This window comes from Bidens hawaiensis, unplaced genomic scaffold (genome assembly GCF_021521415.1).
Source record: "Bidens hawaiensis isolate Kalapana, Puna unplaced genomic scaffold, B.hawaiensis_p1.1 tig00038983_1, whole genome shotgun sequence".
Taxonomy (NCBI): domain Eukaryota; kingdom Viridiplantae; phylum Streptophyta; class Magnoliopsida; order Asterales; family Asteraceae; genus Bidens; species Bidens hawaiensis.
Genome location: NW_027505581.1, coordinates 14,831 through 86,919, shown reverse-complemented (window position 1 = coordinate 86,919; position 72,089 = coordinate 14,831). Strand labels below are relative to the sequence as shown.

The following is a 72,089-nucleotide window of genomic DNA, read 5'->3' as shown; positions in this document are numbered from 1 at the left end:
ATATACAACTTCATCTTCAGATTTTAAATCATTCTATAAATTTATGTGAAATGTGAAATAAAAATAAAGAAACTGAAACTCACATTGTTCCGGCAATTCGCGTGCTGATATGAGTGTTCTCTTCATCATCCAATTTTGCGAAACCAAAATCTGATATTTTAGCATTAAGATCCTTGTCAAGAAGAACATTAGTGGCTTTTATATCTCTATGAACAATTTTTAATCTTGATTCTTCATGTAGATAAGCTAAGCCCCGTGCTATTCCCATACATATCTTCTTTCTTGTGGCCCAGTCTAAATTTAGTTTTTTGTCATCGTCACCTATTAACATATTATTAGCTAGTTATTTCCTCTAATAGGTATAAAATATCTGAGATAAATGAGCCAAGCCGTTTATAAGCTACTTAAGATCGACTCGTTAAATACTCAAATTGAGTGGAGCTTAAATGAACATTTTATTTATATAAATATAATATTTTTTCACAAAAGTATAATAGATATATTACATTAAATATTAATAATATACAATAATGTTAAAAATAACTGTATATGTATATAAATAAAATAATTAATAATTAATAAACGAACCAAGCTTTACACACCCTTAATAAAACATTAGGATGGTGATTTACCGAAAAGTGCACGCGCAAGACTGTTATTTTTCAAGTATTCATATACCAGTAATAATTCCTTTCCTTCAATGCAACATCCAAAAAGTTTTACCAAATTTGGATGTTGTAAAGCGGATATCATGCCAATTTCAGTGACAAATTCACGATTCCCTTGTTTTGATCTGGCGGATAATTGCTTAACGGCAATCTCAGAACCATCTGTGAGTACACCCTAAAATTATACGAAACACTTTAATATAATTACCTTTAATATACAAGTAAATATAATATTATAATCATGAGTGTTTGTTTTGTTTTTTTTCCACCTTGTAAACGGGTCCAAAGCCTCCTTCACCAATCTTATTTGCAGGATCAAAGTTACGAGTTGCAGATTTTATTTGGCGTAGACTAAAATAACCCGTTTGTAGTTCAAGTGCACGAAGCTCTGTAAAAAAGAATAATGATTTTAACTAAAATGGGTAACATGTGATTTTGAAGACAATACAAGAAAAATAGTTATAATTTTAACCCAATTAATTATGAATGAGCAAATTTGGGTTGTACTTCAAAGAAAAATAGTTAAAACGGCAACATGGTTATTTTGAAAAAAAAAATAATATTAAACATATATAAACAAAACATTTTAAAGCTCTCTGGTTGCTTCACACATTTTCTCAAGCCCACTAGATTACATTATTTGTAAATGGAGACTTCTTATGCATTTGACCCGAATTCACGGGTATTGGTCTCATCAAACCCATATAGCCTTTAAACGGGTTATAACATCTCATTAAATTAAAAAATAATTTCACCAAATATTTGATATGAAAATTTTATAAAATAAGGATACACTAAAAAATTAATATCTGATTGTTTTTTTTAAATATTATTTATAGCTAAGTAACAATTTTATAGTAAAAAAATAAAAATAAATGGGTCATGGGTCTCATCAAACCAGATAGATATTAAATTGGTTTATAACATCTCATTTATTTGTGAAACTCTTTTATTATCAAACCCTAAGTATATTATTAACTTCCTTACAATACTTAAAATTAAAATACAAAAAAATATATAAATATTAGAAATGAATAATGTAAAACAATCTCGTAATATGGGGCCTAAACCCTAGTAAGAGATAAAGTTGACAATTTTGAGTTGTTTACTTATAAATGAACTATTTTGGATTAAACTTTAGAAAAAAAAAAGTAGTTAAAAGGGTTGATTTGTCAAATGAGTTGAAAGTCGTCAAAAGTTTATTAATTTGTATTTATTTCATGCATCCTCCTAATTCAGTTTTATTCAAAGAGATTATTATTGTAATAAGAGGTGTAAAAAGTCAGTTTGGTTTGGTTATGAAAGATTGCATAAACATAACCATAACCGACTGTTCGGTTAATTGTAGGTTGTTAACCTTCGGTTGTAGGTCGGTTTCGGTTAATTGTCCAATGTATATTCAAAATGTATTTATATGTTATTTTTCTTTTTCCGGAACATCAAATGAATGTATTGAACAAAATTGTTCGGGTCAAATGTTAATAACATTTTTAAAAATTAAGTTACGTACAATTAATAGGGGGTGTTTGGCTTCTTTTATCGCGTTAATTTCTAAGAAGCAGGATCCAACTTCGTTAAATGAATTTTGCCCGATTAGTCTAGCAGATTGTATTAATAAGGTAATATCGAAGGCACTGGTTGGAAGGCTGAAAAGGGTGATTGGAGGCTTAATTTCGGAGGAACAATCGGCTTTCCTTTCTAATCGAAGCATTCTCGATGGCCCGCTAATTATAATGAAGTCTTGGTTTGGCTGAACCGATCTAAGAAAAAAGGGATGATCTTTAAAGTGGATATCGAACAAGCTTATGACTCGTTAAATTAGGGCTTCTTGGATTCGGTTTTAGAACAAATGGGATTCCCGTTAAGGTGGCGAAGGTGGGTGTCGGATTTACTTTCGTCGAGTCTGGAATCAGTACTAGTAAAGGGATTGTTTCACGGTTTGAAGTGCTTCCATGTGGGTCCTACTATTTCTCATTTTATTTATGTTTACAATGTGGTTTTTCTTAGTGAATGGAGCACGAGCAAGGCCTTAAATTTGTGTAGAATGTTGAGGTGTTTTATCTCTTCTCGGGGTTGTGGGCTAATTTAGCTAAATGTCATATCTTCAGTACCAGCGTAAACATGGTGAAAGGGAGAAGCTAGCTGCGATATTACGATGTAGGGTCGGTAAATTTCCTTTTGTTCATTTGGGTCTTCAAGCGGGAAGGAATATGGATTTAATTAACGCGTGGGACCGGTTGTGGATTTATTCAAGAAACGCTTGTCTAGGTGGAAAGCCAAAACTCTCTCATTTGGTGGGCGCATGGTCATGCTTAAGCCGGTTCTTAACGCGTTACCGACTTACTACTTTTCATTGTTCAACGCTCTGGATGGAGTAATGAATAAACTTAAGCGGATGAGGAGAGTGTTTTTTTAAGGGGGGTCGGAAGAAAAGGCTAAGATTAATTGGGTTGCTTGGGATAAAGTAACGGCTCCGATCGAATTTGGTGGTCTTGGTTTTGGGCGGTTGCGTGACGCTAATTTATCCTTGCTTGTGAAGTGGTGGTGGAGGTTTAAGCATGAAAGGGGAGCTTTGTGGCGGAAGGTTATACGGGCTTTTCACCACTTTTCCCGGTCATGATCGGCGATGCCGGCTAAGATTTCTTTTTCATGCCCGTGGAGTCAAATTGTCAAAGTCTCTTCGGTTCTCCGGTTGTCAAGTATTGATTAGAAGGTTGGATTAGAGCTGATGTGAAAAGTGGGTCCAATACTTGGTTTTGGTGGGATGCTAGGATCGGGTCAGTGCCGTTGGCTTCTTGTTTCCCAAGCCTTTTTTTCCTTAGGGAATTCTAAGGGTGGTACGGTGGTTGATAGATTGTTTATGTTAGACGGTTGGATATGCGGAAGCTGGGATTGATATAGGGCTCCTTTCGGGTCGATTGAAGTAGCGGAGCTTAGGTCCCTCTTGCAGTTGTGTCAAAGATTGGTGTTGGTGCCGAGGGATGATAAAGTTGTATGGGGCTTGGACTCTTCTGGAATGTTCTCGGTTCGTAGTTTAAGATTTCAGTTGATGAAAAACTCTTGTTCTCAACCAGAGTACGTTTTTAATTGGAATAATCTAATTCCGAAGAAAGTCGGCTTTGTTGCTTGGAGGTCACTTCTTGGACGGTTACGGACATTTGATGCATTGGCAAAAAGAAACATTTCGGTTAGCTCGACACTTTGCCCGATATGTGGTGAGGCAAAGGACATAGTTGAACACGTGTTCGTTTCATGTGGCTTGGCTCAAACGATGTGGGCGTTAGTCTCCCAATGGTGCAAGGTGCCTGGTCTATTTTTTTTTTGCTTCCGGGACCTTTCGGAGTTGCATAAGTATTCCACATATTTGAAGGAAAAGGCTAGAGTGTTTCACGCTATATGTTTGGTGGCGGTTTGGTGTTTCTGGAAGAAGAGAAACAAGTTGGTTCATTGTGGAAGTCTGATTCATGTCACAAGTTTGATGGAGGATATTAAAGTGTTAAGTTTTCTTTGGATAAAGACTAGATCATGGAGACTTGGGTGTACTTAGGAAGATTGGTGCCGGTTTCGGATGTAGTGAGTGGATGTGATTGATAGGTTTTAGGGGTTCTGTCCGCTTTTGGAGTGGGTTTTTGTTGTTTCTCTTGATATCATTTTGTTGGTGATCTTTGTTTTTTTTGTTGGTGCATTGGTGGGTTTAGCTTCTTGCTAGTGTTTTTTCTAATAAATCTTAATTCGTTGGACGTTTAGAAAAAAAAACCCTACAATTAATAGGGTTGTTTCTATGAAAGCCAACAAAATATAACCTTATAAGTCCAAGAAAGAGAGAAAAAGGTAAAGTTTAAAATTAAAATCTTATTGGGTCATATAGTCAACTGTAATAATCATTGGTAGATTAAGGTGGTGAAAAGCAAATAGACTATGATGTAATTAGAAAAACCCTATGTGTATATTGGTCTTACCTTCATTTACTTTATCTCCACCCAAATAACCTTTCTTTCGAAGGATGACTAATATTAGGCCAACAAACGTGCACGAACAGATCACAATTCCAGCTATAGCTCCACCAGAGAGTCTTGATCCTGTACCGACGTCATAGTCTAGATAAAAGAAAATAAGTAGGTTAAACTTGCTCTTAAAAGTGAGAACAAAAACAAGGAAACCATTGCCACATCACCATAATGAAAGATGATAGTAAGACCATGAGATATACATTCAAACTTCTTAACTCCACATAGGCACCACATCACATATTTTACCCAATTTCACTCCCCCTCACCCTAAGAAAAATGTTTAACACTCCATTTACCTCCCTTTATTTAATGCTAAATTGATTCTTAAATTATGTAGTTGTGTGTGAAGAGGATTTTATGACCCATTAATGTTTTAACCCACCTTGCATTTAAAGCCCCTTAACCCATGAAGGGAGTGGTACACCACTCGTGAACCTTGCCAACTCAGCTTTAACGCCCTTGGGCGTTAACGTATACCCATAGGCCTAAGTACTTACTTGGTGTTATTGCGATAGCGGATAAAAGAGGCCCGTGTACACCTCTAACAGGAATCCCAGTAGTCCCCTTCCCCGCCCAGTACAAGTGGATATCCAGGGTGGTTCCATTAATTGTAACGTTATCAAAATCTAGATAAAAAGCCCTGCCAACACCTCTAGCTTCTTCCGCAATGTTAAAGTTTCGCCGTTGTCGAACTCCCTAAGTGAAAAAGGCACATAAGTTTCGAAACTAGTTCTCAAACTGAAGGCAACAATATATATTCCATTAGGTTTAAACTTTAAAATTGGTTGATTAAAACAGTAAATCAGGATGTAAGTCGCCCAAGTGTGCTAAACTTTATACAAAAATTAATTTATGATTGATTTATACAACCCCCCCTTTTTTTAGTAATATTACTTGTTTTGATCATGTAGACCTAAGGCTATGGTTTGTGGTGTTTTTGGATTTCCTTCTGACTGGATTTTTTTCCGGAATCACGATGTAAACAAAGCTGGCATGTCACTTACTTGGATGAATATATCAAAATAGCGTCTTCCAAGACTACTAAAAGTGGTGTCATTGGTATAACTTATTTCAGCAAAGTGAAGCCTCACTTTATAACTCCCAGGCCGTAAACACAGTCCATAATACCTAAGTGAAGTGGGAGCAACACGAGCTGTTCTATATATTTCACCAACTGTCGCATTTGGCCTGGAAACGATAAATGAACCTTTATCTCTGCTAACGAAAACACCACTTGTGCTGTAAGCCCATCTCTCTGGCACATAATAAAAGTAAGATCCTTCGTCCGTTGTATCTCGTTCATATTCGTTTCCTTCAAACTCTGTCGTGTCTCCACCACAATTAATAAATAAGGAATGACCTGCAATGTATTGCATTTATCAATATGTTAGTGATTGTTATAACAAAAGAGATGGAGGTGAAAATTGAGACTTGTTTACAGATCGAATAGTGTTATTTTATATACTAGATTTATCAAACAAAGAAATTTTGCTCAAAACTTATCAAAAGTGTATTAATGCATACAACTTTCAAAATTACTTCATTAAAAAGGTTTGCTAATTGTTTGTAATAATACAATCTGTATAATTAATAATATGTAACACATTAACTATTTACAAAAGTAGTTTCCTTCAAATTAACCCGACCCGGCCTGTTTTGGGAAACACTAGAAGTGCCCATTTTGCCACCTCCAAAGCGAAAAAAAAATAAAGAAAATGCTTATTTACGGTCGGGGTTTCGGCTGCAAGTAAGCTGGTCATTCAAACACCAAGCATCTCTATAAGATTAAGCCAAGTTAGGTCACATCATTATATTATATACAATACAAAGTGCTTGTGCTCGTGTGTCAGTTGGTGATCGAACATACCTGTTGCTCCTGGTTGAAGGTGAAAGGGCTGAAACTAAATTCCTGTGGCAAATATAAAGATTCACATCAGATCCTTTAAACCTATTAGTTCTCTATAAAATTGAATATGCAATAATGAAAACACTTAAAACATCGCTCCGTTGGAATCTCTATAATAAAGACAATTTTGATAAACACAATGCTGACCCTCTATATATATAAAGGTTATTATTCATCAATATATATAATTTTGTGAGTGTCTAAAACATAGAGAAACAATACAATAAGTGTTTGTGAGTAAAATAGTGAGACACAGAGAATTGGATTTGTGAAGTGTTTCAAAAATAAACAAAGTTTCTGAAAAAAAAGGTGTTTTCAGTTAAACTATATAGATAAGAGTCAGAGAAGACTCGGATGAGAATGCTCTAATAAGTACAAAATAGGATAACACTTACAATCTAGCTGTCGTACAACTTTGTTGTTGAGACTGTGTAAAGTTGTTGTAAGATAAGTCACTACAATAAAAACAAAAAAATTAAGTGATCATATAAATTGTCACAAAGACTACATAAGTAAATCATTATTTTAAAATTTATAACAATTAAGGAGAGTCACTAACATTGTTTCTTGGTTTGAAAATATCCAAGCGGGAATCTCTCCGGAGAGCGAGTTGTTATTTAGAAATCTACATTCATGGAGTCACAGACAACATTTTATCTAAATTTATGTCACAAATATTAAGATACATAGGTAATTTAGGTGTACAATATTCTATTACATACAAGGCTTCAAGGCTTTGGCTTAGTGTCTGAAATGAATTAGGTATTGGACCACTCAAACTGTTGAAGCTTAAGTCTCTGCAAAAAAAGATGCATTTTGGATAACTTGGAAGGTAAATAATACATTTGTACTACCCTTTAATAGTTTAATGTCCTGACAGATCAAAAAAGACTTACATAATCTTGAAACTGCTCGGCTCTCCTATGTCTTCGGGTATTGAGCCAGTAAGTAAACAATTTCTCAGGACCCTGCAGTTAGAATAAGATCATGTTCTTTAATTTGTCATGCATATTGGGTTAATCCTGATCAAGTTAAAGTCCAGTTAGTCATGAAGTTAAGGTTTAAATTGTAACAAATATTATATTTGTTGTTATTGTTATTCTTATTAGTAGCAGCAGCAGCTACCTAGTAGCACTAGTACGTAGCAACAATAGTAGTAGCAATAATAGTAGTACATAATTAGCAAACTTGTACCAATGCATTCGTACGGAAGGAAACATTCCGACAAGTATAAATAGGATAGTGACGATCATTTGTAAAAAAAACTAAGAACAATTCAATTCAATAAATGAAATCCTTCATCAATTACATATCGCTCCTACGACCCAACGTTTTGTTTTTAGTAGAATTGGTTTTGCTATTCAAAAGGAGGTTGCGGCGCAGCTTGTTGCCCGCTTGTCTGTCACATTATTGTAACCGTTTTGATTTTAATGAGAAATAGCAGATTAATATAAAAAAAATATATATATCGCTTTGGGGGACCTAAATTGAAAAGTAGGTCATAGTTGGTTAAAAGCATTGTTGTAGTCTAACAAGCTTAGGCTATTCTATATCACCGAGCTATGGTATGGGTTGTAATCATGTTTTGAATTATTCTTTTGACTAATAAAATGTTTGGGAGTTATCCAATTTATGTTTTGTTAATTCGCTTTGTTCTTTGATATCGGTTCACCACTTTTCATTCTTGATATCAAGTTCTTCAACTTTAATTGTCATATATCAATTCTGTTCAAAAATGCATCCATGCAATCAACTTACAATCTAATCATCTGTGTCATATTTTTCAGATCAGGAAATGTTGAACTTGATGTTCCAGCCAAATCGGTTATCCTCCTGGAAAGCGTTAATAAAAACTAAAAAACATGGCAAACGAAAAGAGAAAATTAACAAACACGGGGCTTAATAATGTGCTTACAAATCCTGCAACTTTGTCAATTGGGATATTGAAGGAGGAATCGGTCCTTCCATTGAAGTTCCTTGCAAATCACTGCATAATAAAGTCTTCATAAAGAATATTTTTGAAGTTGAACTATTTAACAAAATTAAGCAAAATAATACTCACAGTCTTGTGATGTTTGTCCAGTTTCCAATAAAATCAGGTATCCTCCCGGATAATGAATTCCCGTCTATCCTACTGCAAGAAGTTTACACACGTATCAAAAGTTTGATAAAATATATAATGATCACTAATCACTTTTGGTCAAAAGATATAAAACATGACTTACAAGTCTCTTATACCGGTCAGATTGCCATACGATTCTGGTATGGTACCTGTGAAGTTATTTCCAGAAATAAGCCTGCAAGAAAAATGATAAGTTAACTAATTTTATCAATGAACAAAAGATTAATTATACTTGGAACAAGGTTAAGTAATCATACACTCTTCTCAAGCGGGGCAAACGGCTAAGATTTTGAGGAAGCGGCCCTCCAAGCAAATTGTCTTGTAAGAAACTGTTATACATTTGAAAAATTGTAAATAAATAATGAAAGGTTAAAACTGTATATATAGATGTCATGTAAGGATTTTTATTTTACTTACAGTTCCTCAAGTGAAGTAATATCACCTATTTCTTCGGGTATGGATCCACTGATTCGGTTGCCCATGAGATTTCTGTGGAAAATAAAGCATCAAAAGACCAATTTATAGAGTTCTGATCAAAGAAGGTAAAAGGTGAAGAAAATAAATGAAATAATAACTCTTACAAAATGGTAACGTTAAGCTGACTGAAACGGGATGGAATAGTGCCATTTATATAGTTGCGGGATAGATCTCTATGTAACAAACAATACGAAAGTTATATGCATAGAAGAGAAAAAGAATATTAAACATATAATCACAATATGATTTGTTAGAGAAACAAGTTCACTTACATTTCTGTGAGAAAAGGGAGATTTAGAAATTCTTCTGGTAAAACTCCTGCCAAACTGAGTCTTCTTAGTTGGCTGCAATTTAAAAGCATGTATGGAATAATATCCAAAATATTGATTAGCACTAAAGTAGTTAAGCCTTATAATAATAGATATTATTATATTAAACAGCAAATTAATTGACATGGATAATGTTTTGATGGACTAGTAAATAATTAGAAAACAAAGTACATGGTTGTGAGTTTCATATGTGACCATTAAAACTAGTTAGGAATCTAAGGAAGCACTTTTTAGCCTCTTTCACTCTATGAGTTCCATGATCAAAGGCTAGAAATTAAGTGGCTTCTTTAGATCCTAACTATATAGTGGTTCCCATTTGATCATTCATCCATAAACTACATTATACATAAAGACATGCAGATTCATACATTCTTGATATGTGGCAAACCGTGGTGGAACAGTCGCAAGTTACATTGCTGCCAGACTCCATTTGCCTATTTTCATCAAGGCTAATAGTGTCATTAAGCCCAAAACCACCACTGCATGAATCGCTAGCAACATTCCAATTGCTATATTGTAGTTTTGAGGCTATCGAGATCATGGCTTCAACTGTTACAAACAGAAAAGTAAATATCTATTAACCACCATAAAAAGATATAATGCTGTTGGTCATTCTTACACCAATCAGATAAAAGTGTTGCCCGGTTTAATTGATCAAATGAGTTGGGCAGTTAAGCCTCACTCGTTTACTTATTTTATTTACGTTTACATTTACTTTGGGTCGATCTAATACAGTTGTTATTGGGTCACATGTTTGTTATGTATGGGACGAAAGCCATTTAAACATATGGGTCGATTAGGTCTGATGTCGTGGAAGTTTATCAAATGGCGGACCAAATGGTTGTGATCGTAGCATTGTGATAACCAACTTCACGAAGTCTTAGTTTGTTTAAATAGGGTTAACTAAAATACATTCATGTAATATGTTCTTTAATCAATCCCATAATTGTTAAGTTTGGTTTTTTATCATTCAATATGTTTTACTTATTTGTTGTTTTCAAATTAACGCGCATCAAACATGGAAAATAATGATGCTTTGTGGAGTCTGATTCCTGAAATGATCGGAAAGCGATCCAAGTTACAAAAAGAAAGGAAGATATAATCTTCAGAGTGCAAGAAGTTAAAAGCTATCGATCTGTCGACAAATTTCGTTAATACTTGGTGCGCGCAGATGTGGATAAGTGTGGCTATTACTTCCTAAACAAGTATTTGGCATAGGTTGTTAAGATAAGTTTAATGTTTAGCAATCCCATTTAGAGTTAAACGTGCATACGTTTGCTTTATATAAAACCTTATAAGAAGTTAAAGTTATCTCAATGGCGAACACCGCCCCCATGAGTTCTATTGTTTCTTTAGTATATATACGATCTAATCTTGGCTAACCTAATAAATTTTGACACTTACTCATGATTTTCTTTTATATATAAAGAGAGAAAGAAAATATAAACAAGACAACTTTTATAATTAAAAATAATTTAAATAAAGCTAGTATATTGAGAAAGCAAATAGACGTACAAAAGCATATTTAAAAGTCAATTATTGGAAAGTAAAAATGAAGGATAGAAAAGATAAGGAAAATGCACAAGTGGCTCTACCAAAGCTGACATAGTGACATGGTAAAGGTATGACGTCGTTATCTCAAATCAATAATTTTGGCGTATACAGTAGTCGTTGGTAGACAAGTTATATTGTTGTAATTAATTGAAAAGACCCCGTTGTAGTTTTATATTTTTGTTAAGTAGCGTCTTAAAGTCTTAAGAACTTCAATTTAAAAAGAGTAACGACCGTTTTCATTCAATTATTTTTTTGAGCAATCAATAAATAAAGTCCGGTTATCATAGGGTAATTCAACGGTAAAAGGTGTCCATATAGAACCGTGATCGCAAATATTGTTGGGTAGCTAAAACTCACTATCTTCACTACGGTAAAGCCTGATTAGGATCATATTCGAACTAAAATACATAACATTTTCAAACATCTGATCAATTTCTTTATGCTCTCCTTTGTGCTAAGTGCAAATGTTAGTTGTACCTGCTCAGAGATCTTAGCTTCATGAGGTCGAGAATAATATCCTAATAACCGCGCAACGCATCGAGAAATTTGTATTAGATTTATTTATAGAAAATAGTGAAAGTTTTTTTTCTAGAAATATTAAATTTAACCACAAAAAGGTGGTCCTTTAAGAAAAGCATTAGCGTCAACGACACGCGTTTTATATTAATGCTAAATATATCGGTTCCTGAAATATAGCAAGTGCTTTTAAAAACATAAAAATACTAATAATACAATAATAGTAGTTAATAATAATTATAAGAATATCAATAACAGTAATAAAAAGAAAAAAAGAAACCCAATAATACATTTTTTAATACCCAAAAACAAACAATATGAAAAAGATCGATTAATCAGATCAGAGGGTCGACTTGAACTATTTGTTAATTTCTTTTTTCCAATGGAGATATAATAACAATTATATTAAAGAAAATAAGAGCAATAAAATAATAATAATAATAATAGAACAAAATATGAAAACAATCAAGCATATATTAATTAATAATAATAATAACAGTAACAATAAAATAATAATATTAATTTTACAAATACTAGTAATAAAAACACTAATCAAATTAAACTCCTTTAACTATATATGTGGTACGTGTACTAGCTAGTAGCATGGGGTTACTTGACTTCCAAGGTTAATAAGCAAAGCCAGATTATAACGAAGGAAAATCTGATGAAATAAAATACAAAAAATGAAAATCAAAATCAAGTTGAAGAACCTAGTACCTTCTTCAGCAGGTAGTGGTTGAGCAACGGATCTAATATCACGAACACTCGCCGATAAAAAGAAAACAAGCATGAAGATCTTAAAATCCGGCAACATCCACATAGACGAATTCATAATATGACTAATTCCTTGTGTGTGTAAAGAAATGATTAGATGGTCATACGGGTCGTGTGCGAGAGAGAGTGAGGGAATAAACTATAAACCTAATATGTCAAGTACTCAAGTTATTGACAATGAAAACGAGCTTTAAATACAAGTAGTTGGCAAAGAAATTATCTTCATGCTTACTTGTACCGTGTACGGTCCCATGCAAACATTCACATTCATAATTAAGGTGTGAACGTTGAATTTTCAACGACACTAAAATAATGTGAGTAAAAGTTGTTGGGTTTACCAAGAAGCCAAGAAACAAACATTATTGGTTAGAGTGGTGGGTGCGATTATACATGTGGCTCGGTGGGTAATTTGGAAACTTCAAAATAATACAATTTTTTTGAATTGACGTTTGAAGTATGTGACGTTGTTTGATGATGCTACTTCTTTTTTATTTGGTATTTAACGTTTCATGAGTTATACAGGTCTATGACAAGTAGAAAATAATAATCTGTATGACGTGTTTGATTGAGCCATTAAAAATGATGTGATTATTAGCGAAGTCATACAGGCGTAGGATATTTTCCTCGTATTATATGGCCATCACAAGCACACATATACATACTTGACTTAGTATCATACGATCATATGTAATATGATACGCTCTGTATAACATTATATGATGTGCATGACATTATATGATGGTGGCAAATTAACAAGCTGGTCTCTTTCATGCTTTTGTTATAATGTTTAAATTAGGAAAAAGGAACTTTCACATACGCATTGTCCCGTGTCTTTTTTATTCTGCTTTCTTTCTTGATTTATATTTATTTATTAATTTGCGCTTACAGTATGAAAAACCCTGTATAATGTTTTAATTCGGGACAGTGACAAAGCTTGGGCTCATCACGGGGGTGACCGAAGTCAAGGTGGCTGGTACTAGTTATCTATAATACCAAAACCAAAATTGTAATACCACAACCAAACATAACTAGTTTTATACTCGTCCGGTGGACGAGTTGTTTAATGTAATAATGTCATGCTATCTTTCTTCGTGTTCTAAAAAACAACATTTGTTTTTGTTTGATCAATCTCAACTTTCTCCGGTGATCAGATTTAACATTTTCTTTTCACCAATCTGCCTTATTTCTTCACCATTTTAGTCTTTTCCATCTTCATCTTCATGGCCACTGGTTATCATTGACTTGTCTCTAAGACGTAATTGTGGTAATCTTCAAACTTGATCTCACCTGAGTCATCAAGAAAAGAAGAAAAAAAATATTTTTTTAGCTCAAGACACATTTAAGATCCAAATAGACAACTTTCTGCATTATACCATAACAAAAATTGTAAAATTTCGTGTTTAAAATTTAATCAAAGAGACTATGTTGAATTTACAAAATTCAAAGTGAACCCTTTATGAGTTGTTTAAATCAAAACTCAGCAAACCTCCGTAATATTTGTTGAAAATAAAACTATCAATCAATAGGTTGTGATTGACAACTTTAGGGCAGTAGACTGGATGAAAAATATTTGAAAAATCTTGACATGATATTACCCGTTAACTGGGTTAAATAATACCAAAACAAATGACCCGTTAACCGGGTTAAATTTGGCCCGCCAATGATGTTTAAAACCGGTCTCGTTTATGGGCTAAATTTGAGGCAGTGATTAAAAAACTTAATTTTTAACCCGCTAATGAAACAAAAAATGACATGTTAAACGGGTTAAATTTGATCATTAATGAGACTTAAAGTTGATCCTCTTTACGAGTCAAATTTGACTTGGAATAATAAAACTTAACTTTTGACATGTTTTACGCTTTAAACTGTTCAGTCTTTGTCTAACCATAAAATCGAATAAATGAACACCAAAATGATGCTACTCCATTGCTATGATCCTTGGTTTCGATTTTCGTTAATTGTCGGGTTCGGTTTGGGTCAGTCTCCGTCTTAATTATAGAAAACAAATAAAAATAAGTGAAAATAAAAAGAAAAGGAAAAAGAGAAAAAAAATACATACCTCTGCTTAACAAGCGCTTGTAGAAGCATTCCACTGTTAATACATTCCAAGCTGCTATATATCTATAGCCTTGACTACCAAGCTCTGAGTAATTGCTACCATGATAATTTTGCATTTGCTTTTGAGTCATGACAATATAAAGCTCAGGGTTATATATCTTTTATCCAAGAAGAAGCCATTTCCATGACATTAGTACCAAACCTGTAAAACAGCAAGCACTGATCATCACCTGTTTAATCTTCATCAAATGATTCAAATCTACATTTACTAAAACTGAGATTGAAAAACAAAACAAAACAAAACAAAAAAAAAACAAAAGAAAGGCAAGATGACCACCAACTAGATATAACAAAAGTTTCAATATCATTTATCACTAACTGTCTAACCACATGATCAAAAACAATATGCCCGCTGATCTTTGTGTTCAAGTAACAACCAACTTTTTCGGCAAAAAAAATTAGCTACACATTTAAACAATAATCCCTTATCACAATAAATTAATGCTACAATAAAAAAGAAACCTAAGATTTAAAAAGGGTGCTGCTTAAAAACTTGCCTCATTCCCTGCAGTATGATCCTCATATGCACAGTCTCTCCTATGCAGTCATGTTCCTTATAGATTTCAAATCCTTTTCTTGCCTTTTTCTACAAAAGATTAACTAAAATAAAATAACTATTAGCATAATATAAACCAGTTGAAAACATGATATAAATGAAAACAATTTTATTATAAAAAAAGTGGCTTACTGTTCTTGCAACTTAACAATTGATCTCGGCATCATCTAAATCATTCTTCTTCCCTTGACTCCAACTCAACTCATCCATATCAATCACCATCGCCTCCACCTCCACTTTCTTATAACATATCCATTTTCTTGTCTGTCATTACAGCAGCAATTAATAACAATGTAATAATGTGTATATTAATAACTTTAATAAAAGTAGAAATTTAAAAAAATGTCACCCCTCTTTCTGCAAACATTTATTCAGTTCGTGTACTTCTTTATCTGTGGAGCCTTGTAGAAGAGTGTGCTCCCACTCTTATGCTGCTTCATCTATAGCCCTGCAGGATCCCCTGTATATATTTAAGTTACTTCCATGCGACAAAAGAAAACTAATATATAAAATTTATAACCATAATATCATAATGACAGGCTTAAAATAAATGTTTTTGAATTAGATTTGTATTTTGTTCTGTCATTACATCAAGCGACTTAGTTTAGTTAAAATTTTATGACTGTTTTTTGAAAATTGAGTTCTTTTTAAATATATGATTGTTTATTGGATTACATCGAAACAGAAGGCAAGCGGGCAACAAGCTGCGCCGCAACCCCTTTTTGAATCGCAAAACCAAAAATTAAGGTCTGCCCTGGGTTTCGAACCCAGGTCCTCACAATACAAGCAAAGTGAGTTAACATTGATCATTTATGCAAACAAAGGAATCAAATTCAGCAACAGTATTGACCATAATGGTAATAATTATACAAAATAAATAAAAAAATATACGTGAAACACAAGGTCGTTGCAGTGGCGGTGGTGGCAATGGCAAAGACATGGCCAATTCAATCGTTGGGATGTTAAGTCAGTCAATTGGTCTCGCGGTGGTCGTTGTTTGCAGCAGACAAACTTTGGGCTGAGATTAAATGTCTAAATTAGATCCAAGAGAATACCAGTGTTGATGATGAAGGTCTCCGACTAATGATCCTTCTTCTTTGAACCCTCTTGTTCTCTAAGTGAAAAAGAGGAGGAATCCAAAATGAATTTAAGTTCAGAGTGGTGATGGTTATTATCATCTAAGGAATCCCATGGAAAAAGCAAAACCGTCTGTAACCGTTCAACCTGTACAACTGCTCTCAACCGCTGCTTCTAGAAATTATTTTGTGGAGTTTGTACGGTCAAGATCGGAAGATGAAGACTTTCAAGGGTCAAGATTGAACCAAAATTTGGTTACACTTAACGGAAACAATATATTATATAATACCAAAACTAAAAATAAAACAAATCAACCATAACATAAAGTCCATTCATGGTGACTGGTACTAATTATCGATTGGAAAAATAAGAGAAGAGAACTAAAGTTGATTGGTTTGATTAAAACTGTTAGTTTTTAATATTTTAATTATCAATGGTTTTGAGAAGCCTGCTTGAAGCCTTGAGGACACCCCAATAAAAACATGGTTAAAGATATGAGTTTTGGAAATCCCAATAAAAACCCCTACATATTCCTAACGGGTACCGAGTACCCGTAATATCCATATCTATACCATAAATTACCTGTACCTAAAATAAGAAATAAGGTACTCGTACCCGTACGTACCAAATAGACGAGTATGGGTTCAGTTACATGTACGGGTACGGGTACTTAACAGGTATTCGAGAAAATATCTCATTCTTTGCTTTAATATACATTTTAATTAATTTCGGTTTTAGTCTTTCAGGTTTGAACAATTTATCTACATGAGTACGAAACTTGCTTACTAAACAATTATAAGGCCTAAGGTCTCCAAATTTTAACTATTTACGTTGTTTTGGCACAAGGAAAGGAAAACTGTTTGAGCCTAGAATGGCCTGTTAACGAAGAATTGATTGTAATAACAACATGATAATTGAGAACGATGCAATACAATGAACAATCAGATGAATTAATAAAATCATGAGAAAATTATGGTTTCTGCCCCTATGCTATATGAGCGGTCTCATTCTCAAATTGAGTGATTTTTGTCATCGCACTTTTCCGGAGGGCTCAATATGACTCCTACCGTTTGTTGACCATGAGTTGATCGTTCAAGAAAGTGCTGAAATTACGTAACTACCCCCATCTTACCTTATTTTTGTAAAAATAGTGAGTGAACTCAGATTCAAACTCGGGTCTGTGGCCGCCTAAGCAATGACACAATATGCACCAGCCAACTAGACTGGTGACTTACATGTTATTATCTTGGAAACAAGTTTTATACATACAGAGCAATTATTCCCAATTCACCTAAACCCAAGATTCCTAGGATTGCTAAATTGAAGGATATTAAGCCTATGTCAAATGTTAAATGATAGAGGGCTTTGATTCCAGACATAACATCAATAAGCATTTCTTAATTACCCGAAATAGGATGATTTGAAGGTGCTCGGCTTGTCGGAGTTCCAAAATTCGTGTTCATTTATTACAAATTGTGATTACAAACTTAGGGCTTTTGTTAAGTGGATCAAAACGAGTAGATTGGTGATGAAATAGCGGAATTAATCATTCGCCAGAAAAACGAACCAAGAGCCGGAAAAACATAACAGGCGCCAGAAAAACAAACCACAACTCGACAAGCCGCCACGGTTACCAGTTTTTCCTGCCGTCACTGTTAAAGTGGTTGTCACCGGATACCTACATCCGACCTACTCCTCCTACCAAGGAGCGGTCCAAAGACCAAATTGCAGTTACAACAAATTCACTCTTGAGAGAGAGAGAGAGAGAAAGTGATTAATTTAATATCAGTTTTAGGGTGGTGGTCGTGGAGTGTAAGGCAAAGGGAAGGGGGCTGTAGTGGTAATGGTGGAGGTTGGCAGGAGATGGTGAAGGGGAAGGAGATGGTCAAGGTGAAGATGATCGATGGGGGGGGGGGGGGGGGGGGTTGGTTAATTTACTTATTATTATTTATTTAATTACCAAATTTCCCTTTCCATCTATCGGTTAACTCACGATAAACAGACGACATAAGTCATCTTGAGCCCACCAGAAAAGTACGATGACACGAATCACTCAATTTGAGAGTGGAACCCGTATAGTGCCCCCACCCATACAGCACAGGAACACAGTATGCACACTAGCTGTAGACTAATACATCAATAAGGATATAGAAATGTGGGCATACACCTAACCATCTCCCATGGTACCAATAATTAACTTCGATTCATACGTCTCGCAAAAATTAATAAATCAATAAGTGCTACTCTAAGCACTCGATCAAATTAGAGAAGTTATCGAGTAATCGCTCCGCCAAGAATAGAGCACGTCCATGGTTCCACAACTGTCACCATATGTACCATATGTGGATATTCTCGAGTATTGATTTCAAATAAGTGACATTGCAATGGTTAATATCAATATAATAGGTCTTAGTGTCCCTTAGTTAATGTTTAAGAGTCTATTGGGAACATGCAATAATGTGTACAAGGAATTTTCTAATAGGAAAATGCAATAATGAGTATAAGGAATTTTATTCTATTGCATACATAGCAATTTCACTTATTTAATAATGGTATGTCAAAAAGAAACAACGTAGTAAGAGTCAATGATGATACAATATCATGATGTAAGGCCCCGAGCCCGGGTGCCCTACTTTAGCGTTGGATTTACTCATAAACGTAGTTTGCTATAGCGGAAGTCTATACAAATCGCAGCGGAAATTTAAAACACTTATGAAACAACTTCTTTTTCTATCTATTCTTCAATATGGATAGCCTCGTACGCGTCTCGAGCTTGCCACGTCATCACAATACCTGCATGCATACTAAAAGTCAGCTATACGCTGAGTGAGTTCTAACGTTTATTTACATTTCATAACATACTATTTGTAAATACATCACATCTTTTATACATAACATATCGTTTATAACCTTTATTTACTTTCTTTATATCTATCTTTCAATCGTTTCATAACTATATTCCTATGCGCTTACTCTTAACCGAGCCTCCTACTCTTACTCATAACCGAGCCTCCTATCCTTGCTCATAACCAAGCCTGCCTTGCTCATAACCGAGCCTCCTATCCTTGCCCATAACTGAGCCTTCTATCATTGCTCATAGCCGAGCCTTCCTTGCTCATGACCGAGCCATATAAAGTTAGAGGGATTTGCCATCCTAACTTATTGTGCATGCATGAGGCCCGAAGGCTCTACGCATGAACGTATACACATTCTTCTATACAAAACATTCATACTCGTTTATATTCCTATAACATTCTACGCAAGCATTAGTAGGGTTTGTTCCCTAACTCTTTCTATTCTATCAGCTATCAATCAAACATTCAAATATGTATTAATAAATTAATATATAGACATGTTCTTACAAGATATATGTTATTAACTAAAGTTACATATATCTTCTTTCACATACGAGTATGCATACAGCCCCAAAAAACGTTTAAAGGAAAAAGGGGTCAGAACTCACCTGTAGACGATTCCTTTCCGAGTTAACAGTAACGCCTTTCTTCAATCGAGCTCGACTAACTTATATATGTTAGATCTTGATCTTGATAAACTTGTAAATCCTAAGTGAGCTTTATTAGATCTTGAAAGGATTGAAAGAAGGTTGTATGTGTGAGCAGGAGGGTGAATACGTGTGTGTCTGATGGTGAAGATGATGAAAGGAGGATTAGGGTTTTAGGAAGGTTTATATAGGCTAAGCCCAAAAGCTTTAGGCCCATAATCGTTTTTAAGTCCATAACAACGTAATCTTATCCTTTCATCTAGTATCATCTCATAGAATTAAATAACGGTACACGACAATTAATTAAATAAAAAATTATATTATTTTATTTGATAATTCTCGAAACAAGGATGTTACACATGAGCTGAGTCAATAAGATTGATATAAAAATGATATTTTTTTTAAAAATGAAAGACCACAAAATCCATACAATAACCGTTGTGATCCTTAAAATAAAATAAAATTAGGTCGTGAAAACATACAACATCATCATAACTTCACTCTTTTTTTATTTGTTTTTTTTTATTTTTTTTATTTGGTTTTCGTGTTTGTTATTGGATTTTGCTTAAGAATTGACTCGTATTGAATATTTTACTATGTCATAAAAATCAGCCTTTTAATTTGTACATTTATAAATATATACTTATGCACATATTTTATATATTTTATTTATATATAATAAAAGACAACTTTGGTGCTGCAAGTGCCCGATTAGGCCACTTGTCGGTACCTTATTGGTCGACGACACTTTGTTTTTTGTTTCGGCACCGTAACAAACATAACGTAAATCGATCACATGCCAATTTTGTTATTTCTTTTTTGTTTTAGTTCCGGGTACCGTAAAAAATGTGAGGGAAACCGACTGAATTCTCGCAGACTCGCCGCATTTTGTTTTAGTTATTGTACCTTAACGAACGTAACAAAAACCAATCGAATGCCAAATTTGTTTTTGTATTTAGTTTTGTTTTTTGGTTTTAGTTTTGATACCGTAACAAACGTAACTAAGACCGATCGAATTTCAATTTGCGTAGACTCACCGCCTCAACACCCAGGATTGATAATGTTTAGGTTTTACCGATGCCCGAGTTTTAGTTCAGATACCATAACGCATGTAATCGAAACCGACTAAGTTCCTGTCGACTTACCGCCTTAATGTCCGGGGACTGACAACTCTTAGGTTTTACCGCCACCTAGGTTTTACCGACCTATCCCGGTGCAACTCGCCGGGTGTAACACTAGTTTATATGTAAAAGTAATAATCTATCCATCTATAAAAATACCTACAAAAAAATCCTAAGTTTCACTCCTGATTGCTCCCCATGCTCTCTCAAGTCACTAGATTGCTTGATTTGTGATTTGGGGTTTCTCATGAGTTTGACACGAATTCACATGTATGGGTCCCACCAAACTCGAATAGTCCTTAAATGGGTTATAACATTTAATTTATTTATGAAACTTTTTTCATAATCAAACAACAATTTTCGTGGGTCATGGATCTAACTAAACCCGGATAGCCCTTATATGGATTTATAACATCTCATTTTTTTGTGAAATAATCCCTCAATCATCAAACAATAATTTTCGCTGGTCATGGGTCCCACCAAACCAAGATAGCACTAAACAGGTTATAGCATCTCATTTGTTTGTGAAGCTCTTTCATCATCTAACCTTAATTTAATTTCTCTCCTTTACATATTCTCTGTCAGCGAGCTATCCTCTCTATCACCTGTTATTCCTGTCAAACAGCTTACAAACGGCTGACTGATACAGGTTGTTTATACGCCTAATCACATAAGTTCATTTGTTCAGAAAAGAGAAGATAAAAGTTAAAGAGATATAAATCCTCATAAGAGTCAAGGTAAATAGGTAATTACATTTTATTTAGATGTTTGAAACTCAACTATCTAGTGCTAGAAATGAAAAGGAGTTTTACGGCCTTACATAAATGCACTTCGGCCGTTAAATAGCTCGCTACCGGTGGTCCTCTAGACAGTTTTGATGAGTATTTAAGTATGTCTATAAGGACTTCGCGTGAATCCATTCAGTTTTTTTGTGATGTCGTGGTTGGTTTATACGGCCAATAGTATTTACGTAGACCAACTAGCCACGACATTGCCATTTTGTATCAAGCACATGAAGAATGGCATCACCTTCCGAGGATGTTGGGTAGCCTTAATTGTGCACATCTCACTTGGAGAATATGTCCTATCGAGTTGCGAGACCACTATACGAGAGGTGATCACCCTTATTCAATGGTCATGGTCGAAGTCGTTGCTTCAAATGATTTGTAGATTTGGCATGTGTTTTGTGGTCCGTTGGGACAATGACATAACTGTTATCCATCAATCTTTTCTATTTCTCACCTATCGAAATGGAACTGCGTCTTACACTCCGTTCCATGTAAATGGCTGGTAATAAAAACGTGGGTACTATCTTATCGACAAGATCTAACTTAATTGGTCGACATTTGTGAAACGTTTACCGTATCCAGTATGGTCGAAGGAGCAGAGGCTCTCGAAGGTTCAAGTGTCGGCAATAAAAGATATGAAGCGTGCTTTCGGTGTTATAAAAGCAAAATGGGGTATAATTTTACACAATATGATCTTAAAGCCGACGATAATGCGATATCGCCGATCTACATAACTGATCCTACGTCGAGCCACATTATGACGATAACGTGATTAACGAGTTACAAGATGTGACAACTCATTTCAAACTACGAAATGATCTTGTAGATCATATTGGTGCTCTAGATCTAGTATACCTCACAACAAGTAGTATTTATATTTTCTTATTTATCTTTTTTTTTTAGTTTGTAATTTGTAATCTTTATTTTGATTTATAATGAAAATTCATATTTATTTATGTAGTATTTTAAAAATTCATTACTCAATTTTATATTAATAATAATAACTCTTTAGGGTAGTTTAGTGATGTACCGCCAGTGCTTATGGTAGTCTAGGGTAGTTCAGGATAAAAATAAGGTAGCATTGCAGGATTAGTTGGGGCTTAAGGTACTTTGGATGCCTTAGAGCATTCTCAATCCGTTCCCTAAAAAGATGTGTGTGGGATTTGCAAATTATATGGTATGGTTAAGAGTGGTTGTGAGTAGAGCAGAGAGCAAATGTTATATAAGAAAATTAAATTTGGGGTTTCACCGTAGATTCCGTATAATTTTTTAACATCTTCTGAAAGTGGTTATGATTAGAGTAGAGAGAAAATATAATGATAAAGGTTTAAAAAATATTATTTAATTAAAAATGATAGAGAAAATACAGTGATTTTTTGTATAATAATATAATATATATGGATATATGATAGGGAATAGGCTAGAAATGCTCTTAGGGTTGCCTACCCTCCACCATAATGTCAAAAAATTTCAAATAAAAAAAGGTATTGCTCATTTTCATCGATATGTATAAAGTTAATAGGCCTGCCTCCTGATCAAGAAAGAATTGCCACATGACAGTTGTAAACTAACCTTAGCCTACACTTGTATTTTCTTAACCGCCTGTCTTTCAAATTTAGAAAAAACATATCGGCTAAGCCGGCTTGTCTCATCTTAAACTACTAACTTGTGGCATCTTTAAGAGAGAAGACGGCTTAGCCGGCATGTTTTTTCTTAGCCTGCAACACGTCTAAGTAACTGAATTTGTAAACTATATTTAGCTTACTAGTGACCCTTGTCAACTCGTGACTGGTCTAAAGATGGGTCTCATCGTACTTTTTATGATTTTCAGTGTAAAAAATAAACAACTAAATCTTAGCCTCCTAAGCTGGCTAGTCCGAGGACTTCTCATTAAGGTAAAATGAGAATTATTAGAAACTTGTAGGCTAAAATGTTGGTTTCTATTTTTGAAAAAAAGGTAGTCATGTGTATTTTCACTATTTTTGGTAATTGTTCAATCTAATCTTCACACAAATTTTCAATCAGTTCGAGTCATTTTCACTATTTTTGGTAATTGTTCAATCTAATCTTCACAAATTTCGAGGAGATCGAAGCATTTTTCAACGAGGCAAAAGAAAAAAAAAACAATCAATATTTCCATAGCTTTCTGGAGTTGCATGCATGCATGTTCTCTATCTTATCATACATTTATTCTAGCTATATGCTACCTTTAACTCCAACCAAATAATCAAAACACCACCAGAATTCGTTTAAATAAACAGAACAAAAATCTGATAAAAAACTGAAAAAAAAGAAGGAAGAGCTATAAAATCAAATTAAGGAGCAAAGTACCTTCTTCAACAGGTAGAGGTTGAGCGGTGGATCTAATATCACGAACACTCGTTGATACAAAGAAAACAATCACAAAGAACAAGAATTCCAGCATCGTTAAACTCAGGGGCGGATTTAGAGTGCAAGTGGGTGGTTCAGGCGGATTTAGAGTGCAAGTGGGTGGTCCTCTGGAACCACCCGAGTTTCAAAATAATAGTGTATCGATATATAGAAACTATTAGAGGAACCACCTTATAAATTAGAAAGAAACCACTCTATTTGTACTACAAGGCTTGTTTTGTAAATGGAAGGTCATGGGTTCGATTCCATAAAGCAAGTGAATTTTTAAGTGGCTGTCTCTCCCTTCATTTGTTAAATATTTAATTGTTTTTTATGTTAATTGTTAAGTTATTTGTTAAATTTTAGTTTATATTTGTTAGTTTGTAATGAACTTTGTCCGAACCATCGAACCGACCCGGAATTTTTTATATCCAACTCTATGAAATTGAAGCATATAAAAATAGTGCACCACCTGAAAAAAATTCTTGAATCTGTTACTAGTAACTAGACGACTTCATAATGTAACCACGGGCGATCACAGTTGAGTTTCTTAGTTGTTGAGACAGGGAATAAAGTGAGTGATGTTAAAGTCGTTAAATATGAGTTGGTAAGGAAACTAACTTTTAGTAAAAGTCTTTAGTTATGTGGTTTGTGTGGGGCCATTGAACTTCAGCATCTTTAACATCGTGGAGCATCTAAGTACCATGTATGATGTCACACCCCGATCAAAGGCGGCGGAACATGCCGAGGTGTAACGATTGTCCATAAGCACATGACACTAATTAAAGTGACAATATTTAATAAACTCATTTCATTTCAAAACATCGAAAATGTCACATAACAATTATCCATAAAATAACCATAAATAAGATATCACAAAATATGGCAAATTTGATATTGTTCATTTTTACTAATATCCTAAGGTTTTTGATGTCGTTTTCTTCACAATCATAAATCAACTAGGATGCAAACCTACAACATTTCATAAAATAAAGTTTGTCAACATAAAGGTTGGTGAGCAATTCATAAGTTTAATCATATTAGTATATAATAAAGATAGCCACAAAACTTGCATACGAAACGATAAATAAAAGTGGTAATTTGGATAAATAGATATCGCTAAACACATTAGCGACACCTAGCTATAAGGGGATGCCAAATAGTCTAGGATTTTATAGTTATCGTTAATTGCATTACGTTAACGACACCTTACTATAAGGGGATGCCAAATAGTCTAGGATTTTCCACCAACCAAAAGCGATAAACACATAGGCATATAAGCATAGAACACCAAATCGAGCAATTATTTAGGTAAAGTATACAACTACGTTTGTGGTTTAAGATTCAAATATAAAGCATTTTGTTGAATAAGTATGAAATGTCACCCCCAAAATAAAAGATGGAAAATGGGGTATGAAGTACTCACCTTCAAGTAGTAAACTTGAAAGATGATAATTTGGAGATTTGTCGAAACGACGAGTTGAACGCACAATGCCTAAAAAGAAAAGAAGTCTTGAATTTAGAAAGGTTGTCTTGAAGGTCTTTAAACAAAATAAATGTTGAGAAATGTAAATAATTAAAGTTCAAGGTTTTAAAATGTAACTATTTAAGAATTTATAATAATAACCCTTTAAAAATGTAAGTTTGCTCGAAACCGGGTTAAAGCATCTAACCATAATATTTACTCAACCTATGTTAAGTAATAAGGTGGGTAAAATGCAAGAATGCAAATCCCTTTGGAATAAAGATACTAAAACAGCTTTTTTTTTTATCGAGTGTTCGGGTTGTCGGTTCGGGTCTTGATAATTGGTCAAACCCAAAGTCAACTTTCCAAAATATTGAATATTATGAGATAACTCAATAAAATTTAATAAGACTTAACCAAGTATGCAGTTCAATTGTTTTAGAACTAACAACGCACGTTAAGCGAGTGTCACATATGAAACCACGATGTTAAAATAAGTCCAATGGCTACTTTTACCATGTATGAAACCACGATGTTAAAGATGCTAAAGTCCAATGGCCCCACACAAACCACCATTTCTGACAGTTTGACTCTTCAACGAAATTAACTAAATGTAACTAGGAATTACTTATGTTACAAATTAAGAAACGTGAGCTTTCAGTGTCCTGTCCGTGTCGGTTTGTCATATTTTATTTATTTTTTTATTAATTAATTTACGTTCACTGTTATAAAAGGTCTTTGTTCCACGTTTTCATATACTTATATCGTTTCTTGATATTTAATTTAGGATTAATTTCATATATATTACTTTACAAACATCACAAATCTTATATATTATCTTACTATTCTAATAAATAAAAATAATGGTACTTAGGTGTCCTAATCACATTCAATCATAGCCTAAATTTTTCTCATAATTCTCTAATCTCTTTTCGATCTCATTCATCTTAGCTCACTATGGGTCATAAGTTAAAACCATTTTGATAAAAAATTATAACTTAGAGAATGAAGAGGAAAATTAGGCTATGAGTATAAACCTAAACAAATTCATTTTATCATTTGTTTATTTCATTTAGCTCTAGAACCCATGTGTATATGAGACTTGCCAATGTTTATATTAATATAATGAATTATTTGAAAGGAAAAAAAAAGATACAAAATAAAAAATGTTGCTTACGTTTATAGTCCTAATAATACTGAATAGTATTTACTTATGATAAAATTACAAATGTTGTATATAAAATATAAAGAGATTTCTCAACTTTGTAAAATTGAGATTCTAGACTTCTTATTGTTTGTACTATATAATTCAATTTTTTTATTTTTAATTTTGTGTTTTTTTATTTCAAATAACTGATCTTATTAATTATTATTATTTAACAAATCATGTGTTTTACACGAGTTCAAAAGCTAGTATCATATATATATCCAGACAAAACTTAAAATATCATATCGTTGCTCGATTTTCCAATGAGCAGAATCATATCAAAACAAATCCATCAGAATTGATCATCCTAGTATGTGATTTATGCATTTTTTATATCAAAATGTTTATGTTTAGAGCTTCTTTACGTTTAAAATCAAATTATAACCATCATGCATGAACCTTAGTTGTTTGAAAGCTCAAAACCTACATGAACACGCAGTTTAAAGCCTTAGATTTTGGTACTATCATGCTAATTTTGGTATAAGTACTGATTAATCTTGAAACTTGTTCATATTTAGAGCATTCTCAACCGATCCACATCTCTATAATTACACTAAAAACACTATATTTCTCTTTTTTGTTTAATTAAATAGTACATTTTTTTGTACTTTAATCATTATAGTTTTCTCTCACCATTCTATAATTTACAAAAAATCACTATATTTTCCCCAAATTTACAAAAAAGCACCACATTTTCTCTCTCCACCCTATAATTTACACTCACAACCACTCAAAACCCCACCCTATAATTTACAAACTCCCCTCACAAACTTTTGAAGAACCAGATGAGAATGGTATTGACATGAAGTAACCTCACTTGAATTCCTAGCTTGCCATATGATTTCCTAATCAAAGAACTATCCTTAAAACCAGGCCCGCAGCCCAAAGGGAGGGCGAGGAGTGTCACACCCAACCGAGGGCGGATTATACGTCGGGGCGTGAACGGCGATGGTTCATAGCTCATGGCACTAATTAAAGTTATAATATCTATTCATCACATTAAAACATATCACACATTATAAGTAGTTTCAAGGTATTAATATAGCATTAGGATAATACTGTTATTGTTTTATTAGCCTAGGTCCATAGTGGTACTATATTTAGAACTTCAAAGTAAACATCAAACTTGAGTACTTACATCATGTATAAAATAAGACGGTCAATTATATGAATAGTTGGTGAGCAACCATAGATTGAGACACATATATATAATAGATTGAAAACGCAATTCAAAATGTTAAATGTATATCTAAGCATGTATGATTGAATAACACATATGATTGAATAACATGCGTGATCAAACCTTGTTGACTTGTGTCCATAACTTGAAGGCTATGCTATGTCGATTCTGATCGTCCGCATGCCAAAACCAGTCAAATTTGGACATGCGTCACCTAGATAGATCTATCATCGTTAGCGATGGTTTGTTAAGTTAATGATTTACACTTGATTGATTGATTGAATACCCACACAACACAAGACAACACAACGCATCACCACACATAGCATGAATAAATACATGACATATATTGATTGCATGATTGAAAGAATAATAAAACCATGATTGTTTAATACAGTACATGATACACCTCAAAGTGTTTAAAAGTAAAAAGGGGTATGATTACTCACTTGGATATGAGAGCGAGAATGACAAAGCCTAAAAGCGAGTTGGATGATTGACACGGGAAAACTACAATGGTTTATCCTAATTTGAATAACACAAGTATGAATATTCAAACGAATATGGACAACATATAATTTCTAAGGTCATAAACGTTTCGGGGACTTTGTTTAGGGTTAAAGGTATAAATGAGTTGAATATGGTAAGATGTAAAAATAAATTATGTTTAAGATACTTACACAAAATTATAAATAAGATATGCATATATACATATATACATATATGCATATATATACGTATGCATATGTATGTATGTATGTACGTACGTATAAAAGTATGAAACTGTGTTTTTATCCAAAAATAGTTATTTTCAACAATTCATAACTATATCTTAAATAGGTGATAATTAATAAAATGCTAAGAGATTTCTTAAACTTTGTTAAAAGCATGTTTATTTATTTTATGAAGATAATTACTTCTGTTTACCATAATCTTAAGAATATGAATATATAATTATTGTGACATTTTAAAAAACCAATCCAAATAACAAAACTATGCATACAATTGTTTATGGTTAATAATGAAATTCTATGAAGTTCATTATAGGAATTTCATAACCATTTAAATATTAAAACAAGAAATTAAAGTATGTTTAGATGATAGATACCTGACAAAATTTGGTTGCTAATTAATATGCATAGCAAAGTATCAATTTGATTATCAATTTTGGAAATCCCCAACTAGCTATGAATCTTAGATGAAGAACAAGATGGAATTAGGATAATCTAACCACAAAGATGATAATTCTTCTTCCTAATTAAGTTTAGACCTTCCAAGCCTTCTAATCAACTCCAAAATGCTTGATTATAAATGCTTAGTGTGTGTGTTTAAGTGGAATTCCCGTCTAAGAAATGAAACAAGTTCCTCTCTTTATAGGCTGAGCTGGTGGTCTGAAACACTCCTGTGTTTCACGAAACACGGCCCCGTGTTTCAATGTCAGGACCACATGTCTGTCTTATCTATGACAGCTGGACATGGGGGCGTGTTAAGAGAAGCACAACCCTGTGTTTGAGTGTCAGGATGTGACATTTGAGCCAAAACAAGGTACACCTCAGTACGTATTTATCGATTTAGCAAATAAATGCTTTTTACGTAACAAACGAACGAATAACCGAACGGGTCGGGTTATGACCCAGATATCCCGGGGGGGCATCTATAAGAGATATACGTTTAACATAGGCAAAAATATTAGTAATATGGCCTTAGTTCGATAGCAAATAAGTTAAACGAAAACATGCTCATTTAACTACTCGCTATAGATTTAAACGCGAAAGACAGTTACAAACCAAGCATTGTATCATCCGTTAAGCCGAAAAAGACTTATCAAACACTTATTTGAAATGTTTTAAGCGATCCGTGAAAATATTTTCGACTTTTACAAACGTATAGTATGTTTTTATAAATTTACACAAAAATAGCCGAAAACACTCGTTTTCGCACTGTTTGATGCATCCGATATATTTTTCGCGCCAAAAACCGAACCCGAAATAAATTTGGACTTGGCATTTCACGTGCGGGATTGCAAATTCAGAAGTTTGGGCCAAATGGGCGCAAAGGGGCCCAAAAATTCACTCCCGTACGCAATGGGTTTTAAACCCCCCATAAACATCCTTTTTATTATATAATGGAAACTTGAGATATTTGTTGGCACGTGAAAAAGCATGCAAGGTCTGGAAACTCCATGAGTTTCATGAAAACTTCAAAAAAACTAGGTAAATATCTCTTTTAATTATGTTTTTCATCTTATTAATTAAGTTTAATTTCATATAAACATACTTTGATTACCAAAAATTATTCCTAACCATGTAAAAATCCTAAAAATGTTCCATAAACATGTTTTGATCATAAACATGGTAAGGAACCTGGTTTGATAGTTTTTTTGGCCATAAACACGGATTAGAGGGTTGAAACGGTATTTTTACGGTTCAAAAGTTCATTTTTGTGCACTAGCCGAAACCCTAATTTAAGGGCTGTTATTTTGATGTAAAATTGCTTGGTTTGTGATATAGGACTTGTATCTAGCCTACATAGGAGCACAAGAGCTTGAAAAGTTGATTAGAAAGGCGGAAACGAAACAAAACCGCTAAGGTAATGCCGAAACACTCGTTTACGGGCTATTTAGGTTAAGGTTGTTATGTGCATAATTTTAGGTCTTGAAATTTTGCAGAGACATCAGGGACCATATCATTGAGTCCCTGTTAAAATTTGGTAATTTTTCGACCATTCGAGAATATTTGGCGAATTTATTACCGAATTGGGATGTTTAATGGGGAAAAATAGTTAAAATGCTTAAAAAATTATGAAACTTTTCAGGGAACTTAGATTTAATGTATTTTGATCACATATTAATTTTGGGATCATTTGGATAAGTCTAAGGGTGTTTTGTGCATATGCATTCGTGTGAATTTTTATAGCTGAATTTGGGCCGAAAAGAATATTGCACGAGCTTTTTACATTCTAGAATTGATACAGGTTGTTTTGGGACATAATTTGAGTATTCAGGAATTTTTTTGGAATTTTTGGAAATTGTTTGGGATAAACGGACGATTTTCAGGCGAAATATAGCTAATAAAATGAATTTTTATAAATTAATAAATCAGTAAATAATTTCAGAAATATTTTTATAAAAATCTAAATATTTTAATTGATAAGTGGATAAATTTTCATAATTTAATGATTAACGGTTAATTAATTATGCTAATTTGAAGATTAAACAAATTCAGTTTTTATAAAAACCGGCAAGTTCGCGACTAACGAACCTGCGGGAATATCAAAACACCAAGAGTGATCAAAAATCATATTTTTGGATTAATTAAGTAAAAACGAACCTTTATATGAGAAACCTGGACAATCTGGATAGATTGTGCGCGTTTCTTCTCAAATCAAACTGAATAAACGGAAATGGGCCCCGTAGTTAATCCGGGACCCCAATATGTAATCTTTCTTTATAAATTAATCATTTTATTAACCAATACATTTACCCAAGCTTATTTCCCATAACTGTTTTCTGAACGCGTAAACGAACAACTTGGCCTAGTTGGGAAAACGGGAATCTGAGCCAAGTTCGGTTTTAAGTATTAGACATTAAACAACATCACAATCTAAGCCTATTGCCACTTTCTGGGCGTTCCAACTATACCCAGATTAGTTATATAGCCCAGTTTAGTATTGAGATTATAATAATATTAAAATATTAATATTATTATAATATTGATTATAGGAAACCGTGATTACAAGTTACACAAACCTCGAACCGACGTGCTACTGATTATCTACTAAACAGTGAGTTTCATGACCCCACTCCTTAAACAGTTTTACGAACTTTTGGGGTGAAAAGCATGTTTGATTATGTATACATATCTGAAATTTGTAATGATGTGAATTATTTATGTGCTAACACACGAAAGTCCCCACGATCACAGTGATTAACTTCGAGCCGGTGGCTTGTGAATAGTACTATTGGTTTGACAAACCCAAACGGAATCGGCCTGGTTGCCGTGTCACATAGCGCCGTTTGCACATGACCATATATATATACAGGCTATGTAGTATTAGACATAGCTACCAGGGCATGTTGTGGGCGGAAGAGGAGCCACAGTGGTTGATTGAGCGTGGGAAACGGATGCACGCAGTACATAACAGTCAAGGCTTCACTGTAGCTTAGCATAATTACATCATTTACATACATACATACTTAGATCATGATTACAAGTGTTAACTTGTGAATATTCATAATTGTTTTCTTTAAACTCACCAACTCCAGTAGTTGACCCGTTTTAAACTGCTTTTCAGGATTACCAAAGTTGGAATAAAGTGATGTCGTGCAATCTATTTTGGAACATGCTCGATGCTATGTGAATAGATGCAAGGTTATTAGTACGAATAGAATAGTTTAACGAACGTATTTTGTTGTAACACCTAGTTTGAACACAAAAATATATCAATGTAATATAATGTAAATTATTTTGTAATGTTTCTTTATAAACAATGTGGTTGATACCAGAGGTGTCTGTTACATTCCCGTTTTACGCTTCCGCATTGTGCTAGTCGGGGTGTGACAGAAGTTGGTATCAGAGCCATTGGTTATAAAGGATTTGGTTATCCCTTAGGGTACCTAAAATATAACCGTAGGCTCGATTAACTCTAGGAAATATTTAAATAATAATTTAATATTATATACTGATGGATGTCGGGATGAACTTGTTGGGCAAGTGAGTTATTGTGGTCCGGAATATAATAACAGGCTTGCTTGCACGAGGAAATTCGGGGAGAAGTCGCGGAACGTGTGGATAGGTAAAAATGGCAACATATGTGTATAAAAAGTAATACTGAGTACGTATATATATATGTAAAACACATATGTGCTTATCTGAAACAAGGTGTATAAATATGTGTACGTATGATGTTACCGATAATAGTAAATGTTATTATGAATATTATATTCATTGATATTCAATAATAATTCTAATTATAACTAAAATAAAAATTTTAATAAAACTAATATTATATTTTAATATAATTAATATTAAATTTGGCTTAATTAATTAATCTCTCCGACAATAGTTAGCACTAGCAATAGATATTATTCTTATAATTAACCTTTGTGCAGAGTCATGTCAAGGAATAACGACTACGTACCGGAAGAAGAACCGGTAATCTCTGCTGAGGAGGAGGATCTAGAGGAGGAACTAGAGGAAGATCCAGAGGAGGAGGACCTAGAAGAGGAACCGGAGGAGAATGAGGAAGAGGTTGAAGAAGAAGTTATTTGTAGAGAGCTACCCAGAAATGTGCCTGACCTGTCCGGCTACAGATGCGATAGTTACCCACCCAGGTCACCACGCAGAGATCAAAACGAAGTTAACAGTCAGTATCGTTCACCTGCTAGGGTAGCCAGATCACCTACTCCGCCTATTCATCTGTCCCCGACGACTTCAGCTACTGCACGAGTCCGACAGACTGCTCGTATTCGGGTAACCCCGATTGACCCTACCTCGATTCCATTCAGATCTACCCACTACCGGGGAGGACCCTCACGTCCTAGGGCAGATACTTCACCTTCCCGTTCGTTGAGTATACCTACCCCTCGCCCTGACCTCCCAAACGTAGGAAACAACTCTTGGATGGCTGTCCTGACTGACCGTGTGATAGACCACTCGATAACCATAACTAACATTAACCAGGCAAGGAGGGATGTGACCCAGTGCTTATTGACGTTACAGCAGATAGTACTGAACTTGCAGCAGTCAGATGCCTACCACCGTTGGTGTTTGGATAGGGTGACAGTTCGACTGTGGAACTGTTACTGAATGATTACGGTGTTGTTGTTTTTATGTTTGTGGGTAGTCTATCGTTTGTATGGATAGATGCAAGATGTTACAGATACATGTATGTGATCTTTTGATACTCCATGTATGTATATAGTAGTATGATATGTTGACATGGAGTGTGATTTTATGTATTATTACAAGCACTAACCCTTACAGGGTTAAGTCTAACAGTCACTTAGTGACAGGTTTTGATATATACAGGCAAGCACTGGCCTTTATCAGGCTAAGTCTATGTACCTTTCATTATCAATGTATAGAACAATTTGTGAAATACCATTGTATTGTTTTATTTACTTGTACAACATTTATTGTAATTATTGTTACAATGTGCCGTATATTGGAATTAGTATTAATTGGCATATATTTGATTATCATTATAGAATGGCCCCAAAGAAAGCAATCCCTATGACTGAGGCAGAAATAGCCGAGATGATTGCTCGGCAAATGAAGGCAGTAATCCCACTTATTGTAACACAGGTGACTGCCGGTGTAAACGCAAATATGCAAACAAACCAACAACCCATCAATAATGTACCCCCAAACAACACTGAAACTGTCACAAATAACATTCCCCCACCTAATACAAACGCCCCTCCCAATGCAAATAATCCCCCACCGGATACAAATAATGTCAACAACAATAATCCTCCACCGAACCCAAACAATAACATTAACAACCCTAATCCCCCTCGAAGAGAATATTTGATTAAAAACTTTATGGCCTGTAAACCGATTGATTTCAAGGGTACTGAAGGGCCAAACGGATTAATCAAATGGATCGAAAAGACTGAATCTGTCCTCAATATCAGCAATTGTCCACCGGAAAGCATTGTCAAGTATGTTGCCTCTACGTTTACTGATCACGCATTAATGTGGTGGAATACTATGGTGCAAATAAAAGGTCAAGATACGGTTAATCGCATGACATGGGCTGAACTCAAAACATTGATGCTAGAACATTTTTGCCCAAAAAACGAAATACAGAGATTAGAACACGAACTTTGGAGCTTAGAAATGAAAGGAGCGGATCATTTGGGATATACAAACCGCTTCAATGAACTGACTCGTTTAGTACCCTGGTTAGTAACTCCCGAAGACAAACGAGTTGAACGTTATATTTGGGGTTTAGCCCCGGAAGTGAGGAGTTTGGTAAACTCCGTGGGTCACACATCGTTTGAGAATTCCGTGACTCAAGCCGGCATTGTGACTTTTGACCTGGTAAGGAGTGGAGTGTTGAGAAAGGCTGGAGAATCAGTGGGTATGAAATGAGCCGACTACGGGACAAGATCACAAGGAGGACAATCAAGTAAACGTGCACGTCCAACAATAAGAAATTATGCTATAACCGGTTCAGATACGAAACAAGACAGGTATAAGGGACACTTACCCAAGTGCGATAAATGTAATTACCATCATGTGGGAGAATGCAGACTGCCGGTATGTCAGAAATGTGGAAGAACTGGGCATTATGCCCCTAATTGCAGAGCAGGTGCAGAAATTGTGAACCGACCAACCCAAGCAACTCAACCTCGTCATCCACAACTACCTAGACCTCAACCAATCCACCAACAACCTATCCAGCAGACTTCAGCCGCAGCAACCTATCGTGCCTGTTATGAATGCGGCAATACAGATCATATTAGAAGAAATTGCCCCAAGTTGAATCCAAGAGCAATTGCTAGACCGAACCAAGCATCGACTTCAAATGCGCCTAGAGGACGCGCGTTTGTAATTGGGTCAGGAGAAGCACGACAAGACCCGAATGTGGTGACAGGTACATTTATAGTCTCTGATCAATATGCTTCTGTATTATTTGACACGGGTGCCGATAGAAGCTTTGTTTCCACTAGTTTTGTATCCCTGGGATATATGCCAGTTAGTGAACCAACAAATCCTTATACTATAGAACTCGCTAACGGTAACTCTATAACTGTCAACCAAATAGTCCAAAACTGTTCCATTATTCTAAATGACCACCCATTCCTTATTGACCTACTCCCAGTAGAGTTAGGAAGTTTTGATGTTATTGTCGGCATGGACTGGTTAACCAAGTATAAGGCAGAGATTGTGTGTAACGACAAGACAGTTAAAATCCCTTTTTCGAATGGTGAGATGATTGTGGTATAAGGAGAGAAGTTCGGTTCGATATTACCTCTCGTGTCTCATCTCAAAGTATTGAAATGTTTACGCCAAGGTTGTATGGCATTTTTGGCAAACGTGACTATAAAGAACCTTGATGAGAAACGCATAGAAGAGACCCCCGTTGTACGTGAATACCCCGATGTCCTTCCCGATGATCTACCTGGATTACCACCGAACCGACAGGTTGAATTATGTATTGACTTAATCCCAGGATCAACCCCTATTGCTAAGGCACCTTACCGATTGACACCCTCTGAAATGCAAGAATTATCCAACCAGTTACAAGAGTTGTTAGATAAAGGTTTCATACGTCCTAGTTATTCTCCTTGGGGAGCACCGGTATTGTTTGTAAAGAAGAAAGATGGAAGTTTTAGAATGTGCATCGATTACCGGGAATTAAACAAAGTTACCATAAAAAACCGATACACTCTTCCACCAATAGATGACTTATTTGATCAACTTTAAGGAGCAAACTATTTCTCGAAAATTGACCTTCGATCCGGTTACCATCAAGTTAAAATTCAAGAGGAAGATGTGTCTAAAACGGCGTATTTAAATAGATGCAAGGTTATTAATACGAATAGAATAGTTTAACGAACGTATTTTGTTATAACACCTAGTTTGAACACAAAAATACATCAACGTAATATAATGTAAATTAGTTTGTAATGTTTCTTTATAAACAATGTGGTTGATACCAGAGGTGTCTGTTACATTCCCGTTTTACGCTTCCACATTGTGCTAGTCGGGGTGTGACACAGGACCACATTTTTGTCTTATTAATAGGGGTGAGCAGAAAACCGAATTAACCGAACCGAAACCAAATTAACCGAAAAAACCGAACCGAAGCATTAACCGACGGTTAATATTTTGAATTTTTTTAAAACGAATTTTCGGTTTCGGTTCCGTTTTCCATTTTTAAAAAACCAGAAGAAGCCGAACCGAACCGATATGTATTTTTACTTAAATATTAATATAATTATATGTGTTTTTTTAGATGTTATGCCTGGAAACAAATACCAAAAGGATTTACCGTTGATGGTGATGAAGAATATGAAGATGATGAAGATTAGGAGTAAACTTTAAAGATGAAGAAGATGAAGAATGAAGATTGAAACTAAAATTTTAGTGTTTTTCGATTAAGAACTTTGTTTAATTTTAAATTCTAGTACCATTGTAAGTTTGTATTCGTTTGGTTCTACGTAAGAAATGTCTATTTTTGTGTTTTGAATCTAATGTGCGTTTTCAATTTTTTTGCAATGTCTACATATAAAAAAAACCGATTATAACCGAACCGAAACCGAAAACAAAAAAACTGAAAAACCGAAAACCGATTGGTTTGGTGTATTTTGTAACACCCTGGCTTTAAGCGGAATATGCCCGGGTGTAACGTACAGATCACTCATAAGCTCGTAACGCTATGAAAGCGACAATAATTATATTTAATTCATTTCATATTATTAAAGTACACACATTGTTCATAAATAAAAGAAAACAATAACACTTCATCGAAAAGTAAATAAGTTCTTTATTCCAAATATCCTAGGGTATACTAATGATCTTTGTCCATAGCACACCATCGATTCAACCTGTAGCACGTTGAAGATAATATATTTTGTCAATAATTAAGTTGTTGAGTTTTCATAAGTTTTTGCGTATACATATATATAAAAACTCGCGATTCAACAATCGTCATGCAATAAATATTCAAGTGTAAAGTAAATGAAATCAAATAGTGTTATCCTCCCGTTCATTTAACCGAAGCCGTTGAAGTCGGGGGAAATGAGAACCACCTTACGTAAATAACCGAAGTCGTAATGTTAGACGGCGCGGGTACGTCCCGTCGGACCCTCCCACTATGTGTACGCGTTTGCATAACTTCCACCAATAAAAAATTAAACACATTGCAAGCAAGTTCACGTATAATCATAAACAATATGCACGAATAATATTAACATGTACGATATAAGTAAATCGGTTTGTAAACAAGCGCATAACTAACGAAAGAAAAACTTATGACGTGCTACACCCCAAAACATTATAAAGCGTTAAAAGTAGGGTTATGAAGAACTCACCTCGAAATCGAAGGCAATCATGCAATAAAAGCTGAAAGCACGATAACGACACCGAAAGTGCGTTAAAGAATCCGAAACGATTAATCTTCTCGAACTATAAGTAAAACACAACAAAATCTAATTATCGGGATTGAAAAAGTTAATTATTGTATAATTTTATTGGCAATATTTTATTTTAATATTACTAATACGAAAGTTATGATAATCGCAAGGCACATATTTAATCTCGAAAAGTAATTATATTATTGGATTAAAGTTAACAAATTAAAAGCTAACGAATTTATAAACTAACTTTAAAGGTTTAAAAAATATTTTACTACTATTTATTAATTTATGAGAATGCTAACGTTTATGGAATATCGGTTTGTAGTTTTTATCTCGTATCATTAGTTTAACGTACAAACATTATTAACGAAAATATAATATTTAACGGGAAGGAAATAGATTATATAATACAATATTACCGGGTTTCACGAAACTTTAACGAATATGAAATGTTGGATTTTGGACGAAAATAGATGAAATTTAAATTTATAATCAATTTTATTTAGTTTAAAATAATTTTATTTAATTTATAAAAAATTTTAAATAATTCATTTTGATTTAAATAAATAGAAAAAGGTTTAATGAAAATAAAACATCAAAAAAAGAACGCTGTGACCCGGGTCCTCTAGGTTAGAGATAGATGACTTAACCATTAGACTAGGTGATCATTTCAGTTTAAGATTAGAAACAAAAGAATATGAATTAACCTAACTATTCATCTTCATCCTCATAAACCCTAGGTTCTTAAATCTGTCCATTCGTTCCATGTTTAATAAAATTATGTTAGGGGTTTTATTTGGCATTGAAAAACGATCAACAACATGTATTCATTACCTGTTAACATCACGGATGAAGGGGTAACAAGAGTTTGCCAGAAATGAGCCTGGTTGGAGATTTACGGGTTATATATTGTATGTTAGGTGAATTTGCTGGTTGGTACAGGTTTAGAGTCTTGTTTGCGGTCTATATATACTATCAATTGAAACGAAAGTCATTTAAAGGTCGTGAATTGGTTTGGCCTGAATTCCGGCGATGGTTACGGATTTATAGGACGCTTTAAGGATGTTATAATGCAATTAATTAGTTGATTTACGTTAATAGACAAAGACTAAAGTCGTTATGCTAGACTAGTGGGTCAAAGACGAGATTTATGGGTGTAATAGGGCTCACCGGAAATCGTGGCTTCGCCGGCGGCGAACTAGTCGGAAAACCGGGGAAAGAGAAGGGGTGGGTGCTGCTGGCGGTTTTTTTTAATTGTTTTATTATATTTTTAATTCAAATTTACAAGTTTGACCCCTTAAGTTTCATATTCTTTAAAACTAAATTAAGGTATATTTTACCATTCCAACCTTGAAAGTAAAATTAATATGCTTTAATATTTCCAAGTTATACCCAAATTAGTTTGCGAATTACTTAACATAATTTCCCGAAGTTTCGATAATTGAACAAAATGTGTGGGAAACGAACAAACGATAACCATGAATCCTCGAGAATATTATAATAAAAAAACGACGCATGAAATACACGCAACGAAACTTGGGAATTAAGACAACTAAATTGTTTGGTGGAATGGCAAAAGTAAAGTTGGTTAAGTTAAAGTTTGTTCTCTTTGTTGGTGGGACTAAGGCTCGAAACTCTCTCGCTGCAGATATCTATAGTGATTTTTAAGTTTTATTTTTGGTGTATATATTATAAAAGATTATTAGTTAAAAACCAAGGAAATGATTCGGTTGAATGGCTAGAGGAGAGTTGGTTAACTTAAAAACCACACATGCTTGCCTTAGTTTTTTTTGTGTATATTATAAAAGATTATTAGTTAAACCAATGAAATGATTCGGTTGAATGGCTAGAGGAATTGGTTAACTTAAAAACCACACATGCTTGCCTTAGCTGTTTTTAAGATTTTTAGTTAAACCAAGGAAATGAATCGGTTGAATGGCTAGAGGAGAGTTGGTTAACTTAAAAACCGCACATGCTTGCGTTAGTCTTTTTTCGAAACTTGGGATTTTTTTTAAGCTTTTTTTACAACTGCGGTTATTTTTCAGCTTAAGGATAATTTTGTTAAAACCTTCATAAACTTCATGTATGGGAAAAAACCATAAAAAAAATACGGGCATTAGTATTGGTAACTAACAAAAGCGTTCTTTTTTATATTTCCAGTTCAAATGTATGTTTGGTTGCTATACCGTGTGCTGGTTTCATAATATTAGTTACCAGGGCTGTCTCCGATAATCCCTTAAAATTTTGGGGCCTATAACGAGTAAAAAAAACAGACCCCTAAAATCACATTATCAATTATGTAATCTATAATTTGATAATTTTACTAATATGGTTGTCTTTAAAAAGCCCAGAATAAACAAGCAATAATAAACATGTTATTAAAATGATTCATATAAAACATAAATAAAAGTTTTTTTTCTATTAAAAAAACACTAATTGTGAGAATTGAACTCGTGACCTTTGATACCACACTTCAAAACACTCTTTGCATTCAACCAAAGAGTAATTTTGTACACTTTTGTGTTAAAAAAATTATATATAAAATATAAATTTTATTTTTTAACAATTATGGACCTCTCGGGAGAGTGGGCCTAGGTCCGTCGCCCTCCTCGCCCTCCCCTTGGGCCAGCCCTGGTAGAAGCTAAACCGATATCCCTTAACATGAAAGACAAAACAGAAGTCGCCGCGCAACGAGCGAGGGGAAATTCTAGTTAAATGTAAAAAAAAAAGGTTTTGGATGCTTGCTAATTGTCTCTTGAATAACGGTTAGGCTATTGCTGGAGACTACATGTTAGAAATGGGTGTTGTTAGTTGTGGTGCAAATTAAGAGAAGATAGTGAATTTAATAAGTCCAAAGGAAGAAAGTGAAATAAGAAAGGTGAAAGGTGTTGTATGGATTTGAGGTGAAACTGTGACCTGAATGATGAGTTGGAGGGAGGGAGAGAGATATGGTATCAAAATCCTTGTCTAAATGCACGTATTTTTTAGATCGTGAGAGAGAATATATGAAATGAAAATATGTGACGTAATGATGTGGCATACGTTAAGCTAATTTGCATTAGAGCACATTACACATCATTTATGCACTAACGATGTCATTTAAGGAAGAAAAGAAAATGAAATGAACACAACCCTAAAGGAAGAAAACGAAATATTAATAAAGTTCAATGAAAGAAAAGTTAAATATTGCATAATACCAACAAAAAAGCATAATAAAAATATGCACAAATGTAAAGAACGGGGTGTTATTCGGGTTAGTTTTTTAAGTCGGGTTCTTTGAGTTTCAAAGAACCCGGAAGCAGCCTCTCTATCCCTATGGGATAGAGGTAAGTCTGTCTACATCTTACCCTCCTCAGACCCTACCACAGCATTGCTATTGGTGGGATATACTGAGTACGATGATGATGATGATGTTCTTTGAATTTCAAAATTAAATTCTAGACCTGAAACTAAACCCAAATCTCAAATGATTTTTCGGGTTGGGTAAATCAAGTTTGAAGTATCCTAGAAAACAAACAAAAATTACGAAAACAATAAAACAAAAGCTAACATGCTATTTTTCACTCGTAACGTAAATAATCAATAACAAAACAAAATTAACCCGATAAACAATCTAAAAATAGAATTAAAAATTTACAATGTCTAACCATAATAAACAAAATTTACATAATCGTCTTCAATATGCCATGATTAAGGCGTTCGATTATGGTTGCATTTTAGTCATGAATCGAAAACATTAATAAACAATAAACAGTCTATCGATAATTGGTGTAATGACAACAATCGATATAGGCCTATTATTATTTGGTTTTGAAGCTAAAAGTTTATTCAGGTGGGCCCGAAACTCAGAATTCAGACCCAACAACTAACGCGAATTACTTCGGTTCAGTTTCATCTTTTCTCGGGTTCGGGTTTGTTGGGTTGCGTTTGTTCGGGTTAGGGTATGGGTTTTCTCAGGTCGGGTTTCGGTAAAAGTGACAGCCCTAAAGAATAGTGAAAGCAAAATACAAGGTAATTCTCCTAATCTACCTATTCTAATAAAATAAAATAATTGTGCCGCATGCCATCATCATGTTTCTATTAACAATTTTTTTTCCCACAAAAACACATTTACCTTTATATCTCATAAATTAAGATATTTAATTATAACTAATATATATATTTGCTATATATAAGTTATTCAAAATAGGTTATATATACCTAATTCTTATATTTAAGTTAAAATTTTAGTTATAAAAGTCAACTTAAGTTTCTATATATCTTCAAATATAAGTTGTTTTTATTTTATGTAAAATTAAATTTATTTAACTAATACACTTTTTCCAATAAATAAAAAGATTAGTTTCTTAATAACATATACAATAATCATATTACGAAACGGAAAAAAAAATGAAAAGATTTTGTTGAAAAATATTTCCTTTGAATGCATGTATGACTGTTATGTATACATGTGTGTATGAAATAGCTTGTGAATGTATGCATGTGTTATGATTTTAAATATGTTTTTTTTAATTGCAGACAACTTCTATACAATAGTTATATTGGTTACATCTAGATGCCATAACCCTTAATTATCATAAATTCGTAAATTGAGTCAAACTTTTCTTGAACACCATAAATTTAAGTCGTTTTTGTTTTATATAAAATCAAATTTATTTAACTAATATAATATACCTATATTCTAATAAAGTAAAATAAATGGGGACACTTGTCATGTTTTGGTTAATTCTCATAATGTTTTCCCTCCAAAACTAATATACCCTAATATATGTAATAAATCAATAATTATTCACTTTCCTTTTACACTATATTTATAAAATATCTATATATTTTTATAAATATAAATATTAACATATTATTTTACTATATATTTCAAAATACTTGGTGAATTCTAAAAATCAACAACAAATCATGTTTCTCAAATGAAAATTGTTTCGGGTTTTTTGTGGAAGTTGAATTTGATTTTATGGGTCAAAAGTGGGTAAATAGATTGTTTGGTACAAGTTAACTACATTTAGGTCAAATTTTTTTACAGGTCAAAAATAAAAATTTTGTGTATTTTTAAAAGTTTGAGAATGCAAAATAGATTTATCATCAAATTTGTTATGGGTTCAAAGTGTTGACTTTAAAATGTCAAAAGTATGAAAATAGAATTTTAAACATGATTCGGGTTTCAAGTTTATTTTTAAGGGTATTTTTTTGAAATAATCAAAAGGTTCGGGATTTGACAAATTGACTATTTTCCCTCAACTATTAAAACTTAAGAAAAGATTGCGAACACTTTCAACATGTCACCCCCATGCTTATCAATGCTTCTAACTTTTATCAAATTTCAAATATTTATGTCAACATTAATTTTTTCTTCAATGGTGATCGGAACGTTGTATGGGAAGCATGTCATGCAAAACTATGCTAAAATGAAACAAAATATTCACAAAATTGAATGCGTTAACATGTTATTTTTTATGTTGTCATTATAACAAAGTCGAGAAGCCCTCTAAAACTTATCATCTTTTTTATGGTGTAGCTCAGAAAAATATAGTTCTTGAAGAACATCAATTGCTACAATTTAATATCCTGTTTTCCTTTGATGGGTGGTAAATTGATAAATATATCAATAAAAATAACGCCTCTTTGGTATTTAGGCTGAGTGGTTAGAACTACTATCGTATGAGAAGTCTTATTTTCGAAATTGGTTCATAACCAAAATTCTTTCAATTATACATATATGACACCGAGAATGAATTTTTGAATAGAAAGAAGTATTCTCGGATACGATTTTGCACGGACATTTTTTTATTAAGTTCATTTAAAAAAACCATTTTGTGATATAAATAAAATCAATTTATATACACATTGTATAGATACAAGCATAGATGTAATACATTTTTTTCATATATGCTATGTAATTATTTGTTTTACTTATAATTTTATAATTTAAATTATCTCGTGTGTAACACGGCTCTTAAACTAGTTTCTTTTAATAAACAAAAATATTAATTTCTTAAAAACATATACAATAATCATATTGCGAAATAAAAAAACGAGAAGATTATATTAAACAATATTTGATTTAAATAGTTTCATTTTGGGTTATCATAGTGTTCCTTGGAATTTAACAATATTTGTTTGATTTTATTTTCATTTGTTTTGATTTTGAATATGTTTTGACAAGTTTACTTTATTTGATTCATATGGTTATTAGGCTTCTTGTATTTCGATTCGTACTTAATTCTCATCTTGAATGTTTTTTTATATTAATTGAATGATTTTATTGTTGTTTTTATGATGTGAAGTTTGGTTATGTTTCATTCCTAATAAATAGAATAAGTTAAGCTACATTTTTAACTAAAATAAAACAAGTCGAAAATAATTCAAAATATGTATTTAAGTATATAAGTACCTTTTAATATTTTCTATAAAAAGGAAATAGATTACTTTGTATAATTTATAGGTTGTGGTCATATTTAGTACATTATTTACGGGCATTATGGTATTTTCAAAATTTATTTGGTAGGTTCCACTAATTTTGATTTTAATGACATAATTGGTATTTGAGAAATAGTTTTAAAATTTAAGTAATAAGAAATATATACGTGATACATTTTTTTTTCACTTGCATTATGCACTTATTGATTAACTTTATTTATATTTTTATTATTTAAATCATCCCATGTAATACACGAGGTCTAAAGCTAGTTATTAATATATTGAAAGTATATCTGTTTAAGTTTTCAAACATATCTGAGCTTGATAAATGAATTTTGGGCTTGAGCTTGTTTATTGATAGTAGCCTAAATAAAGGTTTGAGCTTAGACTCAAACTCGTTTAAACTCGCCTCGATTCAATCTTTTACCAAACCAATCTCAAGTAGATAAAAAAGAAGATCATAAATCGTTTACCCACGTCTCTTGATCTACCCCAAATAAATCATCTAAACCTACATCATGCTGGATTTAAAACCTCAATCACTAATATAACGGGGAGACACCTTACCACTTGCCGTTGTCTCAATTGGTCCTTTCACAAGAATTTATGTTTTATCAATGTTTTCCTTCAATATTTAAACCTTTTAGCATGTTGTTTATTACAAAACTAATACCACATGGAAACCTTACCCTATAAATACCCCTCCCCACATTCATTAACAGAATAACCCACAAACAAAAAAACCATTTTCTCCTCTCTACAATGGAGTCAAACTCAAATACTCATTTGAGTTTCTTATTAATAATTATAACCACCATTCTATCCTCATTAATAGATTCAGCAATCGCCTGTGACATGTTCAAGGGAAACTGGGTTCTAGACCGTTCATATCCGCTCTACAACGAGTCCACATGTCCGTTTCTAGAAAAAGAGTTCAACTGCATCAACAACGGCCGTCCTGATCGTTGGTACCTTAAATACCGATGGCAGCCGCACGGATGCCATCTTTCCAGGTACTTTTGTTTATCCTTTGTTGTCGCTATGTTCATGTTTGTTTATTTAATAGTGACGGTGTACGTTGAGTGATTGCTGGTAGGGGTTGGTTTGTTTCCCTCCAGTTGGTGGAGGTCCCCTAGTACTTTAAATTTTGAGTGGTGGGTTTATAGCTGTCATTTGTGAAAGGAAAAATTTGTGAGATAAATGTGGTTGTTTTATTTGGTGGAGATTAGATTCCTTTTTCATTATACACTTTTAATTATGGGGTTAACAGGATTAGAATGTTATATTTTAATATTTTATAACAGCAAACTAATCTAGTTTTAAATACTCCAATAAACCATACATGTCATATGTCTAAAACTTGTAGGATTTAAACCCACCCTTAATATTTTATAACACCTTAATACCATAGCATGTCCCTTGTTTATATTCGAGTCCCTTGTTTATATTCGATGTTATATCGATAGTGACATTAGATGTTTATCTCTATTAGAGTGGTGCAATGTGGGTTCGAGTCTAATAAATGGACATTATGTAGATTTCATGATAATTAAGAATAGATTATACAAATTAGAAAAACAGATGTTAAATTAAACAATATGTAATTACTATGTCATCTTCAAAACTCATTAGTTTTTTCAGTTATTGAATTGTAATGGTGAATATACAAATAATATTTTTTATATATCAGCATGTCATATTTTATATAAAAACTTTTTTAACTTTAAAAATAGAAACATTGGTGGTAAAAAAAACATATTTATTTACTTTCATAATATTATTTGACATTGATTCCATCTTCTTTAGGATGGAAACAATTATTACTTTTTTTTTTAATTCCCACCGACATTCTTTTGAAGAATATAAAAGAAAACTAAAATAAATGATTGGGTTTGGGAACATGCAATTGAGGACATGGATCTCAGAAGGTCATTATAGTAATTACACTCTACATCTCATAAAATATTCAGAACTTATGATTATTAAAACAAATTTAAAGTATATGTATCTATGGAAAAGTCGTCCTGGTGTCCTACATTATTACTTATGTTTATTATATTTTAAAATTGACTTGGAAAGATTTATAAATCCAGACAAAACGTATTCATGTGAGCTTAAAAAGCATGGCACGTTAACCTATGTGAGTTGTCACGGAGGATGTCTTCCTCGGTTCTCTGCACTTTTCTTATGCTCTTTCCCTCCAGAAAAAAAAAAAATTCCTTTTGGTATTTTTAAATATTGACAAAAACATAAATATATTAGTTTTACTTGTATACTTTTATAGTTTTATGGAGTATTTCCCAAACTAGTGTTGGTGAAAAAACTATTTACTAAACTGGTGTTTCTTAAAAAGTATTTACCAATATAGTGTTTTTATTTATTTTTGTATTTATTTTTCTTTTTATATATACATATTAATTAATTTTATTAGTGTTGTACTATTTTTTTTTTTAATTTTGAAGCTGCTCTCATTAACGTATCCTTATTAGTTTTTTCTTTTTTTCTTTTTTTTCCTATCAAGTGATTATAACTCTTTATTTTTATTTTTTTTTTAATTTTAATAATCCATGTCAACTATAAGAATCAATCAATATAATTAAAAAAAAAAATAGAAAACATAAAAGACTAATCGAACATCAAAACTTGACCCGCTAGGCCGCTATCGATCTCAATATTAAAAATAAACAAAATAAAGATGTAAACTACGTCTAATTAATACAACTCTGAATACCAAATAAAGATAAAAACGTCAAATAAAGTCGAGTTTTTTTTTGTCCTTTATATAAGTTTTATATATAATTCTTGTAAAAAATATTAATGAGCTATCTTAAGCTTTCTGTAGAGTTCGAGCTCAACTTTTCAACTTATATTGGTTAAAGAGATAATATGAGAAGAAAATTCGGACCAATAAATTCGTTATGGTATTCATTACCCAGTTTTGTTCAAATTTCATACTGATATTTTCGATAACGGTATTGTACTGATCTGATCCCTAATTGTATACAAATATATTTATTGTTTTTTTACCTTGTTATGTGAATTTCTAATTTTGATAGTCTTTGATACTAATAATAATATATAATATGACAACTAATATTCGAAATTGTGAGACCTGCAAACTTAAAAAAAAACATGTTTTTTAATAAAAGAAAAAGATACAGATTATTTAATATTTTATTTAAAAGTATTAAAACTAGTTTGTTTTAATAAAGCTAAATGTCATTTAAGGATATTAGGAGTGAGAAATCAAGTTTTTATTCAAAAACACTAATTTGGTAAATACTTTTGAGGGGACATTATTTTGGTAAATATTTTTTTCATCAACACTCTTTTGGGAAAAAATTCTAGTTTTATGTGAAGATTAATATCAGTTAAACTAATTTAATGCAATTTTTATGGATATGTTTTGACACTAATGGTACTTTTTTCTTAAATATTAGGATAAATCAGTTTCGAGAGAGAAAATAACGAGTAAGATTTTGTAACCAATAAATAAACGTATTTATTATTTTCCCAATTAAAATTCTGAGAATATGGTTATATCTAGAAATTTGGTTAAAAAGGTAAAATAAAAATTTATTTATTGTTAATCATTTACTATTACATTTGTTGTCTTTTTTTCTTTCCTTATAAACTTGTTTGGTATAATATACTAAAAATTATATTTTATTAGGGTGGGTTCGTTGGGGAACCGCAAGAAGTGAAAAACCTCACTATGCGTTTTACATTTAAAAATTTTATTATAAAAGCCATATTTATATGCAAATAACTCCTTTTTTAAATAATTTTTCATGTATATAAACTTATGTATAAACCGTTTTAATAAAACTTAAAAAGTAGTTAACACCTTCTACACGTGCTTATATACAAAATCTCTGAAAAAAAAGTTTTGCAAAAATGACATTTTTTTACGTGTAAAAATGAGTTTTTATGAGTTTCTCTCGCCTATAAAATTCATGGTTTTAGTTTCTTTATTTTTTTTTTTGGGTCATTATCAATTAAAAAAAAAACAAAAGTATGAGACGAAAATGGTCACATCATATCCGAATCCGTGTGATATCTTTTGTTTTGAAAACATATTGATGCTTAAAATAATATAAATGTAAGATTGAGTTGTGTTTTTTTTTGGGTGAATAAATGATGGAATTGTGATATAAAGGCCTGAAGGGGGTACTCACTTTCTGCCTTTTGGACTATTGGGGCATGAGGAACTAGTGTGTAAGAATTATGAAATAATATTTTAGTTTAATCATAACTCAAAAAGACTTTTAACAAAAATACATATATCGGTTAAGTGGTCTAATCGGTTATCATTATCAACTCATATGTTGGCTTAACTTTTATCTTAAGCTTCTTCATAAAGATAAGATGGTAGCAACCATCACTATCTCAATCAATATATTCCATATTTGACATTATACAATATACACTTATAATTATCACCCTAAAGAACCAAAATTAGATGTGACTTATGAATGAACCTCATGTGATCATGCATGTGAGGTGTTCATTTGACAACTAACACTACACATATTTTACAACTATGAAATGATGCTTTTGTTTTTAAAACAATTTGAGAATATTCCACGAACTATTAATAAATATGTTATTATTTATTAACCATATTTATGCATTTTCTTTTTGTAATAGATTTGATGGTCAAAACTTCTTAGAAAAACTAAGAGGGAAAACCATTATGTTTGTAGGAGACTCGCTTAGCCGAAACCAGTGGTTATCGATGTTATGCATGATTCACTCGTCGGTGCCAACCGCAAATTACGCAGTCAATATCTCATTGATTCAAGATATGACCACTTACACCTTTACGGTATACCAATATACCTTTTAACTATGTATTTTATTTTTATTTTTTGTGCATGCTTAAATATATTTTCTTTTATTTTTTATTTGATAAGTGTGTGATAATTGTAGGATTATAAATTGAAAGTGACATACCATCACAACTTGTATTTAGTGGATACAGTAAAGAGAAGGTTTGGGAGAGTGTTAAATTTGGACACTGTGACAGCTGGCAAGTATTGGTTGGGTGTTGATTACCTTGTGTTTAACACGTGGCATTGGTGGAACCGTAGAGGAGCGAGTCAACCGTAAGTGGACATTTTCATTTTTATTTTAAAAAGGAGTGTATTATATCATTAGACATAAATAAAATAAAAGATATTCTCCCAAACTAGAAAAATAAAAATATTTAATGGTATATCTTAGTTGTGAAAAAAATTTCTCATGAATGTAGGTTTGATTATATACAAGACGGGGGTCGTATATACAAGGATATCGATCGTGTAGTTGCTTTCGGAAAGGCCATTGTTACATGGGGTCGATGGGTTGATGATAACGTTGTGAAGAACAAGACAAAAGTGTTTTTTCAAGGAATATCGCCTTCTCATTACAAGTAAGTTTGATTTTCAAAAGATATTTGCGTCCTGTTACAAGCGATATTATAGATAACAACGTAACATAACATGTAGCTACTACGCTTTACATTTTATTTGTATTTTAATAAATTATTTTATGCCCGATAAAAATAAAAAGAGAAAATCATCAGGTTAACCAAAAAGTTAAAACGAATTATCTTTTCTTCTTTTTTAACAAATTGACCATTGACTGAATTTTCTTGTGCTCACGTGGTGAAAAATTAGCATATGTTTCCGCCAACGTGGTAAAATTTTAAACAGTCAAACCCTTGAGCTGCCATGGCAATAATTTTAAGTTTTAATATTTGAACTTTTTATTTTTTCAAAAACTTGAAGCGTTCATAAAGTTATTAAATTATTTTTAACAATTTTCAGGCTTTTAATACTTTTTAAAAAATTTAAGTTATATACTTTTTAAGTCAAGTATTTTAACATGTCCGCCTAAGTTTTGGTTATGTTTTAAGATTACTAAGTTTTAAGTAAATTTAGCTTTCATATAGTTTTAGAAAATTAACTTTATTTTTTTTAATATTTTTTAAAAATAAAACATTTTTAAACCTTTTTAATAATTTTAGAAAATATAATTTTTTAAATTAATTTAACTTTTTATGTATTTTAAAATGAAGTATTTAAATATTTTTATATTTCCTTTTGGTTTTTAGAAATATTAGTAAATATTAAAATTTAAACTTTTGACAATATTTGTTTTATAATTAAACTTCATTTTTGTGTTTGAAATCGAATTAGATATTCAGTTAAAATACTTTTCCTAAAACGTTTTGGTCAAACTCTTTGTTGTTCAAAAGAAATAAAAAACGTTTTGGTCAAAGGCTAGAAAAATATGCATGTGTTACTGTATAGTTGAGTAATTTTCCTAAAACAATTCAATGTTATTGCCCGTTTGTCTTTTAATTCAATGTTAAAGAATTTCATATTTCGATATAGTATAAATAAAGATATAATGTAAAGTTATCAAGTTAAAATATGTTGGTCAAATAGAACGCTTGTAATCTATTACTTACTTTAGCAGTCAACATAAGTATACAAAAATCTAAACCTTAAATTTTGAAATTACAGTGGCACTGACTGGGGAGAACCAAAGGCAAAATCTTGCTCCGGTCAAAAACTTCCCCTTTTAACCTCCACCTATCCCGGGGCCTCGTTGCCCGCATTGGCGACCCTCAAAAAGTCACTCAAAACCGTCAAGAAACCGGTCACGTTGTTAGACATAACCAACCTTTCGCAGCTTCGGAAAGATGGTCACCCCTCGGCTTACGGGTTAGGGGCCTTGGATTGCAGCCATTGGTGTCTTGCTGGAGTTCCGGATACATGGAATGTCTTGCTATACAACCTAATGTTTTAGGAATACAAAATTCATAATTATTCAATTATTGGATTTATATAGAAGATAATAAGTGATATACCACTATACTAGTATTGAGAATTTGTTTTGAGATGAGGGCATTGTTAATTTGATTATAGATACTGTTGCCATGGAAATAAATGGCAAAAATGTTATACCTTATCAATTCTTGATTTAAAGAAATGAAATATATACTTTTATTATTCTTTCTCTTACATCTCAAAGGATCAAAGGGTGCGTGTATAGGTACGTAAACCAACACCACTCAATACTCATACAACCTATATAAACATTATGATATGTATAATATGTCACATGCGTCACGACCATGTTTGACTACTTATGTCATACTATGTGTGGGTTTTGTGTTACTATAGGTAAACCATCTAAAGGTTTCTACATGAGAAAACTAGTCATATAGATTGTGTGTAGTCAGATCAGTTATTGTTGTGTCGGTATAATTCGTTATATCAACTGTAAGATTTGAACGGACATCACTCATACAACAGGTATAAACATTATAGCATGTATCATACGTCACGTGACCATGTTTGACTATTTATGTCATATATGTGCGAATTTTGTGTTACTATAGGTAAACCATCTAAAGTTTCCTACCGGAGAAAACTAGTCATATAGATCATGTGTAGTCACACCAGTTATTTGTGTCGCGAATTTTGTGTTACTATAGGTAAACCATCTAAAGTTTCCTACCGGAGAAAACTAGTCATATAGATCATGTGTAGTCACACCAGTTATTTGTGTCGGTATAACTCGTTATATGAACAATAAGATTTGAACGAACGTCACTCATACAACATGTATAAACATTATGGCATGTATAATATGTCACGTGACCATGTTTGACCATTTTTTGCATGTCATACGATGAAACCGGATTGTGTGTTAGTGTTTGTTTAGTAGGAACATATCAAAGGATTCACATGAATCATACAACGAAACATTTACAACCTTCCACCTTTTCTTGATCTATGTCCCAAAAAGTGGGTACTCAAAACAACAAAAGCTAAAAACACTCAAACCTTTGTTACAATGATGTCTATTCCAAATGCATATTTATTACATTTTGTTACCATAACCGTCCCATGACTTACTTCAATGTCATCACCACCACCATTGCCGGAAACAATCCTAAAAGCCACCCCTAATGGTCCGCTCACCGCCTACGATCCATACACTGCAACCGTCTTAGCTCGATACAATGGCAGCCAATGCCCACGTAACGGCATTACCATAATCGGAGACAATCAATTCGCGAGTTCACATGTCTCACCGGAGACCGGTGCCGGTTCTATTAATCTTTATTATTGGTGGTCACCGTCAGTCACACAGAATATTCCTCTCCCTGAACCGGTAGCTCCACTTGCGGCTACCGTGGACGGATCATATATATTTTCCGGTGGAGTTTCCGGTCGAATACACTCGGTAGCGCTACCTTCCGGCGACCTAATCCGGTATTTTTCCGCTCACCGGAAACCTATATCTTGCATCACAATCAACTCCGATGGATCTTTGGTTATTTCCGGGAGCGAGGACGGTACAATCGCGGTTACACCGACACTCCTGCTTCTAGATTGTTCTATCGATACCAAATCGAAAGGTTACAAGTTTAAAAGATTTGTCGGACATGACTTGTCCGTGACTGGATTAGCCACCAGATCAGGGAGATCCGATGGGATTATTATATCCAGCTCATTGGACTGGACATGCAAAATGTGGAGTGTCGTGACTGGGGCCCACCTGGAAACAGTGATGTTTCCTGGTGAGATAGGGTCCATGGTGTTGGACCCGTCAGATACGGAGTTGTACGCAGGTGGGACAGACGGGATGATATACAAAAAGAAGCTTAAAGTATACACGAGAAAAGAAGTTACATTGGGCGGAGACACGGTCGTGTGGGGAGGGTTGCACGATCGTGCAGTTACGACAATGATGATGTTAAATTATGGTAAAATACTTTTGACAGCTACCGAGGATGGAAAGATTTATTTATGGGAAGTGAATAGTGGTAAAATGTTAAGTGGTTTTGTTGAGAGGGTTGGTGGTGGTGTTAGCGGCGTTGGTGGTGAAACGCGGGTGGCGGTTTTGGGACAAAAGGAGTTGAAAATGGGGAGAGTAGTGGTTATGGTGGTGGGGTGGAGGTGGGCAAGGCGGTAAAGGAGGTGGTGAAAATGGAAGAGGTGGAGAGAGTGGCGGCGGAAGACCGAGGAAGGGCGATTAGCAACCTTGAATCGACAATTGAGATTAATGAAAATTTGCTTAATCTCATGCTTGAAGAAGCTGATGCAATTTCAAAATTAGAAACCATAAAATAACAACCAAACCTAAAGAAATTGTTACCTAAAAAGTCTTTTTGAACGCATAAAATTTATAATTTTTTTTATTTAATGATTCATATTGTTATAATTATAACATTGGTATTTTATAATCAAACATACTTAAAGACAAAAAAAAAATGAAAATGAAAAAAGAAATTACTAGTCTAATACAACCTGACCTAGTCCAAACTGAAAAATGTCTCAACGTTTTTTACCTGTCTATCTTGCAACCTCTAGTACTTGTATACAGTGAAGCAATTGGAAAAAGCTTATGTATATCCTTAGATGAGACATTGTTCACATGGTTATGATTCCTGTTGGCATTGTAAGGCCAAAATACTCATCAAAGTGTCATTGTTGGATATCATTTATCGTAGAATCTTCGATAGAAGCCAATAGTAAGATTAAAAGCGTTAGTTGAGCACATCTTTCGTGTAGTGATCAATTGAACACAGCTACACATTATTTTATGTGGAGAGTGACTTTTTCGAATATGATTGTGTGCCTCAGAGCCTACTACTGCTCTGTAAGAGTATCCAAACTGGGTTTGTAGATCCCAGTGACACTAAGGTGGTGGAAGGACTGAAAGACTAAGATGGAAGAGCGGTTACTGACTACCAAGACCAAGGTCTATACCCAATAGCAGATTTCGTAGCTGCCACCGTTGGAACCAATGAAGCAAATGATTGACCCATCATATCATCCAAAGAAACGAAAAATACCAAAAAGTTCGAATTCACAGCTAATAACATTGATTCAATTGGCATTGACATAATAGGAATATTTCGTCTATTAAAGAGGATTCCCCGAATACCTGAAATAGAGATGATCATATAAAATGTCAAATATTTGACAGGATCCGTTTCGGGAACGTAGAATGTAAGAGAAATTCAAATGTTAGAACTCCAGAACCTACATTAGAAAACATAGTTGATTAAATCGAGGATATTTACAATCTCCTCCTGTAACCAACTTGTCCTTCCTTTCTATTTCAAAGGCCTTTTTGCGTCACAACTAATAGAAAAAAACAACTACTAGAATATTGTTGTTTTTGCAAATAGATCAACGGCTTCCTTAAAGACTTCACCTGCTACTCCGTTTTGGGTCAAATTATCTAACAGGTACTCTAAAAATCCAATATTGTTGCTTTCGCCATGTAAAACTTCGGTCGCAACCATAACATCTTGGGCACTCTTGTCAGTCCGTAAAAGAGAGAAACATTGAATGTAAGAGAGACGGAGAGAGGTGGCGAGGCCTATGACAGGTTTGCGAGTAAAAACCTTTATATGAAAGTTTATGCCCTCCAACCTACTAAATATGGTCTAAGGAGAAAAATTGTGTCCAAGTTATCTAACATACAAATGGTGACACCCGACATTTTTAGGTTAATCCTGAACTAAACTCTGTTATCTCCGTTAACATCGTTAGAAAACACACATGCATATCACGTGTCACATGAGCATACACATGAGTCTGCCTGTGGACGTTGGTGGTATAACAAGAAGAACAAATTACAAATAATAATAATAATAATAATAATAGCAAAATGCATTTAAATATATAACTGTCATATGTTTTGTAACATCTCGGATTCGTTTATGTTTAACCCGATTCGGGAATGTTATTCGGATCTTTCGTATTAATAAAAACTTGGATTTATTAGTAATTAACTATGTTTAATTTAATTTGTATCTTCATAACTTTCAAACTCATCAAGCAACTCTTAGAAACCCTTAAAATCACTTAAAATGACTAAAATAACGCATTTATAGAAGTACATGGACTAAAAATGACAATTTTGAAAATATGTTTTCTTTTTTAACCTTAGAGTAGCATGAAGGGGAAACCCCTTCCTTCTTAGTGTAGCTCTAAGAAACTGTCAGATCAGCAAAACTGGTTTGATTTCGTTTTCAATGCTAAAACATGCCTATTTTGACCTTAATCCTGAAAATTAAGCCTTAAGTTAAGTCATATGATGTTATAACATGTTCAAGTTCGTTTTCTTGTTATTATAACATAAATATTTGAGTTATTAGGCCTGATTTCGTCATCAATGAATTATTTCGTCTCCTAATCGAGTTGTTTACCTAATAAACAAGTTTTAACCCTTAATATTTAATCAAAACATGTCATAAACCCTAAGAGCTATTGTAGCATCAGCCACCATCTCTCTAAAACACAAATTTCATCTCCATTATTGACGAACGCTTCCAGTTCTTTAAGCCTTCGCTTGACTTTAGTGGTCAAGACTCTTTGACTCGCATTTTCTCATTATTCTAATCATCGTTCGGGTAAGTTGTATTATGTGACAAGTGTTTTTATTTACTAAACAATCAATTTCATCAATTGAAGGAGTTTTGGTGGTCAATTTGATTCCGACTCGTTAAAGGGCATAAAAGTCAATTTTTGTGATTTATCAATTACTATCTCTTCTGGTCAAAAATAGTTTTCGGGCCAGAAGACATTTCGCTTATCATGAGATGTTGAGTGTACTGTTCAGAACCCGACTCCATATTGGAATTTCGGATTCTGAACAGTTCAATCTCACTTAAATATTAAAAGTTTCATATTTTGAGTTGTATGCATCCATTTGAGATTATTCCATCAACTATGTTCTCGTTTTTAATTCTAGTTTATTGTCTCAAAGTTACAGGTTATTATGTGTCAGATCAATCAACACATTAAATTCTTCGTTTAATCTTATTTTATTATTATCTCGCCCCCATATCCAGCAGTCATGGATAAGACAAAATGTGGTCCTGACACTGTAACACGTGGCCGTGCTTGGGTAACACGGGGGTGTGCCAGACCACCGGCTCAGCCTATAAATAGAGGAACTTATTCATTGCTTAGACGGGAATTCCACTTAAACACACACACTTTGCGCTTATAATCAAGCATTTTGGAGTTGATTAAAAGGTTTGGAAGGTCTCTACTCGATTAGAAAGAATAATTATCATGTTTGTGGTTAGATTATCCTAATTCCATCTTGTTCTTCATCTAAGATTCATAACTAATTGAGGATTTCTAAAATTGATAATCAAATTGATACTTTGCTATTCGTATTAATCAACAACCAAATTTTGTTGGGTATTTAACATGTATATAGCTATCTATCATCTAAACATACTTTAATTTCTTGTTTTAATATATAAATGATTATGAAATTCATATAATGAACTTCATAGAATTTTCATTATTAACCATAAACAATTGTATGCATAGTTTTGTTATTTTAGATTGGTTCTTTAAAATGTCACAATAATTATATATTCATATTCTTAAGATTATGGTAAACATAAGTAACTATCTTCGTATAAGAAATAAGCATTCTTTTAACAAAGTCTTAGAAGTCTCCTAGCAATTTATTAATTATCACACATTTAAAGTACAGTTATGAATTGTTGAAAATAACTATTTTTGGATTAAATATAGTTTCATACTTTTATACATGCATACATACATATATACATACATACATATACATATGCATGTGTGTGTGTATGCATATCTTATTTATATTTTTGTATAAGTATCTTATGACATAATTTATTTTTATCATTGTATCATATTTATCTCATTTATACCTTTAACTATAAAACGAAGTCCCCAAAATGCTCATGACCTTAGAAACTAGAAGTTGTCCGTATTCGTTTGAATATTCATACTAGTGTTATTCAAATTAGGATAAACCGTTGTAGTTTTCTCGTGTCAATCATCAAACTCGCTTTTAGGCTTTGTCATTCTCGCTCTCATATCGAAGTGAGTAATCATACCCTTTTTTACTTTTAAACACTTTGGGGTGTATCATGTACCCTATTAAACAATCATGGCTTTGTTATTCTTTCAATCATGAAATTCAATCTATATATGTGTTTATTCATGCTACGTGTGGTGATGCGCTGTGTTGTGTTGGTTGTGTTGTGTGGGTATTCAGTCAATAAATCAATTAAGTGTGAATCATTAACTTAATAATCCATCGCTAACGATGATAGATCTATCTGTGTGACGCCCGTCCGAATTTGACCGGTTTTGGCATTCGGACGATCAGAACCGACATAGCATAACTTCGGGTTATGAACACAAGTCAACAAGGTTTGATCATACATGTTATTCAATCATATGCGTTAGTCAATCATACGTGCTTAGATAAACATTTAACATGTTGAATTGCGTTTTCAATCTATTATATATATATATGTGTGTGTGTGTGTCTCAATCTATGGTTTCTCACCAACTATTCATATAGTTAACAGTCTTATTTTATACATGATACAGGTATACAAGTTTGATGTTACTTTGAAGTTCAAAACGTAGTACCGCTATGGATTAGGCTAATAAAACAATAACGGTGTTATCTTTATGCTATGTTATTACCTTGAAACTGCTTGTGATGTGTGGCATGTTTTAATGTGATGAATGATTATTATAACTTTAATTAGTGTCATGTGCTATGAACCATCACCTTTCATGCCTCGACGTATAATCCGCCATCAGGTGGGGTGTGACAGCTAGCGCCATTCAGTGAAAACAGTAGCGATAATTTTCAAACGAACAAATGAAAACTCAAACGAACAAATGGAAAACATAGCAAGTAAAAGAAGACTAGAATGTTGGACTCCTCTCCTTAATCATCCCACGAGTCTCTGATATGCCCATTAATGAAAACAAATGCTCAATAGTTATTGCTGGTCCCGTTTATTGAAAATAGAAGCGACACTTTTCAAACAAACAAATGGAAACCACAACGAGTAAAAGAACACTAGAATGTGGGAATCATCTTTTAAATCATCTCACAAGTTCTTGACATCTCCGTTTAAATAAAACAAAAGGCCATCAGTCACTGCTAGCCCCGTTCAGTGAAAACAGAAGCGGAAATTTTCAAATGAACAAATTGCAAGCCAAACGAATGAATAAAACCATTACAAGTAAAAGACGACTAGAATATGGGAATCACCTTTTTAATCACCCCACGAGTCCCTGATTACCACGTTAAATAAAAACAAAAGGCCACCAGTCGTTGTTAGCCTCGTTTAGTGAAAAGAAGCAACATTTTTCAAACGAACAAATGGAAGCCCAAACGAATAAAAGGAAATCACAACATGTTAAATAAGACTATAATGATGGACTCCTTTCCTTAATCATTCTATGATTCCCTGTAGCCTTGTCCACTGAAAAAAAAATCCCACCGGTTGCTGTTTTCCCCGTTCAATGAAAACATAAGTGGCACTTTTCAAACGAAGAAATGGAAGCTCAAACGAACGAATGGAAACCGCAACGAGTAAAAGAAGACCAGAATGAGGGACTCACCTCCTTAACCATCCCACGAATCTTTGATATCCCCGTTCAGTGAAAGAAAATGCCCAATAGTCGTTGTTAGCCCCATTTATTGAGAACATAAGCGACACTTTTCAAACTAAAAAATGGTAGCCCATGCGAACAATTGGACACCACAACGAGTAAAAGAAGACTAAATTGAGAGAATCATCGTTTTAATCATCCCACGAGTCCCTAATAGCCACGTTCTGTGAAAACAAAAGCTCAGCAGTCGTTGCTAGCTCCGTTCATTGAAAACAAAAGCGACACTTTCAAACGAACAAATGGAAGACCAAACGAACAAATGGAAACCATAACAAGTAAAAGAAGACTAGAATTACGAACTCCCCTCCTTAATCATCTCAAGAGTCCTTGATAGCCCGTTCTATGAAAACAAAAGAGCAGTTGCTGCTAGTCCGGTTCAGTGAAAATAGACACGACACTTTTCAAACGAATAAATGGAAGCTCAAACGATGTTAAAACAAATAACCAAACCATACCCTGGTAAAATAAATTGTTTAGCCATATATACGAAAGAACCCTTGAATCTCTTGAGAGAGAGAATCTATTTTTTTTAACAGCTAATATCTTTTTTTATTTCAATTTTACACCATATTTCAATTGAGACTAGAATCCACAATTTTTTGGTTGAAAGCCATACACCTAGATCAAGCTAGTGGTTGTAGAGAGAGAATCTATAAATATATAAATAACAAAAAAACAAAATTATGAAGTTTATGCCTTCGTGGGCCTTGTGGCTTTTTATTAACTTTCTTATGGGCCATTGTTTCAACCTAAGCCCAATGTGATTAATTTTCTTCTTGGACCTCTCGGCCTACCTCACATCTTGAATTCAATATGATTCTTTTTTTAGCTGAACAAAACAAATAAAAAAGTAAAAAAAATAAATATTTCAACAATATTGTTCCATGTCTTCTCTTTTTTAAGTTTAAGTCTTGATATCATAATTCATCCAAGAGTGCTTGACCATTTTCATATCTTCATATCCTTAATTAATTATATCAGTTTACTTAACTAAAAAGTAGCATATATTGTCATATTGGGACATTAATAAGTGATCTAAATATGTGTATATAAATTATAAAATGCAGTGATCTAATCTTATCTTACAATACTAATAAAATAAAATGTTGAATCTTAGGTGTCAAGCCTACATTTCTCTTAATTTCTAATCTCTTATCTCGTTCATTCTAGCTATTCATAGGTCATGGGTCAAAATCATTTTGTCAAGCGGGTTATAACATAGTGTGTATTTTATAACATAGTGTCATTTTCATACATGAAGTTTGACCAACTATGCAACTTTAGCACATTTTTTAAATTTCTTGCAAATCCACACCGACTTTCCAAAGCATGCTATTTTAGTCATTTTCGTTAACCCATTTGTTTTTTCTTTTAAGTCTACATTAAATTAATTCATAAGTATTTGAGGAATCACAATTGAAATAAAGAACCTTTTTTTATTTTTATCGTTTGATAAATCCCGTGTAATTCACGGGTTCAAAAGCTAGTATGACCAGTGGCGGAGCCACACTGAGTCAACCGGGTTCGGCCGAACCCGGGTTTTTTTGGTTTTATATATAACATATAGTATCAAATTAACGAGCGAATCCATTATCATTTTAAAAAACCATTTGAACCTACTAATTATGAAAATTTTAGTTAAAAACTTATTTTAGTAATAACTATTTCTTTTATAAAATATAAAAAGCTTAAAAAACTATAAAAATAACTAACAAACATTATAAATTGGCCAATAATAATCCGTATACAATAAAAAAGCCCAAAATAATTAATGGATTTGGTCAATAAACCTAACCTAATTAACAAACATAATACTTAAATAAAAATTAAATAAAGAAACGAAAACAATGACCGGTCAATTTCTGTTTCTATCGACCAGATGAGTACGTCCTTCGTCTCATCGTCTTCGCTAGTTCACTTCAAGGCTTCAACCATTTCCTCATGGCCTCAGCACTCACTTGTCGGACTTCAACCAGACAACAACGACCAACACTCAATATGACTTTGTGTTTTTTTGAATGTTAATGATGTATACTTTTTTATGATAGTGATATTGAATTTTATTTATTTGACCGAATGACCGACCCGACCTGTCCGGGCTCGAAAACTTTGACGCCGGAAAAGAATCGAGCACCAAAATTCTCGAACCCATAGGAAAAAATTTCTGACTCCGCCACTGAGTATGACATAAACATAATCAAACAACACATAAAAAATTAACTAACATACCATGTCAAAATTGATGATGATCTTATTGATCTTACTAATCATATAGATCATGGAACCTTTTTAGGTATTAGGCATTGTTCATATTTTTTTGTGGCTTCACATACAAAATTTGATGGCGCCTCTTCATCATTACCGTCACCACCTGACTAACTAGTTATAGTAAATCCATCGATTTTTATAAGCACAATATATACACATTATAATGCATGCGTACATTATTCTATTTTTTGTCACGTTCATGCTTAAGTTGTTTAACCTCACACAATTGCCAATCGAGCCTGAAGGACCCTGGAGGTCTTTCAACATACTTTTACAACATAAATAAGTTATATCCCATTCCAAGAAGTCGAGAACACATAATATATGCACTTAAAAATAATAACAGTAACAATAATAATAATAATAATAATAACAGGGCCGGCCCGTATGTATAACATACCAAAGCTAGAGCTTTAGGCCCGCAAATTTTTAAGGCCCCGGTTTCAAAATAAATAAAAAATATATATCTATATATAAAAAAATATTATGTTGATTCCTTTTAAGACACAAAACTCGTTTGGTGTAGTGGTTAATGCCACACTTCTATTTACGACTGGATGTCTTGGGATCGAACCTCAGTCCAAGTTTTCAACTTTAGCCTTCCTATACCCTTAAAATTGCCCATATTTCCAATTTAAATTACATTTTTTTAAGTAAAGGGTTAGTTCAATAATTTTAACTAATAGCTCAAATACTTTTCATTTTTCTTTTAAAAAAATTAAATAACTTAAAGTGCATACAATAGTTCTTAATTACACCCAAAACTATTTCGAGTTTAGAAGATTAAATTCAATATTATAAAGTATTACGCTCATTCTTTTATAGTATTAGGATGGTATACGAATATTATAATTGTAAATACCGGTATTAAAAATGCGCAATGTATGTGGTTTTGTCAGCAAGATGTTTTTTATTATCTTTCAATCAAGTTACTTTGTTTTTATGTTTCAAAACATTTATTTTTTGTTTTGTTTCTTTAAAGAGATAATCTAAAATTGTCATCTACTAGGTTTTGTCATAAAATAGAACGCATACAAAGAAATACAATTATTTTGGTTTTATATTTACCTTATTCATCTAAAAATAGATTGCATAAAAAGAAAAGCACAGACCTTTTATTAATAAGGCCTCGGGTTTTTTTTATCAGCTTTAGGCCACCAAAATGATTGGGTCGCCACTGAATAATAATAAAAGTAATTTATGGCATGGTTGTTAGAGGCCTAGGTTCTCCATTGGAGACCAAGGTTCTCCGGTGGAAACCAAAATTCGATCTCCAATTATGTCACTTTTGGTGCATTACGCCAATGAAGAATTTGAGTCAGACCTTGTGCAAAGTTCTCAGTTCGAATCCCAAACCCACCTAGGTTTTCGTCCCACCGTGTGTTACGCCATAGAGTTTTGCCTTGTGGCAGCACAACGACTGTTAACTGGCAGCCGACAGTATGTTTTCATAGGGGAACACCCAAACTAAACTCAGAAGCCAACATAATCTGGCCGAAATGAGTCAACGAAACTCACCAAATTAAAAAACGCGGTGACCTAAACACAAAAAAATAAATTCGGCGTTCTTAAAAATAAAAAATAAAAATAAAATAAAAGGCAATAGGATCCGGCAACCACATCCATAACCATAAACCCAGACCAAACAAACCCTAATAACCAAACCAAACAAAACCCAAATTCCGACCCAATTCGGAACCCTAATTCCTTAATCGGATTCTGGCATACAAATCAAATCAAACCACCCGCTACAAATAAGGTTCTAATCCCTCTTTATTATTATTATTATTATTATTATTATTATTATTATTTCAACAATCTTTATTACAATTTACATCTTTTTCTTTCTAATTATTATTATTATTATTATGTTTGATACTGTAATTGATATGTTAATTCCATACTATACATTTATTTATGCTACTCGATCGTACATAATTGCCGTTTAATTTCAAAAGTACCAATTTTTCACAGAATTAGACACAATTTGAGTTTTCAATTTGAAATTTGATGCATAATTTAGTGTTGTAAAAATCGGTCTATGCGGCCGAGTACACGTACTTGGTGAGGGTGCTGAGGCAAGTTTCTACAACTCGGTGCCTCGGCCAACATTACTTGGAATCGGTCCAACTTGGTCAAATTGGATTTTCGCTGCTTTTCACCGATTTTCGCTCTTTCTAACGTTTTTTTTGTTTTCTGTTTTTTTTACTGATTTTCGCTGTTTTTTACTTATTGTTCACCGATTTTCGTTGTTTTCACGTTTTTTTCACCCATTTTCGCTGTTTTTAACGTATTTTTCACCCATTTTCGCTTCTTTTTCACTAATTTTCGTTGAATTTCACATATATTCACCCGATTTTCACCGTTTTTAAGTTTTACTGATTTTCGCCATTTTTCACGAATTTTTCACCGATTGTAGTTTTTTGCTGTTTTTAACGGAGTGAACTTGGGAGATAAGATTTAAGAGATTACTATGTCTATAATCTATAATATTAAAGAATGAATATCAGTTTTTGACATACTTTGGTATTTGAACATGTATCCTTTCGATTTATATTGATATTCACGTATTTTATTGTAAATACATGTAATCGTATAATAATATAATTTCCCGAAAGTTAATTTCTGTATAATTTGCCATGCTAGAGTACTCGCAACTCCACAGTTTGACTGGCCTGGCAGCGCTTATTAACTTCTGCAACCATTTATTTTATATATATAATGTTATCGTTTGAATACATGTACGTTATTAGAATGATATCTTGTTAATTAACTGCAAGTCAATTTACAAATGGATGAATTTGGTTTTCTTAATTACGTGAATTCTTTTGATGCTTAATTAGGCTTATATGATGGAAATACAAACTGAAATACCTGCCAAAAAGCCGAAAAGATTGACATCAGTGGTGTGGAATCACTTTGAACGGGTCAGGAAACCCGAAGCGTGTTACGCAGTATGTATTCATTGTCAAAAGAGGCTGAGTGGATCAAGCAACAGTGGGACAACTCATTTACGAAATCATTTAATGAGATGTTTAAAATGATCGAATTTTGATGTGTCGCAAATACTTGCAAAACGAAAAAGAAAAGACGAACCTGTCACGATTGCGAGTGTCGGGTATGATGATGTTCAAAGAAATAATGAAACTCCTGTTCCAATATCTTACCAGAAGTTTGACCCCGAGTCAAAGATCGATGAACCGGTCAACTTTATAAGTGTTAAGTTTGACCAAGAAAGGAGTCGGCTTGACTTGGCCCGTATGATCATGTTACATGAATATCCACCGTCTATGGTTGAACATGTCGGTTTCAAAATCTTTGTCAAGAATCTTCAACCGATGTTTGACTTCTTGACCACGAGTGTAATTGAGTCCGACTGTTTGACCATATACGCGAAAGAAAGACAAAAGGTGTTTGATGTTATAAAAAACCTACATTGCAGAATTAGTCTTGCTGTTGGTTTTTGGTCTTCAGCCGATAATGTTGACTTTTTAAGTTTGACCGCTAACTACATCGACGAAAACTGGAAAGTTCAGAGGAAAATATTGAATTTTTTGACTTTGGATTTATCTCAAAACGAAGACGCATTATCTGACTTGCTTATAAAGTGTTTAATCGATTGGGATGTTGACCAAAAGCTATTCTCGTTGACTCTCGATGATTGCTTTGGGTACGACAATTTAGCATCGAGAGTTAAAAACTGGCTTGTGGAAAACCGGCCCGTTTTGAAAAACGGTGAGTTATTCGATATACGATGTGCTTCACATTTAATGAAAACCCTTGTTCAAGATTCATTGGAATCGATTAAGAACATGACCGAAAAGCTTCGAGAAAGTGTTCGGTTCGCTAAAACTTCATTAACAACTCGTGATAAATTCGACGAGTTAGCCCAACAGTCTGGGATTAATACCGAAAAACGTTTATTTCTTGATAACCAAATGCAGTGGAATTCTACATATCTTATGCTTGAAAGTGTTTTAGAATACAAAAACGCGTTTATTTTACTTCAAGAACACGAACCGATCTACACAACGTGTTTATCAGATGACGAATGGGAACGGGTAGGGACCATTACATCTTTTGTACAACTTCTTATTGAGGTTATAAATGCCTTTTCACAGTCACAAAGCAAATACCCGACTTCAAACGTGTTTTTCGCAGAATTATGCGATATTCATATTCAATTACTCGACTACTGCAAGAACCCGGATGCGTTTATAAGTTCTCTCGCAACGAAAATGAAAGTCAAATTTGATGAATATTGGGAGAAAAGCGGGTTAGCGTTAGCAATCGCAGCAATTTTGGACCCGAGATTTAAAATGAAGCTTGTGGAATATTATTATAAGCAAATATACGATACCGAAGCTTCGGATCGTATATGTGAGGTTTCCGAGGGTATACGCGACCTCTTTAATGAGTATTCTATACAGCTAGGTTCAGGTGATGACGTGGCGGGCCAGGCTGGCAGTACAAGTAACGCCACGCGGGATCGGTTGAGAGGTTTCGATAAGTTTCTTAATGAAACTTCAAACCAACAAAGTTCGGGTTCGGATCTCGAGAAGTATTTAGACGAGCCCGTGTTTCCGAGAAATTATGATTTTAGTATTTTGAATTGGTGGAAAGTGCATACGCCGAGGTACCCGATTTTATCCGTGATGGCGCGTGATATTTTGGGTGTTCGCGTGTCCAATATTACCGCTGACCTGGCGTTTAGTACCGGTGGCAGAGTGGTTGATAATCGTTTGAGATCCGTGGACTCGGATATCCGTCAAGCTTTGTTTTGTGGGCAAGATTGGTTGCGGATGGAGCCCGAAGGTACATGTTCAACGGGTCGGTTTTGACCCGGCCCAGCTTGTTATTTTAGTTTAATAATTTGTTAAGCTTCAAACTGACACGTTTTCGGGTTTGTATCAGATACGAATGGCTCGAGCTTCTCTGCGATTCCCCTTGCAGTTGAATTGACATAATTGCCCTTGCCTATATAGGTATGATATGTTACTGAATTTGGTTTTAAATTGTATTTAATTTAATATTTTTTGCTAATTTTGTTATTTATATGATTTGTTGTGAACTTGTGATGCAAGGTTGATAGGATTTGATAAGTATAGTTTGGTTGAAATGCTTCTTGGATAAGTCTTCATTGCAGCAGTAAGGGTAAAATGGTAATTAGAGTTGCTGCATAAAACTTTGTTTCTTGATTTTGAACCAAGATTTTTATTCTGTAAAACTTCTAATTTGAGAATTGGCCATGATGGGTTTAATTTGATGCAGTTAGTGTATATATTATATATAGTTAAGACAAACATAAAAAATGTAACACCCTAAGAGGGTGTTCGGGATCGCTTATTTAACTTCAAAAGCGCTTTTGTCGAAAATGCTTATTGACTTGTGACTTTTTCATAAGGAATTTTTTTAAAAAATGTTTGGATTAACTTTTGTGGTGGGGAGAGACAATAAATCAATAAGTTGTTTTTTAATAGGTGTTTGATATATTAGGTTAAAGGGTGGGTAGATTGGTAATTTTCAATCAAAAAGTCAAAAGTCTTTAAAAGATCAGGATTTACGGCTTTTAGAAAACAACTTTATAATATTTTCAATAAGTTAAAATAAAAAGAATTTTCGTGATTGCCAAACACACTAACTTATTGACATTTTGAAAAAAAACAATAAGTCAATAAGTTGTTTTCAAGCTTAACTAGACCAGACCCAAATTTGTTTAATCTTATTAGAGGGCTTATAATATCAAGTTGGTTTGCAATATATCTAGTCCCCAATTCTTTAGCAAAATGTTTTGTTGATTTGTATGCAAAGTAATGATTAAGTCTTTAATTGTGATGATTAAATTAAGAGCCTTGTTGCTTGGGTGTTGCTTGTGATTAACGATGGAAAAATAACCGAACCCGACTAGAATTTTGTAACCCAAAACATCCGGGACGTGCATTTAGGTATTGGATTATTGTTAAAATTCAAGCATGTTTTTTTATCATTCAACTTTTGATATAGTTTTACTTTTATATCAAACAAAGCATATTTTTAAGCATATATATTTTTTTTCTCTTAGCATTTTTGTGATGATAGTTAGGGATGGCAAAAAACCTGAGTTCAATAGGTATACTTGAAACCCAAAACATACGAGATGGTGAAGAGGTAGGTCCCAGCAGAGCCCAGTTGGACCCGCAAGACTCACCTCAAAGAGGGACGTCTGCGCAGTTGAACCCGCAAGACTCACCTTCAACAGGGACGTCTGCACAAAGGCTAAACTCGCAACCCCTTGAAGAGGGACGTCTGCGCAGAAACCAACTGGGCCTGCAGGACCCACCATGCTCAGAGACGTGACGTCCTTACGCGCAGTACGCAAGTTGTTCCCGCAGGAAAAGCCTCACAATGGTGAAGTACTCCGCCTGTTCCCGCAGCTGCGGATACAAGCCATCAGGGAAGGCTACCTGCGCAGCAAGGCTACACGCACAAGGCACTTAACTCTTAAATAATTCAGTAATGTCACCTGAAGGAATGAGCAAGCCGGGAACACTCCCGCACAAAGCCGGGAACACTCCCGCACAAATGAGCCAGTCCGTACGATACTTGAGGATCTTTTGTACTGTACCTGACGAGGTATGGACAAAAGATCTGACCAAAGATACGACAGCTCACTGACAACAGTATGACGAGCAGCACGCTCTTGTACTGTATGTCACTATTAGCCGCTGCCTACTCACCAACCTGTCGGAGGACGTGCATAGCCTGCAGTTGGTGGAACAGGAATAGTACACAGCCGGCCTGGTCACTATCAGCCGCTGCCTACCCACCAACCACCAGCATGGCATGTGCGTAGCCCACAGTTGGCAGAACAGGAACACTATTTAGCTGGCTGTACCTGCTTGGAAACCTACCTTCGGATATAAATACTCCAACACCTTGGAATGGTATCATCTCATCTCATATCTCATATCTTGATATATTACCTGATATCTGCTCTAGTCATTCTCTTAATATACACTTATATTCAAGAGCAATCTAGTCTGATTCTCACGCCGGAGGGTGGTCACAAGGAGGTACCCCCCCTTCTCAGTGACGAGCTCACGGTGTCTGTTTTGCAGGTTATCAGAAGAACCATCTTCGCCGGATCTAACCCCTCGTGGGAAACATCTATTTAACCCCCAGATTGTCCATAATCTGCCCGGGGTCGATTAGTGTTTCTTCATTGGCGCCATCCATGCATAAAAGCTAGAACTTAAGTCTTTTTCAGTTTTCTCAAAACTTCTGGAAATATGGTTAAAGTTACTCCGGTCCCAAAACCAACGAGTGACCAAGAAACCCCGGTAACCACAACCCCAGCTACTGGGGGGAATACCGGCGACTACACAGTTTTTACGAACACTACCCCGGTTACCCAAGCCGGGGCAAGTGCAGTAAATTTTACGAACACTATCCCAGTTACCCGAGCTGGGGCAAGTGCAGTAAATAATCTTTCACTGGGATTCACCGATACCCAGTTAGAGAGACAACGAACGAGGCTCCCCCGCCAAACACTCGATGAAGTTAAAGCATGGGCGGAAGCACGTCAAAAAGAATTCCAAGCTGAGTTGGATGAACGCTTACGTTCACTCCAACAGGCTGATGAATTCGGAGAGTACTTGGATGATGATTCGGAGGAATCTGATAGTGACGCAAACCCTCGTCATAGGGCGAAAGGGAAGCGTAAGGAAACGGACTCCCAACCGAGAAGGCATTTTGGAGAAACCTTCAAACCAAAAAACGCGGGTGGAAACCCACGTGACTTCTCCAAAACATTTAGACCAACAGCTGCAAATGCGGGAACGTCCAAATTTGCAAGGGACATTGCGGAAGCAATCGCCCCGAAAAGTGCCAAACAGATGTCCAACATCGGCACTTACGATGGTATATCTGATCCAGACGATCATTTGAACAGATTCATAGCGGGGGCAACCGTCAGTAATTGGACGGAACCTGACGTGGTGTTACATGTTCCAAATGACGCTTGTTGGGGCAGCTAGAGCGTGGTTCGATCGTCTACCGGTCCACCACATCTACGATTGGGCAGACTTCCAGCAGAAGTTCAGCCAACACTTCATCACGCGAGGAAGATGAGTCTTTACTAGACTTCATCACGCGCTTCAAATCAAAGAAGCTAAGTCTGGGCACTCTTAGCGAAGATCTTGTTCGCGCTGCTTTCATTCAGGGCGCGAAAGACCCAGAGCTCATCCGCACCTTAACGGGTAAAGATGGCATGCCGTCCACATGGGATGCCATCATGACAGCAGCTAAACGCTTTGCGGAAACGGAGAAGCAACTAGGTAGAGATCTCCCCCAGAGCACAAACCTCTACACCCAGAAAACAAGAGAAGACAACGTCCTTACCGCCCGACTAAACAAAAAGCGGAAGCTAGGCATTTGGCAGTCAAGGGTAAACTTTGACACCTCATCCGGCTTGCAACATCGGTTAGGCGGAAGGGATAACATACAGTCGAACCAGAACTCCAGATGGACGCCACTCACCAAAAGCGTCACCGAGATATTCGCCACTGAGAAGCTCCCATGGCCAAAGGCTCCAATAATCCGAGAGCGTCACAACGCTGATCAGAGCAAATTCTGTGACTTCCACAGGACAAGAGGCCACAACACCGAGGAATGCGTAGACTTGAAGGACATCGTCGAAGCATTTGTCAGAGATGGGACGCTCACGCACCTCGTGGCGTAATGAACGCTGAGCAGGCTAATGCGTGTAGAACCCCAGTTGGGGAAAACACGAATAAAACTGCAGCTTCAATGTCGGAGACTACATACTCTAGAACACAGAAAAACTCATATAATCACAATAAAATAATAACCAATGTTTTCATAACCGGATCAAACAATGAACAGGACGGACAACCGGTTCACCGGTTCAACAGGTCGAATCGGTTGGACCGGCCGAATAACTTTTCTCCTAAAAACCACGATTAAGGCTGAAAAATAGAATTTTCAAAAAACAAATATTTTCTTTCATAATAAACCGGTTTCCCAGTCGGACCGGTGAATCGGTTCAAACCGGCCGATTTTCTGGGAACCGAACGATCTACATGGAACCGAACCGGTCAGCGGATCGAATCCCAGTTGGACCTGTCCGACCGGCCGGTCCAATCCGGTCTCAACAACATCAATTATTTCTAAATTAAAAGGATTTAAATTGTAAATATACTCGCCGGAAAAACGCTATACCTCCACTTATAGTTCCTTTTTCGACTCAAACTGCAAATGCACCGATCCGCATCTCCATTGTATTTGAAGCCTGTTTAACTTGCGAAATCTAAACCCCGATGCGCAACCAACATCATACATCGGTGTCCTCTTATTGCTCTCGCTCTTTTGTATGTTCGGTTTTATTCGGCTAGTGAGGTAATAGTTCTGAATTCTTATCCTTCGCTTATGGTTTGTATATACTTTAGCGTGTTTTAATATGGCGTGTGCTAGTTGATTTGATCCTGTGACGAAAACCTTGTTTATCTAGAATTGTAATTGGAAATTTCGCTATTACAAATAAGAGTGATTAATTAAATAAAGAGTGGTGCTTTTCTTTAATGATGACACTAGGATATAGCTCGTGTGATACTCGGATGGTTAAAAAATACAGCAAAAAAGGTAAACTGAATAATATGTATAATAACATACCTTATGAATTCATACGATATAAATAATTTTCTAAAATACATAGATTAGTAAGAATAATTTGTATTTGTATTAGAAAATAAAAATGGAAGGTTGTGAATCTTTAACAATTAAGAAAAAGAGAAAGTTACCATCATTTCATTTTTGTTGAGTTGGTAAGCCACAAACATTTTAAAAGCAAGGTAATGAATTCGATTCCCACCAACAACATATTTTTCATTTTATCATTCATAAAATGAAAATTGTAAAAATAAAAACTTATACACTTGATAGTGAAGGTCTAGTTGAATAACATGTGAAAGGATTGTGTTACTTTAATAATATAGGTAGAAGAGGAAGTTAAAGTGTGGAAAATAATGATTTTATATAGCAATGAACATAAGGGTCCACTAATACAAACGTTGAGACAAGTTATTATATTTTTAACCCCTTATAACAAGAAGAAAAGGTTTTGAAATTTATAATCTTATACATGTAAATACTTTTATTTATATATATATATATATATATATATATATATATGGGACCCCTAAAAGTTTTGGATCACTAATCAGACAAGCATATAATATGACGATAAATTTTTAACAATCTATCTCGAACTCTAAAAATGTATGTCATGAGAAAATCAACAAATCACCTAACGATATTTAAATTTGTATATCTAATTATAAATGTAACTAAACCGTAGATAATCAAACGGCTTGCGGAAAACTTAGACTTTATTTGTGTGGTTTTTGCTCTAAGCTAAGGTACGGTTTGCATTTTCGTTTACTCTTAGTATTAATTATATTTCGTTACTTTGTAGTACGGATTCTGTTTTTCTTCACTTCGTAATGCGGATTTGTGTTATCTTTCAGTTACAGATTGAGTTCAGTTATTTCTTCTGATATGCTTTATATTAATTTTGTAGCAAGCAATAGGTTATATATTTTGTATTCGTTGTTGTTCCTGTTTGAATATGTTTAGTTACACGATTTTGACTTTAGTCTCTGTTACCCGAGCATTTCTGGCTTGTCGTTGGGGGCGTCAACGACATGACACTTATCGTGACAGTGCGTAATCAAAGTTCACGACGTCTCTGACTATACTTATGTAGTACCTTAATTGGCCACTTAAATGTGTATAGATTGATCTTAGCTCCGACTCCTAACGTTTGTTTGAGATGGAATAATGTGTGCACGCCACCCACACCTTCTCCTTGGTACATGGATTAGCTAGCTGTGTACCCCTTCTGTTTCTAACTCTGGTTCTTCTGTGTTACATGACCTATTTTATTATCTGTATATACTTCTATGTTACAGTCGCGTAGTTTAGTATCTGTATATACTTCTGACCTTCTGTTATAGTTCTGATATGTTTTAATATATTTATATATATGCAATTGATTATGTCTCCATT

The 72,089-nt window shown here is 33.9% G+C and overlaps 2 protein-coding genes and 2 pseudogenes across 3 annotated transcripts in view; 3 read left to right on the top strand and 1 right to left on the bottom strand.

Annotated features, from left to right (window-relative positions):
- LOC143614082 (putative LRR receptor-like serine/threonine-protein kinase At1g53430) overlaps positions 1-12,453 on the bottom strand; it is a 14,695-nt gene extending 2,242 nt beyond the window's left edge. Inside the window, exons 1-22 of the mRNA XM_077087618.1 lie at positions 12,300-12,453; positions 9,881-10,061; positions 9,456-9,527; positions 9,288-9,356; positions 9,124-9,195; positions 8,964-9,035; positions 8,810-8,881; positions 8,647-8,718; positions 8,500-8,571; positions 8,343-8,417; positions 7,481-7,552; positions 7,307-7,381; positions 7,144-7,209; positions 6,980-7,039; positions 6,546-6,587; positions 6,406-6,455; positions 5,683-6,038; positions 5,176-5,374; positions 4,628-4,765; positions 938-1,056; positions 633-843; positions 84-321 (exon numbers count right to left, since the gene is read on the bottom strand). Of these exons, the coding sequence (XP_076943733.1) occupies positions 84-321; positions 633-843; positions 938-1,056; positions 4,628-4,765; positions 5,176-5,374; positions 5,683-6,038; positions 6,406-6,455; positions 6,546-6,587; positions 6,980-7,039; positions 7,144-7,209; positions 7,307-7,381; positions 7,481-7,552; positions 8,343-8,417; positions 8,500-8,571; positions 8,647-8,718; positions 8,810-8,881; positions 8,964-9,035; positions 9,124-9,195; positions 9,288-9,356; positions 9,456-9,527; positions 9,881-10,061; positions 12,300-12,414 (2,498 nt within the window). The 5' untranslated portion in view covers positions 12,415-12,453. The remainder of the gene's footprint in view (positions 1-83; positions 322-632; positions 844-937; positions 1,057-4,627; positions 4,766-5,175; positions 5,375-5,682; positions 6,039-6,405; positions 6,456-6,545; positions 6,588-6,979; positions 7,040-7,143; positions 7,210-7,306; positions 7,382-7,480; positions 7,553-8,342; positions 8,418-8,499; positions 8,572-8,646; positions 8,719-8,809; positions 8,882-8,963; positions 9,036-9,123; positions 9,196-9,287; positions 9,357-9,455; positions 9,528-9,880; positions 10,062-12,299) is intronic.
- Positions 12,454-45,021: 32,568 nt separating this feature from the next.
- On the top strand, positions 45,022-51,174 carry LOC143614081 (protein trichome birefringence-like 41). The gene is made up of 5 exons (XM_077087617.1): positions 45,022-45,272; positions 48,910-49,087; positions 49,192-49,367; positions 49,514-49,672; positions 50,772-51,174. Exons 1-5 carry the CDS (start codon positions 45,022-45,024, stop codon positions 51,055-51,057), a joined length of 1,050 nt encoding a protein of 349 aa, XP_076943732.1. The 3' UTR covers positions 51,058-51,174.
- A 648-nt stretch (positions 51,175-51,822) lies between these two features.
- LOC143614083 (protein ROOT INITIATION DEFECTIVE 3-like) lies at positions 51,823-61,420 on the top strand (annotated as a pseudogene).
- Positions 61,421-63,874: 2,454 nt separating this feature from the next.
- LOC143614080 (zinc finger BED domain-containing protein RICESLEEPER 1-like) lies at positions 63,875-66,265 on the top strand (annotated as a pseudogene). The gene is made up of 3 exons (XR_013150238.1): positions 63,875-65,840; positions 65,940-66,010; positions 66,118-66,265. The product of XR_013150238.1 is annotated as a zinc finger BED domain-containing protein RICESLEEPER 1-like (transcript).
- The last annotated feature ends 5,824 nt before the right edge of the window (positions 66,266-72,089 follow it).

What these genes read in the sequence shown, in the direction of transcription:
- LOC143614081 (XM_077087617.1), top strand. Translation starts at nt 45,022, where the DNA reads ATGGAGTCAAACTCAAATACTCATTTGAGTTTCTTATTAATAATTATA. An exon ending in CACGGATGCCATCTTTCCAG is followed by an intron (nt 45,273 to 48,909) that starts GTACTTTTGTTT and finishes TTTTTGTAATAG; the next exon opens with ATTTGATGGTCAAAACTTCT. An exon ending in CGTAGAGGAGCGAGTCAACC is followed by an intron (nt 49,368 to 49,513) that starts GTAAGTGGACAT and finishes TCATGAATGTAG; the next exon opens with GTTTGATTATATACAAGACG.